The following is a 60,948-nucleotide window of genomic DNA, read 5'->3' on the forward strand; positions in this document are numbered from 1 at the left end:
TTCGAGCCACGTTGCTCAGGTTTGATGGATCGATTCATCAAATCACTCACCAGGAATCTGCGTGTTTGGATCTGAAGCCGCAGAAATCAATCCTGCGTGTTTTAAAACCCGATAAAACATTTCTTCTTTTGTCCCCGATTGATTTTCATTTTTCAGCTCAGAGAGGAAGAGACGCCGGATTCATCAGCCGACAAAATGGACACAGCTTTTATTTGTGTTGGGAGTTCGACTGCAGGGATGTGTGACAGTGTGTATGTGTCACATTAAAGGTGTGTGTGTGTGTGTGTGTGTGTGTGTGTAGAGAGCATTCAGAGGTGATACTGTGAACGTTCAGTCTTCCATATAGATTTTAGCAGCCGTCCGTCCCCCGAGCATCACTTAGTCTTTAGCAGTGTGTGTGTGTGTGTGTGTGTGTGTGTTTCTCTGGAGGGTTGGAGACAAAGTGTGTGTACATGCATGTTCAGCGCTGTGTGTACAGAGTAAGTGCTCAGCTTCGCACTGCATTGTGGGGATTTTATACCTCTCTGAGTGTCAGTAGTTAAAGGCATCAAACGCTAAGAAAAAGTGAAAATCCAGACTTGGACTCATGACGGCTTCGGTTGCTTTTGCACATGTGCAGTAGGGACACTGGAGGTCGTGTGGTGTCTGTCATGTGACCTGAGTCTCATCATGCATTAATTGTTTTATTGTTAAGACAAAATGAAACTTTTTTTTTTTTTTTACTTATTTTCCTGGGCATGGGGACAAGTTTTCTACATTATGAATGCAAACAGAAGAACATAACAGAAGTTAAATGAGGTCAGTTATCCCCACGGACACAGAAAAAGTAGTGAATGTAAAAATAGGTTGTTTTCCTTTTCGACTTTAGCTATAATAAATAAATAAATAAATAAGGCTTCACAGGAGGTTTGAGCCAGGATTAGAATTTTGGGTGGGCCATAAGTTACAAAAGTTGATAAATAACCATTACTTTATGGATACAGATAGATATGGATGAGGATTAGGGCCACTGAAAAAATAAGTCCCTTGTTTGTTTGTTTTTGTTTGTTTGTTTTTCTTTCTGTTTTTTTTTTTTCTGAGAAAAAACTCAGAATCCAGACTTTTATGTCAGAATTTTCTCAAAATCTCAAAATTCAGACTCAAATCTCAGAATTTGGGATGTTTCTCATTTCTGACATTCTAGAGGAGAGTCACTTTCCATGGAAGAGGATTAGGGCCACTAAGATTAAAAAAATGAAAATGATAAAATAATGAGTCTGTTTTTTTCTGTATATTTCAGAGGGAAAATTCAGAATTCTGTAAAAAATGTAAAAAATGTAAAAAAAAAAAATAAAAAAAAAAGAAAGAGAAAAATGAGTCCCATTTTTTATTATAAGTTGTATTTTTTGAGAGAAAAAGTCAGAATTCTGTTTAAAAAAATGTAAAAGAAAAAAAGAGAGAGAAGAAAGCAAAAAGTTAAACTTTTTATAATAAGTGGTATTTTTCAGAGAAAAAATCTGAATTCTGTAAAAAAAAAATAGTAAAAGAAAAAAGCTAAGAAAAAAACAAACAAGTTTATTTTTTTTTAACATTTTTTGTTTTTTTTTTCAAGAAAAGGTCAGGAATTTGTAAAAAATAGTGAAAAAAGGAAAAGAAAAAAAAAGTCTAATTTTTTGCAATAAGTAGTTTCTTTTTCAGAGAAAAATTCTTAATTCTGTAAAAAAAAAAAGTAGTAAAAGAAAAAACAAAAAGAAAAAATCAAATGAGTCTAAGTTTTTAATATTTTTTTTCAGAGGAAAAAGTCAGAATTCTGTTTAAAAAATAGTAGAAGAAAAAAAAAGACAAGAAAAAAACAAGTAAGTCCATTTTTTTTTTAAATTATTTGTATTTTTGCAGAGAAAAAGTCTAAATTCTGACTTTAAGCTCATAATTCTTTTCTCTAAGCACCAATGGGCTGCGCTGCCTCAACTTTCCATGTGTTAAAGGCTGTAAGAGCAGCAACATTAACCACAGTTAAAAAAAAGAAAAAAAAATCTACAGTCTTTCCCAAAATCGTTCTCTGTTCCTATAGGCTTAACATGAGGCTGAATGAGTCATAACTTTTTGACCAACAGGCTAAAGATTACCAAACTCGGCTCGTTTTATAAAAGCAAGGCATCTAACAACATCTAACTAAAGAGCGTAAAGTGACAAAATTTTATAATATTCCTCTCTAAAACCTTTTTTTTTTCGGAAGGAGAGAAACAATAATGTTTTTCAGAAAAGTTTGAGGTGGGCCTGGGACTGTTGGGCCCACCCATGATGCAGCCCCTGTTACAAAACTAACCAGTCATGTGTTGTCTTATATTCAGATTTATGAATCAGTCATAGTGTTAGCATTATAGCTACATTTATCATAGCTGAAGGTAAAAAAAGGAAACAAATTTTAGAAAACAGTCATTAACTCACTTTCACAACTTTTCTGTGTCCGTTGCAATGACTGATCTTTTCACTTCTGTTGTGGCTGTAATTCTCTTATTTTTGTTATTATTTGTTATTTTGAGCTTTTTTTATTGTGCAACAAGACGAGACAGTGACAAACAGAGATGAGCGGGTTGTGAAGTGATGGTTACTAATATTACTTGGGAAAAAGAAACAGTATAAACTAAATAACTCCTGTTTTTCTGTGTCTCCTCGGTGTCCGCACACAGACTCAGATCCAGGTCCCGTATCAGGGGATTCCTGCAGTTCTTAGCGGCTGCTCGGTGTTTATGTGACACCTTTTCGGGGGCGCTAATGCTGGAGAGCCGTTTAACAGCCGAGCAGGCCGCTCAGCCCTCTGCAGCTCCCTGCTCGCTGCCAGGAAACAGAAATGGATGGCTGGACAGGGGCTCACAGGGGGCCGAGGGGGGCCGGGGTGAGGTGAGGAAGATGTTGTTATGAAGGGGTGTTTCTTATCCCCGTCCCATGGCGGCTCCCCTGCCGCGCTGGATGAAAGCTCCCCGACCAGCCGTCGTCGCAGTAACTAATTTGCTGAGATTTTCTGCTCGACTGGAGGCACGAGGAAGAGGCTCCCAAACCCACCCACCCAAAAAAAAGGCCCCACACACCCTCCTCATCATCAGCTTCAACCTCAGCTCCCCCTCAACACTCACAGTCTCTGCTCCCCGGACCCTGAGCAGCTCAGCTGGGCCCACTTTGACCTCCAGGGAGATCTGGATCAGGGTCATTAAAACGCCTTTAGAGCGGCAACATCTGCACTGTTCACACAGAGGAACAAAGTTTGATCATTTCCCTGTCTCCAGTTATTTATGTCTGATAACTCTGGGGTAGACAACGCAGATTTATGTTTTGCTAACTTTATATCTATTTGATCCAATTTAAGGATTTTTAAATTTGATTTTTTTTTTGTTTTTTTTGTCTGTTTTCACATGTGATCCAGTTTTTTATATTATATTTGTTAAGTAGATTTAACTGCTAGGCTCTGCCCTGTTGTGGCTGCTCTGTCTTCTATGTGCGTTTCTTGTACTTTTTCGTCTCTTTTTCGTCATTTTTGCATTTGGAGTGGGTCATTACTTTGTATGGCTCATTTGTCTTCAGTGATATTTTTACTATTATTTGTCTGTAGATCCTACATGTAACCATGGCTGCATTATTTACATGTGAAATCAGCTGTTAGCAGCCCGTACCATGTCAATGCTAACTGGTGCTAGGCCAGATGTTTCCCCACAAGGTGAGGAGAGGGAGGTGAGGACGACGTGCTGGTTCTCAGGTGTGAGCTAAGAAGTGACGACATGAACCTGTCCTTCCATCCATCGTTATTGGGAACGTAAGATCTATCTCCAATAAGATGGACAAGCTAGCCGTGCTAACCCAGCAACAGAGGGAATACAAGAGGGCAGAGTAGCATCATGCTATTCACAGACATGGTTATCTATTTTCTTATAGACCTTTTTGATTTTTTACACACTTTATAAATTATTTTCTATTCTTTTCTAAATGGTGATAAGTTTATGTGAGCAACAAACAAACACACTGATTTCTATTTTAAACATTTCTATAACTTTCTGTCTTGATCCATGAACTTCCTGCAGCAGCTCTTAAACAGTTTTTAAAACTTTCGCCCTGAACTTCACCTTCCCTTTCCTTCACTCTCTAAGATGCCCAAATATGGCGGCTGCATATTGTGACTCATACGACCTTCCTCTCCTCTTCCCTTGTCCCGTCTCGGCCACGTCATCTAGATAATATCCCCTAATCACGGCTGTGACACCCTTCAGGGTTCAAACGGGTCACTGGCAAGACGCCATAATCCTTTTCTCGAACTCTGACCCACGACGGCCATTTTAATGGGGTCAAACACTGAAAGCAGATCACATCACATCCTGACCAGCGCGGCGAAACTCTGACACACCAGCTGCTGGAGGTGAGAGGACGCGGCGTGTTTACGTCTCTGGGAGTTCAGCAGTCATGAACCTGAGGAGGAGAAACACGAGGATTATACGGCGGGAGATCGATGAGATCGGCGGGAACGCGGTGCGGCGGTCGATCAGGTGTCGTCAGTGACTGTACTGTATGGGAACTCCAACATCTGCGTGTGTGTTCGGATTATTGAAATCATGGGAACGGAGCGAAATCTGCAAAAATAACAGAGTGGCTTACAATGTGGTTTTTGTATGTGCACGAGCCTACGTGTGTTTGTGCATGTGCCAGTGTGTGTGTGACTGTGTGTGTGTCCGTTATGGTGTAACTAAGCGCAGATAATTCCAGGCAATAACAACACTCGGACAACAATAGACCTTTTCTTCGGCCCGCTTGGCTTCCTTCCAGTTTCCTCGCTGTTTTTTTAGCGGCGATGCTAATCCCACTTCTAGCAGCCTTCAGCCTGTCCAGCAGCCGAGACGAACACAGGCCATGAGACCGCAAGATTACAGCTTAAACATCGTTTTTTTCCTCTGTCCCTGAAGTACACACAGAGTGTGGGACAGAGCAGAGAGTGTGTGGGCAGGTCATTCAAAGACAGAGGACAGAAACCGACTCTTTGGACTCGTTAAGTAGATTTCTGTTTCATAATAACCGTCCTCTGATTCTGGTCCAGAATACAGGTCTGAACAGCCAGGATGAGGACTATAGACTGTGGTCTCTGTGACATCACCCATTTGTTTCTGATGCAGAATTTTGAAGCCCATCGTCAGCACATTGAAAAAGCTTGACTGATCTTAGCTTTGTTTGGTTTGAGGCAAAACAGGTCTAGATTTCTGCGTTGACCAAGCTGCAACCTCCGGTCTAAGAATATGAGGCAATACTGAAGTGCTGAAATCTGCTGTTTCTCCAGTGTCCCCATGAGGCTGGCTCCAGAAGTACAGCAAGTCACAAACACACCAAGCCAAAAAAAAAAAAAAAAAAAAAAATTTCAAAGCAGAGATTAACCTTTTTTACAGCCTGGTTCAAAAATGTCTCCTGTCTGAGTTGCTAATTTCACTATCAGCACACACTGTATAGGGATACTAAGATCGGGAGCTCGCCCAATCGGAGGCACAGCTTAGCTCATGTGACCGACAGGCGCCCTATAGCTGTACACAAAGCCCCTGTCACTTCCAATATGGCTGCGATAGCCGATCTGCTTCAAAAAATAATTTCGGAAACAGACGGGTGACGTCAGAGAGACTACATCCATTAATTATACAGTTTATGGCGTTAACATGACTGCGTAGTTGCTGGAGAAGTCAGTTTAATGACTTGGCTCTGCATGGATATGCCCCCCTCGCTGAAGTACCACTCCAAGACACGCCAAAGGCCAATTTGTCCTCCCTTTACGTACGAAAAAGTCTCTGTCCGTTTCAAACAATGTTACTGTCACTGCCCACATATTTCCATGCGTATTTTATGTTAGCATTGCTGTTAACCAATACATCCACCAGGGGGGCAGCCCAGAGTCAAAAGTTTAGTTTTAATACATCGTGAAATTTTGGCCATTGTTGTTTCTTCTTCATGTCTCACTAAAGCTTTGTTTTGGTTAGTAACAGCAACACTGCCCCTACGGTTTCCAGTGGTATTGCACCGTTTTGTCCGTATCCGTAAGCTTTAATGAAATGTGCAGAAATCTGGACAAAATGGTTTAAAATAACCCAATTTCCTGATGATTCTGTCTTGAGTTTGCTTTCTGTTGAGTTTCCTCACGTTTCAGTCTTTCGATATTTCTTTGTATTTATTCTTTGTGATTCTTGTCTTGTGTTTCTGAGTTACCTGTGCTAATCTTAGTTATTCTTTCCGTTTCCCCTTGTGTTTTCTGATCACTTTGTTGCTCCTTGTGATTGCTCCTCAGGTGTTTCACCTCTGTCTTATTACTCCCCCCTCTGTATAGTCTCTGTTTCCTGAGTTCATTGGATTGTGTTTGCTCTTGTGTTGTGTACGTTTTGGGTTTTGTTTCGTTTGTGTTTTTTTGAGTTTTGAGTTTTAGTTTACATAAATATCTTTTTTTTGTTTGCATTTGGGTCCTTTGCCTCCTATTGTTTCTTTGTGTTGTTTTATAACCCAACTGCTGGGTTATGATAACACTATCCCTGCAGGAGGTAATTTGACCCAGCAGGGTGAGTTAAATATTCTACCCAAACTCTGGGTTGAATTAATGACAATTCTGGGTCTCAGCTACATAGATTTTTTCTTCTGGGTTATGAAACGTTTAACTCACATTGGGTTATTTACATTAGATCTGGGTTGCTGAGTTAAAATCCATCAACCCAACATACATAGGTTGACTCAGTACCTGGGTTGTTTGAAGCAGAAATATGGTATAAACCAGGCTTTTGGATGAGGTAAAGAGGTGGGTCTGTAATCTCTTAGCAGACAGGTACATGGTGCCCACCTGTCAGTCAAGTCAGCCATGCACATATATGGGCAAAACTCAAAAGTTTAATGACTTAAAAAATACTTGATGGGCAAATTCAGCCTCATACAGAGTGTGTTAATAGAGTAAAGCTATTCAGATGAAGCTGTAAACATGTTTGTTTAGCTGTAAAGATCGACTTTTTTGAATGGGTGTGTGTGTGTGGTTTCTGGTGTTTCTGCAGCCAGCCTCTAGTGGACACCCGGGGAACTGCAGTTCTTGACACTCCCACATAAACTAAGTTGTGTTAGTTTGCCTCTTGTTCCAGTCCCTGCCGTCACGTTTTCTGAGTGTTGTGGTTGTGAGAAAGCTTTGTTTACATTCCACGTATCCTGATTCGTGTAAGTTTGTTTCTTTGGGAGTTTTTGTGCTGATTGTCGTCAGCTTCGTATTTTCAAAAGCAGAGGTTGCTTCTTGAGGGTTTAGGGGTGAAGGAGGGTGCTCGGGTTGTTGGGTCCTTCAGTGAACAAAGGTTAGAGTCAAGTCTTTTAACAGGGGCTCTTTGCACATGCTGGTGTCTCTGCTTCCCCTCGCTGCCCCGGCTGTTAGCACCCTGCGTCCCTCTGCTCTACAGCTCTTAGCATAAGAGACAACCCCACAGACACCATCATGAGCCTGACGGTACACGATACACTGACGAGACGTGTGAAACTAAGGATCAGATTTTCAGGATCGACATATGATGGAGACAAAACCCAAGAATAAATGTTGATTCTTAAATAAACATATCTTTAAAAGTTGAGGAAGCAGTGGTGTCATTTTCCTCCTAAAGTTGTCCCGTCCTGAACTTCCTGTCTTGCCTCCTCCTCTTGACTTTGACTCTGACTTTGAGCCGGGGTGTGAAGACTCCAGCGAGCAGACCTCCTTCCCTCTCCTTGCCAAAGTGAAAATCTGTGGAGCTGAAGTGTGGAGTTCTGAAGTTGAGGTCAAACTAATAAAAGGACACGGAGGTGAAGTCCACAGCCTAACATCCCCAGACCACTCCCCCCCCTCGCTGGGCCCATATTTAGAGATGTGACTCTTGGCACGTCTCAGAAACAGCCTCCCCCGAGGGGTCGAGGGGTCGATGCGGTCTGCAGAATCACAACACAATTACAGCAGTGCTTCTTAAAGAGCTGTCCGAGGAGCCGCGCTGTGTTTCTACACCGCCTCTGTTAGCTTTTAGCACCACCCCCTGCTGCTAAAACCTTCTGCTTGTCCCTGCTATGCTGCAAAAAGCGTTTGGGTGTCGCGGCGAGCGTGTTATGAGCCTCTCGCTGTCCGAGTCTGTCACGCTCTCTCACGATGTGCATCAATCCGCCTTTTTTTAACCACCGAGCTCCTCAATTATTCAGCAGCAGAGAGGAGTCAAACATTCCCATTTAAAGCTCCAACACTTGTTTGACCAGATGAATGTCCGATAGTCGTGTCGAGACGGGCGGGGAGATGGAAGCGTGAGGGGCGGCGAGGACGCAAAGCTTTTATCAGTGTCAGGGAGACAGTTTAAAACAGATGATATATGAAAAACTGTCTTTTTTTGAATCATCATCTCCAGAAACAACAAAAATGGACTCTATTTCAAGACGAAAGTACAAAAGAAGACCTATTCAATTTCAATTTTTACCATTTGGTGTCAACTTTTTATACGACAGGCCCTTCTACGCTACAAAAACTCAAATCTAAGCAGGTGTTTAAGTCTTATTTTAAGTAAAAATTGTCTGATTAGACTTAATATAAGCTACAACCATCTGACAAGTCTAGAAACGTGTTTTATCTTAAAGATGCTTTGAGGAGGATCTGTTTTATTTCAACTGCAGCGCCACCTTCTGACCCGGAGTCTCACACACACCGTTGTAAAGATGTGACTTTCCACCAGGCGTGTGTTTGTCCTGGAACAAAATTTCTTTGTTCAAGTCAACTTTTTACCAAATACGACGCAATGAGGCAAGGTTTTTATAAGTATAGTTACGTAGCACTGTTGTTTGAAACTTGGCAACCACCAAACGTAAGTTTGTATCATACTTTAGCTATAAATAGTGCTATCCGCAGCCTCATGCTACGATGTATACGTAGGCTAACATGGCAACGAACGAACAGAGCAGCTCTGTGCTCATAAGCCGCGTTTCCACTAAGCAGTACGGTTTGGTTCGGTACGGTTTGGTACAGTTAAGCCTGATCCCGTTTGTGTTTCCACAGCAAACTGTGCTTTCTGGTGGTAGGCGGCGTGTAAGCCAGATGCTGATAGCTGCAGCTGTTAAACAATAGCATGACGCCTTAGCAGCGCGACACAGTTTACCCTGCTAGTAAATCCAACGAAGGAGAAAAACGCGACACAGTAAACAAAGAGCAACGATGGAAGACATCCAGCATTTCGTCCTCTCTGTGATTGGCATGTAGCTCTTTGATACAAAGAACAATCAAACTTTGTTTCAGAGAAGTTTCCACCTTCTGAGAGCAGATCGGTTCAGTCTGGCACCCATACGAAAGGGTCCCAAAAAGTGAGACGGATCGTCTTAGTTATTTGTGGATCTGTCCTGGGATAAGTCAATGGAAACGCCACAAAATGCACACCGTACTGAGACGAACCAAACTGTAACGTGTAACGTTGGCAAATCCTGGTTATGTCCTGTCAGTCATCTACCAATCAGAGCTAACGTAACCTCACTCTTCATTTTATTGATAGACTCTCAAGTTTGAACAGACCACTGCAGAATAACTGCTGCATTTATTAATTCTGTTTTTTACACTCTGAATCAGGCTAAAAAAAAATTATAGAGAGGACAGAGTGATGGTGCTGCACTCTTGGTGCCCACCTGAGCAGTTGGGGGTTTTGGTGCCTTGCTCAAGGGCACTGGACAACGCTCAGGAATGTAAGCCAACACCTCCCCAGCTATCAGCCCAACTCCCAATCTTGGTCCGCACCTGGGCTTGAAACAAATCAAGTCCCTACAGATTGAGCTAGCCTATAACTTGTGATTTATCCTTTAGCACACATTATATCCTTTCCTTTAGCTTGTATTAAAGCCTTTAGCCTGAGTTTTAGCCTTTAGCATTTTTGAAGCCTTTAGCATGTGTTTTGGCCTTTAGTCTACATTTTAGCCTTTAGCCTGTTTTTTATCTGTGGCTTCTGTGTTAGCCTTTAGCCATTTTATAGCCTTAAGTTTGTGTTTTAGCCTGTAGCCATTTTCGTTTTGTTTTGTTTTGTTTTTCCTTTAGCCTGTTTTTTTTTGCTTGTAGCTTGTGTGTTTGCCTTTAGCTTGTGTTTTAGCCTTTAGCTCGTGCTCTATCTCTCTCCTGTTTATCTTTTTTCTGCTCTTCTGTCCTTTTTCTGTCTGACAGTTAGGCTCCAGTGTCCACCATCACTACAAAATTAATCACAGAAATCATTTTCAACAGAGTAAAAAACACAGATCTCTCTTCTCTCTACTAAACCTTATCAGCTGGCGTGGTGTTGTCATGGAAACCTAGGAAGCTAAGAAGTAGCATTTTCAACATAACCTTTATTGGCGCTGATAATCTCATTTTAAAGTGTGGATTAGGATCAGGCAGATATCTAGAAGAGAGACTTTTTCAAGACCACTTAGAAACTCCTCACAGCTGCTTTGAGATATTAAGACAAAAACTTCGCCTGAATTGCTTTTTTGTATTAAGACATTTTTAGTTTAAGAAGCTTGACGAGCACTGTCTCCTAATTTTCTTATTAAACTTTTATTTTTCAGCCTCATTAAGCTCCTCTTGAACTCATGGTCACCTTACTTTGTCAAGCTTTTGTACGTTATTCTGACGTTTTACTGATCGTCACAGAGGATCTGAAAGTTTGTGGTTTATCAGCCGTCTGATCCAACACATCCCTCTCCTCTTCCTCCTCTTCCTCCTCTTCCTCCTCTTCCTCTCTTTTGACCTATCCTTCACCAGGACCCAGATTAATCCTGTTGAGTTTGGCCAAAACAGAGTTTGAGGGGGAAGAGGGGGAGGGGTTAAAGAAACTTTCTCTTTAATCTGAGCGTCTCAGACCTGGACCTGCAGCTGGAGGAGACGACCTGGAGCAGGAACCAGGGCCCGCTGAGTGAAAAGTGAAAAACCCAGAAACGCTCTCGTTAGATTTTCAGCACTTCAATAAAAAACTAAAGTCGTTTTCATCTGTTGCTCTGATCGACCTGTTTGTTAAATCTCTCCACGGGGAGATGAGTCGAGGTGGACAGGGCTCTGGCTCTGGTCTGGGGGGAGGAGGGGGAGGGTTTGAGGGAGAGTGGGGGTGAGTGGAGACGTGGGTCCTGCGTTTGAACTTAACCTGGCTGTGGCCCGGGACTGACGCAGCAATTAGCACCAGGGATCAGCTTCAAAAGGAACGGCGCAGTGTGAAGCTGGTCTAATTAGTCATATGAACGGAGGCAACAGACCGACCACTGCATGCCTCAGGATCTGCAGGGGCGGAGGCTGGGTGTGTGTGTGTGTGTGTGTGTGTGTGTGTGTGTGTGTGAGTCCTCGTCAGTGAAGAAATGCCTCAGATCAAAGCTGAGTTATGTCAGGTAACGTGTGATCTGATATGATCTGTTTCTGAAATACGAGGAAAACATCCCAGCTGCCTCGCTGCACGTCTGTTTCTCTGTTTTCACAAACATCTGAACAGAAGCTGAATCTGTTCAAAACTCAATTTATACAAAATCATTCCCAAACTTTGAGCTACTTTTCAATGTCTTGTTCATTTTCAGTCTCTTGTATTTTTCAGGGGATGTTAGCCCTATGAGATGATGAACGAGAAAGTGCGATAAAGTGGACCTAAAGTTATGTACACCCCGGGCTCCATCATTTTTTTTATCTAAGAGTAAAAAAGCAAGAAGACCAGATCAAAAATCTTCTTGTTCCCAAGTTTATCCAAAATCAAAACTTCCTTCCACCTCCTTGATCTTTTTTCACCTGTTGAAGCTTGATTTTTCCTCTAAATGAGGACTGTTGTGCTTGCTACGAAATCCATCCATTCATCTTCTGCCGTATGTCCTGTTTCGGGTCACAGGTAGCCGGAGCCTGTCCCAGCTGTTCAGTTCAATTTGTCTCGGTACGGCACACATTTTGTGTTGTTTCCTCTGATTAATCCCGGGTCAGATCCCCAAATAACCAAGACAAGCCGTCCCACTTTTTGGATCTTTCCGTATGGGTGCCAGACTGAACCAATCCGCTCTCAGAAGGTGGAGCTACAACACTGCAGACCGTTGATTGGTCAAAAGAATCGTCACTTACCCCACAACAGCGGCTGCATTTCTCCTCTCTGAAACAAAGCTTGATTGTTCTTTGTATCAAAGAGCTACATGTCAACCACAGAGAAGACAAAATTCTGGATGTCTTTCATTGTTTCTCTTTGTTTACTATGTCATGTTTTTCTTCTTCATTGGATTTATTAGTGGGGAACACTGAGTTGCACTGCTATGGCGTCACACTGTTATTTAACTGATGCTGCTATCGGCGTCCGGCTTACACGACACCTACCACAAGGGGGCACAGTTGGCTGTGGAATCACAAACAGGACCAGTCTTAAAGGATAAGTTCGGTTAATACAGCTTTTACATTGTTTATAGAATGAAGTAGAACAAAATACTCACCCAGAAGGCTTTCCTGATCCAAGCAGTGCTTCGGGAGATATTTAGATCCAAAATTGTGCAGCGGACGTCCGTATAATCCATATGGGATCCATCGGGGCATAGACAGCGCTGCTGCGCATGCGCAGTACTCTTTGGAGAGCCGACTCCTTTCTTTGAGGGACAAACGTAAACAAAGTCTTCGTCAGTTCAGAGGTCATTACAGCCACACAGCGCTGTCTGGAGTGACACAGACTGCAGCAGAGGACTAACCCGGAGCGGACCATAATGGAATATTGGTGAAAAACACGAGTTTTTGGACAATTAATGCAGTTTTAGGAGCGGCGCTGTCTATGCCCTGATGGATCCCATTATACGGACGTCCGCTGCACGATTTTGGATCTAAATATCTCCCGAAGCACTGCTTGGATCAGGAAAACCTTCTTGGTGAGTATTTTGTTCTACTTCATTCTATAAACAATTTAAAAGCTGCATAAACCAAACTTATCTTTAAACCAATCCAACCCGTACCAAACCGTATTGATCTGAACCGGACTGCTTGGTGAAAGTGGGGCTTAACACTAACAGGAAGAGGAGGAAAGGTCCCACCCCCTGTCCTCCGGCCAAATGTCTTTTTTTTTAAATCCTTCGTATGAAATGTCATCATCAAGTGACCAACCCAAACAAATGACCCCAACTGCTCTTATACTATGTTTCACTTATTTTACTAGACCCTGTTTTACCTCTACTTTTATCTTTGTAGTATATGTTTTTGTTTTTTCTTTTATGTATGACGATATTTTTATTCATGTGCTGTCAATTATCCACTTTGATGGACAGCAAAGAATTATTATATTCTATTCTATTCTATTTTATTCTATTGTAGTGTAAGTGAGAAGTGCCTGGTTTGTTTTGCGCCCTATTGCTTTACGTGAAGCCCTTGCCAATACTAATATAGCTGCGGTGGCTGATCTGCTTCGTTTTCCGTTTCAGAAACAGACAGGTAACGTCGAGGAGACTACGCCCATGTTTATACAGTCTATGGTAGTAGCCAAGTCCAGCCCGTATTTAGAAAAGCTTTGCATAGATTTTTACCAGTTTTGACCACCTGCCTAATACTAATCCGTCACCTGTTTTTCCAGACTCCTGGACCAATCTGCAAACCAGCCTAACCCTCAAAACCTGTCTGAAGTCTGCTTTTTGGTTTGGGCTGTAACACGTGACAGTATGTGTCTCTGTGCTCATCAATGTCATTTCTTCCACAGTAGGCTGTAAAATCACAAAAAGGGGGCGGGACTTCTTATATCAACTTCCTCATTGGTGGTTTTGTGTTAATTGAAGTTGTTTACCCAGATTTTTTTTAAGGTACAATGTCCAGATCTGAGCTGTTGCTAACGCTGCTAATACAAGGACATGTTTTCTTCCACTGTTTATATGTTTCTGTACATTTTCCTTTGATAAAAACAAATATGACAGGACACAGAGCAGAAAGTATAAGGACACGAAAATGTGCAAAATTTTATCCAGTGCAGCTAAAAGTTGCTGAAAAATTTCAGGTTAAGGAAAACAAACAAGCTAAGTTTGTTGCTCAAATCATGTTTTAAAGAGCATCTGAACTGTTTTCCTCGTCTCCTCTCAGATAACAGCCCGCCGTGCCCCCCCTCGGCCCTGCAGGTGAAGCCGGCGTGTAATATGCAGAAGAATCTGTGATAATGGGGATTTACATTGACAAACCAAGCTATGCACACATATTGAATGTGCTCCTGTAGGCAAATAGTCGCCCCTGCTGCCTGCTCTGTAATCGGGTAAAGAATCATCGCCGAGGTGAAAGGGTCGGGTCACAACAACAGCCATTTCATTACTCTGGCTCAAATGTCCCAGCATTCAATTCAATCAGGGGGCGATTATTTTTCCTCAGATTCCACTCTGCCGGGAATTGGCTGTCGTTTGTCGCTGACCTTTTCACGCCGCGGCCATTTATCCCGGGGAATAATTGTTGGGATGGTTTGGTCGTCATATCCCTGAGTGCTGCGGCGTGTTTGCTCTGAGCGTGGCGAGCCGTCACATATCCTGTTATCTCCCTCTGCTGAGACACGCTGATGGGATGGCGCCGTGCACATGGGAAACACAGCTGTCTATTCCAACCAGTAATTTAGTCCATGCAGGTTGCTTTTCTGTTTTTCATTAGAGAAGAAAAGAAAATCTTCCTCATGTTTTAAAAGTGATGAATCTTTCCCAGACGTGTTCTTGAAGTTAAAGCGTGAAACACGAGACTAAAATCCCTCAGAGCGTTTTAACTCCTATTTTACAGACACTCTTTAAATTACCGTAACTCCTCAAATACTTGGGCTCTGAGAAAATTAAAACAGCAACATCTGTCAATCACAGGCAGTAATTGATGACATATGTTCTCATTACTGTAACTCTTCTACTATTTGGGAAAGCGAAAAAAATACAAACAGTTATTGAACGAAAAGAAGACAAGCTTTTCTGAGATATCTGAGGATTAAACAAAAAAAATGTTTAAAGATGTGTTAAAGATACTTGGGTGATAAAGATAAGAGAAGTTTTAATTTGGTTTTAAATACGGAAACTGATACTGCTGCCTCTCTGTGACTTTTTGAAGTAAGAAGTTAAATGCAAAAAAAAAAAAGAAAAGGAGTCTTTACACGCTTTTTCCACTCCTAATGCTCATACATTTCTCTAGAAAAAGTAAAAAAAATAAAATAATAATAATACTTAAAATAGGCGCCAAAATCCACACACACTAAAAGTTCCTCATAGTGTCTGAATGAATGAGAGTAGAAAAAAGAGGAAAGACAGAGGGACGTCAACAGAAAAAAAAACAAACAAAACAAAACAAAATATTTATATATAAATAGATAAATTAATAAAAAAATAGTGATAAGTTCACATTAAATTATAACCCAATCACAAGCTCCTAAACAGGACTACCTCTTTAAAGGAGGTAGTAAAACAAACAGTATCAGCTAAAAATCAATTCTATCATTTGAATATTATTGAAGATGTCAGATATTTGGTACAAAGGAACATTTTTTTGTTCCTGAATTTTCTCAATAATTTCCCCATTAAAATTGGCCTCGTGGGCTGCACGGTGGCTACACGGTTAGCGCTGCAGCCTCACAGCAAGAAGGTCACCGGTTCAATTCCCAGCTTGGCAGGTGGACCTTTCTATGTGGAGTTAGCATGTTCTCCCCGTGCACGCGTGGGTTCTCTCTGGTTTCCTCCCACAGTCCGAAAACATGCTCACCAGGTTAATTGGTCACTCTAAATTGCCCATAGGTGTGAGTGTGTGAGCGAATGGTTGTCTGTATCTGTGTCAGCCCTGTGTTGGTTGGCGACCAGTCCAGGGTGTACCCCGCCTCTCGCCCAATGACAGCTAGGATGGGCTCCAGCCACTGTGACCCTGGACAGGATAAGCAGTAAAGAAAATGAATGAATGAATGACCTTTTGCCTGATACAACTCCACAGGGTAAGGTATTTATCAACAGTTAGGTAGAGCTACGCTTTGAAACGTGTCAACAAGCAAACTTAGTCAGTTTGTCCTGTAGTTTAGCAGCCGGCTAAACTTTGCTCTACTCACAACTTAGTGCTCTGAGACGTGTCTGTAACACACTAAGCAGAGCTAACGTAACCTCACTCTTCATTTTATTGATGGACTCTCAAGTTTGAACAGACCACTGCAGAATAACTGCTGACTGTGGGTTGGAGTCAATATTAGCACAAACAGTTTAGCTCTTTTAGCCTTTAGCTTGTGCTCTATCACTCTCCTGTTTATCTTTCTTCTGCTCCTTTGTCCTTTTTCTATCAGACAGTCCAGCTTCAGTGTCAGGGCTGTAATGAAAAACACTGAAATGCTCATTTTCTTTAAAAAACAGTAAACCAGGAGGCTTTAGACTACGACTCATCAACCCTCCTGTCCGTCACTAACTTTAAATCTTAATGTGCTGTAGATCTCCCTGGAAGTCTCTGAGCTTTCTTCTGGATCGTTGCTGTAGACATGCCAAACTTTGACTGTTACAGCCCTATGGAGGCCTGTTATTGTTTTGGAAAGCAGCTAGAGATAACATTTCTTGTGGTTTGGTGCAATGAAAATAAAGTTAAATTCAGTGATTAATTGAGAAGCAAATGGTTCATAACACAGAAAAGACCTGTGCGTACATATTAATGGAGATAAGGCTGCAAATAATCTACAAACTGGACTCATTTGTTAGAGTAGAATATGAATTGATTTTAGAAAACAGAAGGTTAAATCTAAAATCTTGACCCTTCGCTATGCCCCGACATGTTTTTGAGTCAGCTGGCTCGTGGCTCCTTTGGATCTGAAAGGTGCCATCTGTCTGCCTCTGTTCCCTCAGACCGTCTGTTTCTTTAAGGCTGCACCGGCCCCTCAAAGTGTGAATAATATTCAGTAAGGAGTGACGCTAAAGTGGGAAAGCTTTTAGCACATTATCCACTGGCAATTGCAAGATAATCTAATTTCCCAGCACAGGTCTCTTATTAAATATCTGCAGCAGCGGATTTGCATTCAGGAGTCTTCTAATGGGTTTAGCTGCTCCACGGATCTCTGGCTCAGAGCCTCCATCTCACAGAGAGGAGCGGGAGTGACATTGAGGAAGAGAGGTGAGCCTGTTCTCTACACACACACACACACACACACACACACACACACACAACCACAAACACAGATACCTTTAAAAAAGACCTGGAGTCAGCGCTCAGGAGACACGATGCCTTCAGTGATCCTGCAGCTCTTCGACTCCTTAGCAGTGGCTCCTTGTAGCTTTAAAAACATATTATTGAAATAAAGAATTTTTATTTTTCTTACAGAGGGTATTGACGATTTAAAACACTGACACTAAATAAAATCCTGCGTTAACATTTAGTTGAACTAAATCTTCATCCCATCTGTCAATAAACCCTGCCACCGCTCTACTTTACCTCCTACAACATCAACAGCCCACCAACTTTCCATGCACCTGTGGCTAACCTCAAGTTTTACAGCCCTGGGAAGATAACTACATCTACAAAAAGACTAATCTGGAAGAAAATACTGATTTTGATTCTGTGTGGATGGGTTCATTTGACTGACAATGTGCCAGCTTTATATACATTGTTGATAAGTTGCATTTCAAACAACCAAAAAAATGATGAGTTGAGTTTTTGTAGAAAATTAAATTTCAACTTTGTTTAACTTTGGAAATATATGAAATTTCGATTTTTTTTTTAATTTTCCTCTTTTTTTTAGAATTTCAAATTTTTCTTGACATTTTTGCAAATTTATGAAATTTTTAAAAATTCTACAATTTTCGCAAATTAATAAATTTTCAAAAAAGAAATTGAAATTTTGACAAAGTTTTTAAATCTTTGCAAATGTTTAAGATTTGTATTTTATTTTGTTTTATTTTTTTAATTTTTGAAATTTTGTAAGGTTTGATTTTTTTGAAATTTTTGATTTCTTTTTTGTTTGATTTTTTGTTTTTTTAGTTTTTTTTTTATTTTTAAGGTCTAATTTTTTGAAATTTTTGCAATTTTTTTTAGTTTTTAGTTTTTCAATTTTTGAAAAAAATTTAAAGTTCAATTTTTTAACTTTTTGCAAATTTTGTAGTTTTTTTTTGTTTTTTATTTTGAAGAAAATCAAAGTTCAATTTTTTTTGAAATTTTGCCAAGTTTTCTTATTTAATTTTTTTAATATTTGCAATTGTATTTAAAATGATCAAAAACTAATGATGGATGGAAGGACAGGTTCATGTCGTTGCTTCTTAGCTCTCACCTGAGAACCAGCACATCGTCCCCACCTCCTCCTCTTCACCTTGTTGGAAACATCTGGCCTTGCACCAGTTAGCATTGACACGCTACAGGCTGCTAACAGGTAAAAACTTGTGTGTAAATAATGCAACATTTCTCATGGACATTTTTACGCTTCCTACAGTTTTAACCCTGAGTTTAAAGAACGCTAACTCAACTTCTGCCCCCAGACCTCCAGAGTCTTCAGCTGCCAAACATCACACACATCAGTCGTGTTGAGGAAGAAAAAACATTTGATACGACTGTCTCAGATGACGTCTAGACCGGATTTCCCATCAAGTTTAAAACAAAGGAAATAAATAGAAAAAAGAAAAATCTGTATCAGTCTCAGAAGCTTTAGAAATACACACTTTTTCCTACTGTAACTAAAAGGCCTTAGAAAATAATGTGCATTTCCTGTCGTCACATGAGAGCTGTATGTGAGAGTGTGTGTGTCTGTGTGTGTGTGTGTGAAAGATTAGGGGCTCACTGGTGTGTGTCACAGAACGGATTAACCCAAGACTGCTGCTCCTGCTCCCAATAAGGTTCCTGCATGTGTGTGTACGTGCTGGTGTATATGCACGAGTGTGTGTGTGTGTGTTGCAAAGGCAGTTCTCACAGTTTCTGAGGCTCTCACACACCTCACGTCACATAATGAGGGCAAAAAGCAGAATCAGTGTGTTCAGTCGCAAAAATAAGCTTAAAGAAGTTAATCCTGATGTCAGTAACAGCGTCTGGTTACCGTTAGCTTGTTGTGTTCGTTTTTATCCACCTGTCAGGTAAATCTCATCTTCAGGTAAACTTCATCTTCATACTCAGGGAAGTTTACCTGGCATATGAAGCAATGTAACAGTTCAGCTTTACTAGGAGCAGCTGTTTCTGTGTTTATATAATATACAACTGTTTTTTTTTTTTGTTGTTGTTGTTGTTGAGAATTTTAAATGCAGCTTTTTTGGGTTGAAAACAAATATTTGACTGGAACAGGACTTACTTCTGTTTTATGGATTTTAAAAATTTATTTCTAAGAGACTGTGCACTTTATTCAACATAGAAGTCAGAATACAAATAAAACTGATTCAAAGTTGTGTTTTTATTTATCTTTAGAAAAATATATGACCAATAACAGTTACATAAGAAAAAAAAATCATATAAGAAATTTGCTGTCAGTTTCCTGTTTCCAGTGGTGACTGACTCGCCAGCTGTACAGAGCTCCTAAAGCAGCTCCATGGACAAACAGCAGACAGTGGTCTAACTGTGGTTTAAAGCTCCTGTAAGAAACTTTCTGTCAGTAACAACTTTGGCGCCCCCTGTGGACAACATGATAACTTTTTTTTTTCTTTTCTTTTTTTTCAGCAAGTCTGACTGTAGTTTAGGAAAAAGCAGGGGTTTCCTTCACTGCGCCGTTAATCCCCTCATTTGGCACCTACCCCCTCTTAACAGTTGCAGATATTTAAACATTATGAAAGACACTCTGAAATTTCCTGTTCGTTTGTCTTGTTTTCTTTTGCAGGTCATAAAAAAAACCTTACTCGTCATTTAAGTAAAAATAGAAATAGAAATAGAATCAGAAATAAAAAACTCACACAGGAGCTTTTATTGGTTAAAAGCTTGTTTTGTTATCAGGGGTTTGAGCTGCGCTTCCCACAAACACGGCAACAAACATTTAAACATCAGAACTAAAACATAAAACATAATTTTAATGACATGGCATACTATCGATAGTTAGCTAAAGCTTGTTTTGAATAATTTCATTAATTCCCCTGAAAATGCTTAGATTCTCAAAGTGTTGCTTACACTTCCCCTGGAAAATTATATTATTTTTGTTATTCATTATTATTATTTTTCTCAATAAAATTATTTATTTATTATTTTTTATTTTACTTTTTATTTATTTATTTATTCTTTTTTTTATTAATTATTTTATATTTATTTATTCTTATTTTTATTATCTATTTTTTTACTTATTTTTACCTCGTCAGCATCTGTGTAAGAATGTTACTTTACGCATGTCCTCTTTGAGATTGCTTGATTTCACACAATTTTCATAATTGCAATTATTTTTTTTGTAAAAATAATATTTGTAATATTTTTGGAGTATTTTTGAAATAATTAAAGGACATTAGTGTTCCATAATTTGAAGCCATAACCTTGTTAGTATTATCCTCATACACACCATAAAAGGAGATTTTGACCTTTAAACTTTTGAACTTTTAGTGCAATGGATGTTGGGTATTGTTGTTGATCTTTAGTATTTGCTCTTTTTTTATTTATTTTTTGCTTATTTTAAATTGAAGCATCTGAACAGCTGTAGTGGCTTGAAAATTGCTTGAAATGCATTGAAAAGAAGCAAAACAAAACTTGAATCTGCAAATTTCAGGCCCTTAAATAACTCAAACAACAGGAACTACATCGCTAACAATAATACATGTTAAAAAAATAAATAAATGAATACATAAAATATGGTTGTTACCCCTGCACACAGTAAAGTGCAGCACACTCAAAGGTCACACTGTTCACTTTTTTTGGCACATGTCTGAATTTTTCCCTCTTTATTTGATGACGCTGACAGGGTGGTTTTATGTTTTATGATATTTTTATAATTTGGTGAAGCTGCCATCATCACCTCACTGTGGCCATTAATAATCAAATAGCACCACCTCTCCAAACCTGCGGGCAAACCTCTCCTCTGTTGACATTAAGGTTCCTGACCCCAGCATGTGGTGTGGGGGGCACCCAGGGGTCCAGGACTGAGCTTAAGTCTACTTTTCATTTCCTTATAATTGTAATAATCTATAATAGGAGAAGTGGAGATTTTCATTAATCAAGTGTTGGTGAATTCTGACTGTCAGCACTTAAACGCAGACAGTTTAGAGTCATGAAAGTCTCACATATTTTCCCTCCGACCACACACTCTCCGGGGGTCTTAGAGGGGGAGAAAGCCCTGACAGCTCCGGCTTCTTTAATTGGCTGCTCGGTATCAGAGCTGCTGCGGGACGGTGGGAGTGTGACGTGGAAGGAGAGGCAGTGATTGGAGGGCAGGCCGGAATTATAAGGAGAGGGTGGATCGGTCTGAAGCTTCCTAAACACAGCCGGCCTCAGATCTGCCCCCGAAGAAGTCAGAGGAGTCAGTCCTGCTCCTGCTTTCCTCAACATGAATCCAAGCGGAGCTCCAGCCCGGCAGTGACAAGTGCTTCAAGGGAGGAGAGAGTCCCCGTCTGAGCGAGCAGGCTGTGCGTAAAAGGCGAGAACAAGGACGAGCTGTGCGTATCCTCTTTCCTGAGCTGGGAGCTAAAACAGGCGGAGCTCAGCCTTCCTGGTGGATTCTTTTTTTTAAATCAAAGGGAAATATTCAGATTTCTCCCCCGTCATGGAGTACACGTCCTCCCCGAAACCGCAACTCTCATCCCGGGCGAATGCCTTCTCCATAGCCGCCCTGATGTCCAGCGGGAAGCCCAGCAAGGACAAGGAGGCGGAGGAGAACACCATCAAGCCTCTCGGTAAGGCTGGGGAATGAAAAAGTCAAACCAAACACAAGGTGAAAACATTTTGAGGGAGATTGCAGATGTATAAGTTTATGATTTAAAAATCCTGAGAGTTAATGAAGGATGAAGAGGAGGTGCAGCCTCACTGACAGAAGGCAGGGCCGCTGCTGCAGATTGGAGATCGTGGGTCACATTTAACTTAAAGAAAGTTTAAAACATGAGGAGATAATTAAAATATTACTTCAGGATGAAACGTTAGAGCAAAAAAAAAAAAAGAAGAAAAGTGGATTGATGGGCCTGTTGTGCTTAATTCCTACACAATTAAAATTAAAAAATATCACATTATACCTTTAAAAGAGTTACCAAAACTAATTTTAAAACAAAGAATATTAAGCTGACATCGTGTTTTATATATAACCTGCAATGATGTACAGGTTTAATAGGCCAGTGTGCCTTGTTTAGATGTTTAATTTTATTTTGAGCAGTGATTATTCCAGAAAATTCGTATTTTTCAGTAAAGAGACGATTTTATAAAGGTGAGGAAAAATTAGCTTTAGAAATTTGAGAGTTAAAGATGTGTCATTTTTTTAAACAGATTTTATTTTATGTTATGGCAAATTTTTGTGACGTCCGTGTGAAATTTGAGGGTCATTTTAGTGCAATTTTGTCCAGAATTAATAAACAAAAACAAAACTCTACATGGATGAAAGACGAAAGAAAAAGAAGCAGTTTATTTATGCTAAATTATGCTATTTTTTATTTTATTTGGTTAAACAGAATTGTATCTATCATGGCCCTATAACAGAAAAAGAGCCAATATTTGACACTTTACGTTAAACTGCATAAAAAAAGATTGTTCACTTCCTGTTGGCTCACTACATTTTTCGAAATAACACGGTGAAGTTTACGTGTTTTTCCCCCTCTGTACCCTCTTTAAACCACACAGAGCAGTTCGTGGAGAAGTCCTCCTGTAACCAGCAGTCTCTGGCCGACCTGTCCTCCCTGGACGGGCACGGGGACTTCAGCGGGAGCGCGCCCCAGGTCTGCACGGAGCCGCTCATCCCCACCACCCCCGGGATCCCGAGCGAGGAGATGGCGAAGATCTCCTGCAGCTTGGAGACCAAAGAGTTGTGGGACAAATTTCACGAACTCGGCACAGAGATGATCATCACCAAATCTGGAAGGTACGGTTCATTTTTTAACTGTTATTTTTTAGTATCTTAAGTAAATACTTATGCATTTGGACCTGCAGTTATTGAGGAGTTAAGTCACAGCGTTAACAAAATAATAAAAATAAGCGTTCCAATTGGGTTATGAAAAAGCAGAAATAAAAATAGGCTGTATTTATGATAGTGTAATAGCTTTTCTTTTAAAAGGTTACAAAAAAATAAGTTGACCTATAACACATTTGGGGGGACGAATGGATTGTGTTTTAAAAGCAGCTGTAAATACACAATAAAAGCCTGGCTGCACAAATACGACAACGTAGTCAGGCAGATTTACCAGTCTGAGATGTTTTCAAGAACTACAGTTTATAAAATAAGAAATTTAAATTTTAAGCCATCAAAAGTATTTTTTTTTCGTGGGATGACATCTTAAATTAAAAAAGAAAAAGGAAAAAAAAATCAAGTTATGGACACGAAACTGGCCAGATCAGCATTTTCATAGAGAGTAGTGGCACAAGATTTTGCACGATGTAAATAATAATAATAAAAAAAGATTATTCTGCTCACCAACAACTCTAATGACCTACTAATAATTAAATTAATCGAAAAACTGCACAGGATGTTGTTTTTGGTGATAATATCAGCTCTAATCTCTCCATCAGGAGGATGTTCCCCACCATCCGGGTCTCGTTCTCCGGGGTGGACCAGGACTCCAAGTACATCGTGTTGATGGACATAGTCCCGGTAGACAACAAGCGCTACCGGTACGCCTACCACCGCTCCTCCTGGCTGGTTGCTGGAAAAGCAGACCCACCTCTGCCCGCCAGGTAACACACACACACACACACACACACACACACACACACACACACACACACACACACACACACACACACACACACACACACAAACTGCACTTTATACAGTCATAATAATAATAATAATAATAACAATAATAATAATAATAATACTTATATAATAATAATAATAATAATAATAATAATAATAATAATTATTATTATTATTATTATTATTATTATAATTATAACAATAACAAACGCTGAAATTAGTGACCTTTATTTAAATAAAATTTCAAACTATGTATTTATAAAAAGATGCCCGTTCAGTGTTTATACAAGCTGGTGAAAAGCAAGTTCAAAAAGCTCTGAGAGACAGACAGAATTGAGACTGATGACGTAATCAAATTTTACGCAGAAGCATCTGGAAGCTTTCACACAAAGGTGATTGAAATCAGAAATACGTCAAATTAAGGAATAAACCAGCTGGAAAAACACAGATAATGAAGTTTGGGTCTTTTCAGTAGCCTACGTGAAAAATGAGACACGTCAGGTGTTTTCATTATGATTTCAGGAGTCAGGGCACGCTAATTACGTCATTTTTATGCAAAATAGAAGAGAAAAGAAGTAATGATGATTATAAATGTTTATCTCTCAAAAAACGTCATTCCTGTAGTTTTAAGATTTTAAATAAGATAAAAAAAAAAGAGGAAGAGTCGTAATATGCCTGTGTCTGGGTCGTAGTTCCAGCAGGCAAAATCGAAAATTCTTGGATCTGTTTTTTTTTTTATATATAGGAGTAAAAAAGTAAAATGAAAAAGGAATGCTAATTAAACCAAATTTCCTAGCAGAAAAAAATACGATTAAAGAGCTCTCCACAAAACGTCATTCCTGCAGCGATTTATTTTTTCGTGTGGTGTCTGTCTGGGACCATAACTTTCGCAGGCCAAACCGGAAATGTTGGCCCCTTTTTATTTCCTCCATAAAAGTTCAATTTAACAAAATAATTAAACATAGAGGAAATATCTTTTTATTTGTCGAAATTCAAATAAATAAATAAATAAATAAAATTAAAATAAAGGAAAAGAAAATGATCTAGTTCCTTTTTTCTTCGCGGCACACAAACTTCCCGATGATTGGATATCAAACGTTCGAATTAAATCCCTCTCAGCCAATGACAGTCCGCCCTTTTCTTCCTTGTCTCCATGCAGGTTATACGTCCACCCGGACTCGCCTTTCACCGGAGAGCAGCTCATGAAACAAATGGTTTCCTTCGAGAAGGTGAAGCTGACGAACAACGAACTGGACCAGCACGGACATGTGAGCACCTGAGACTTTATTCTACCTGTGTGTGGAGAAAAAACGGCTCGTTTTGACCCACATGTATGTTCACGGAGGCCTAACCGCTAAAAACCATCCGTTAGGCCCAAACAGAAACGCTGTCCTCTGCCTCATGTAGCTAGGCTAAAGGTAGGGTGACATTGTAATTACACACCTGACAGAAGCAAATCGCTCGGTTAATCCTGCTTTCACTGAAGCCTTCGTTCAAAACACAAACGGACATATTCAGGTGTAATCCATTAATGAGCCAACCGTAAAACAGCCTGGGAAACAGAGACGTTAGTTTGGTGTGGTTTGGGTGTGTGTCAAACTTTAAAGTAGTCCCAAAATAGCTCACAGACAGACAGCTCCAATATGAAGCCAAAACACAGTAATTACTACACAAATGTAAAAGTATTTTTATATCTCTGAGTGACAGAGACATTTATTATCAGTGGGAGTAATTTTTACATGAATACAGTAGCTTTGAAAGATTTTATAAAAAAGTATTAATTAAAAAACATTATATTTAAGCTGACATAAAACAATTTACCACACCAAATACAGATCATAATGTTCAAACTATTCAAATAAATGAAAAAAGCAGTAAAAAAAAAAAAGCTGTGAATCTTTATTGTTTTTGCTAGATCTCAAACCACCAAGTTCCTACAATTCATACAAGGTGCAAATTTGTATTTTGTAGCTTAATAGTATTGTGTTTTTTTTTTATGGATGCTTTAAAACTATATAAATTCAGATTGTGTCACAACAATAGTTGTAGGAATATTGTAAATTTTACAACAGCTTATGCTTTTTATTATTTCTCACCAACTGTGAAATTTAAGACCTCCACTGACTACTCTATTATCACATTTTAACTTGAGATAACCTGATAGCAATACCAAATAGACCACAAGATTTAAATATTTTTAAATCTGTCATATTTAACTTTAAAGAATAGAAATTGAGTAATATAAAAAGTCTTTATTGTCATAAAAACAGAATTCGAAGTGCTTCAGACATCAAATATTTATTTCAGTGCAGAGAAACTACAGCACAGTCGATTGTATGTAATAATAATAATAATTTTCTCATGAAGAGTGTAATTTTGGTTGAATTTACTACATCAAATTTGATTGAGCTCGATAAAAGAAGAGGGATAAGTGTTGATGTGGAGCATTGTGAGCCAGTGTTTGAGGGATAAACAGAAAGTGTTGCTGGGCTGCAGCCAGACAGAAGTGATTACAGACTAAACTCTCACCTGCAGCTGTGTCAGTGTTAACTGCTTTATCTGTTCACACATGTCTCTTTCACTCTTTCTCTTTTCATCCAGCTCTTCTCTCTGTCTCTGTCTCTGTTATTATTCCATCTTTCTTTTTTCCCTTTCTTTTTATATCTGCTTTTCTTACCTTCTTTGAAATTCAATCGGACTGTGAGGCCTAAGTGGGTTGGATTTTGTTTGGCGTCTGCAGCTTTTGCGGTTTCATTTGTTTGAGAATAAGCTAGTTCGGAGGTGATAAATAAAAACAGAAAGCTCCACAAAAAAAAACAAAAGCAACCTGAAATCGAAAATCTGAGAAAGTCAAGACCAGAATTTAATGTCTTGGCTTTTTTCCACTCCAAATTTGGGGGCATCTTAAGAAAACTAAGACCAGACAAACTCGGCACCTTCTCTTCAGCTGTTTAGTCATTACACCGGCTTCACCAGCAGCTAAAACAAATTTCTAAGGAGCAAATTCAAGACTCTGCGAATACTATCTTTAAAATTTAGACATTAACTCTTTCATTAAAAAAGAAAAATATTTTTTTTTTGGTACTTTCTTTTCTTCAATCAATCAATCAAACTTTATTTGTGATACAAAGTGCTTTACATGGAAAAAAATAAAATGAAATAACAAGAAGTGGATTAAAAAGCAGAAAATTAAATAATTGCATGAAATGAAAACATAAGACCCCACAATCCCCAATTCTGGAAACAGAATTAGAGGACTGAGGAAACGCCATCTTGAATTAAAATGAGGAAACACAGGAGCCAAAACTTAAATAACAATTAATATAAATAAATAAATTAATTAATATTTAAAAATACTAGAGGGTAAGATAAGTAAATGTGTAAATAAATAAATAAATAGAATAATATAACAATATAAAATAAAAGTTTTCTTAGGTAGATTATCTTGAGAAAAGACCTCAAACAAACTTTGTATTAACTCTTTAATCAACATCCTAAGTAGGGGTGAACGAACCCTATCGGACTGATAGTTATCGGGTCGATAACGGGAAATTATTACATCATACCTATCAGTCTGATATTAAGCCGACTAGCCCCGATAACATCTGTGCCCTGCTCCCACTGCAAGACATGAATGACCTGCAGTAAATGATGCGTTCGAGTGCTGTCAGCATTAAAAAAAAGAAAGGCTTCCTGACTCGTAAAAAATTAAGAAAATTTGCAGAAAATGATGCGTTCAAGGGCTGTAGCCATAAAAAAAAAAACACTTCCTGACTCTGAAAATGTAAGAAAATTTGCAGTAAATGATGGGTTCAAGGGCTGTAGGCATTTCTAAAACAAACGCTTCCTGACTCGGAAAATTTAAGAAAATTTGCAGTAAATGATGCGTTCAAGGGCTGTTGGCATTAAAAAAAAAAAGCTTCCTGACTCAGAAAATTTGCAGTAAATGATGCGTTCAAGGGCTGTTGGCATTTAAAAAAAAAAGCTTCCTGACTCGGAAAATTTAAGAATTTTTTTTACATGTTTTACATAAACAATAAAAATATAAACTCAAAAAGGCTGAAAGAAGGACTAGCAAATGTGAGAAATGTGATTTTCCGTCACACCCTAAATGCATCACAACATGCACACAGCACAGCATGTTTACGCTTCAAAACAGAAAACATGGAGTCAACTGTTGCTTCAATACTTCAAACCTAATCAGTCACCTGAAGCGTAACCGTCACTTTGAAAAAGAAAATGAGAATTTAAGACAACTGAAACAGCAAATAATAAGCCGTTCTTAAGATGAGTGGGGAATCGTTTTTCTCCCTGTCTCATTAATCCTCTCCGCTCTCTGCAGATCATCCTCAACTCCATGCACAAGTACCAGCCGAGGGTCCACATCATCAAGAAGAAGGATCACACCGCCTCGCTGCTCAACCTCAAGTCTGAGGAGTTTCGCACTTTTGTCTTCGTGGAGACCGTCTTCACCGCTGTCACGGCGTATCAGAACCAGCTGGTGAGTGATCAGCTGACATTTAACGACAAAGAAAGTAATGAATACTGACGAGCTGCAGGAGTTACATGGTAAGGTCATCGTTGCAGAGCACTACAGTTTGAGCTCTGTGGAGGTTTAATGTTGTGTGGATTGGTTGGTCCCAGGCTGCAGGAAGAAACGTGTTAAGACAAGAAAAGATTTTTCACTCATGCTGTCGTCTCTCCTGCTGTTTCTCAGATCACCAAACTGAAGATCGACAGCAACCCGTTCGCCAAAGGCTTCAGAGACTCGTCACGACTCACAGACATGGAGAGGTACAGGGGCTTCTGGGTCCTGCACTGTTTGTTCGTTTCCCGTCGATGACATGCTCCGACTTCCCAGATTTTCTTATCTCCTCTGTGCCGTCCTGTTTTGTTTTTCTCAGATTTATTTCTGTCTTTCATTCAGTTTACCCTTTTATCTCTGTCCTGTCTTTTTTGTTGTCATCATTTTTGACAGTCTTGTTCCTCCATTATTGAAATTTATTTTATTTCTGTTTTCCTTCTTTTTCTCAATTCTTAGGTTTTGTTTCAGTCTCTTTTTCCACTTATCCATTTTTCCTTCTCCCCTTCATTCTTTCTTTTTTATCCTTTTCTTTTAATGAACATATTTTCCTTTTTTATATATCATCCTTGATACTTTTTTCTTTTCATTTCTCTTTTTTTTGACATTATCTTCCCTTGTTGTGTCTTTTCTTTCCTTTATATCTTCTTTTTCTCTTGTTTTAGCTTTTTAAATTTTTCCTTTTTTGATCTTTTCTTATTAATCCTTCTTGTATTTATGGCTTTTTCCTCCGCCTTCCTCTTTATATTTAATTTCAGTGTCTCTACTCATCTTTCACAACTGGTTTCCTTTATTTCTTGTCTCACTTTTATTTTTTTCAAAATCAGAATTAGATTTAGTGATTTTTTTTCACCTTAAAAGAAATTATCTTTGGTCTAATGGAGCAGATAAAATCAGAAAGCATGAATATAACGATATTAAAATTACAAAAACAAGTCTTTGCTTAACTAAATAGGAAAAAAACAGATATACACTAACATAAGACACACACACACGAACAAAACAACTGTTTTCCATTGTGTGCGACACACACACACACTCGCAAACACACACACTTATGATCACAAACAGGATTTTTATGGACGCTGCCAAAACACACACTTCTGGTAATTTCTGATTCCAGCGCTCGGGCCTGGATCAGCTGACAAACTCAAACCATCCGTCCGTTTCCCTTCAATCAGACGGCCCAGATACAGCCCCCTCCTCACTCCTCCTCATCTTCTTCTTCTTCTTCTGTCTTTTCTTTTTGAGGGCTGTGAATTAGACCTGATCAATTGATCTTCGGGGAGCTGCAGAAATCACATTAGTCTGGAGTCGGCCACTGCACTAAAACACACTCTAATTCAATCGGCTGCAGTGACTGATTGAAACCAGCATGTCCCGCGTCACCCCCACTCTGCCTTTGTCCTACCCCGTCCCTGCTGTGCATTGTGGGAGCTCACCGCGGCCTCTGTGCCGGAGGGGCCCGACGCTGATAAAAACACACACATTTGTACTCCTCTGCTGACAGATATTGCACTTTCCTAACCTAATTGGAGGGGCAGCAGAGGAGGGGGCTGCTAATGTGGACGCATGGCTCTGATGATGCAGACCACTCGCCCGTCTGGACACACACACACACACAGGCACAATACTTCCCCCAACAATTTGTGTCACTGTGTCTGAGAAGTGCTTCCTGACAAGACTCAAACGAGCTAATGCACTTTGTGGGACACTAAACACACACACACACACACACAACTTAGGCACATGAACACACAAGTAGATTTGTAAAAATAAAAACTAGACTCACTTTTGTTGTTCTAAAACCTGTGACCCGTCAGATTGGGACACTTGAAGCTGCTGTGAGAAACTTTTTGGTTTGTGTTGAGTATTGCGCCCCCTGTGGCTCCAGTGTTTTACCCTTTTTTGCACGATTTGTCCCGGAAAAATGCATTTTTTTAATCGCCTTGTAACTAAATCTTATTTATCTGCTCAGTAGTTTCATGAATTTGATAAAAAAATTCAATGAATAACTTTAAAGTTGCAGAATGACCGGTCTAGGTTTTTAGAGTGGTAAAAAAAAAACGTCCAACCCTTTGTGAAAAGAGTCCGTTCCACTGTGTTTTTTTGTTTTTTAATGAAAAAAGAGATTTATTTTGGGGCTCTCTCTTCGGCTTTTGCTGCAGGGAAAGTGTTGAGAATCTGATCCACAAGCACTCATACGCACGATCGCCGATACGGACCTACGCCGGCGACGAGGAGAACCTGAGCGAGGACGGGCACTCGGCACACGCCAGAGGTGAGCTACTCAGAGGAATCCCATTTAACACAGCTCATGTGGATGTTTAAAATAATCTGTTTGTCTGACCCTTAAGTCTCCTTTTTATGTCATTGGTTGAGAATAGTTGACAGTTGAGACTCTTTCACAGAAATTCACAAACATGAGGTCAGATTTGTTGCAATCCTGTTGTAACTTAGGCAGTATAAATCAAACTGGGAGACTCTTGGGTGTGGGTTTGTCTTCTCACTGAAAAATATTGTAGTTAATGCCAATACCAACAGATAATACTCAGAGAAAAATAATCTTATGTTCAGTAAGTCCTCCTCACTAGTAGTTGGCACTACATGCTAGGGGTGGAAGAAAAATCAACAATCAATAACTCTATATTTTTTGTTTGACAATATCAAAATCTGGATTCTTTGTCAAAAAATCTTTTTTTTTTTCAAATTTGAATTCTTCATTTCAGTCTTTCTTTATGAACTGGATTGAAAAAAATTACCACTTTTCTCCAGCAGGGGGCGAAATGTTTCTCTCTGATTCATGTGATGTGCATTTTATGGAAAAATATGACTCCTGATATAGTCTGTTGACATTATCATCATCATATAACTTTATATAACATGTTCACATGGTCTGGTGTTAAAAAAACAAAGTGAAAATTGCAAAAAACTAAATTTCGTAGGATCGTAATTTAAATCGATTTGTCCTAGCCCTCATACTTTCTGCAGTTTAACACCACAGCAAATACAAGAGCTCCTCGACTTACGTTGTTTCGACTTTACAACGCCAATAAATATATGTAGGTAAGAAAATAAAAAAGGTTTCAAAGTTACGCCACTCTGTTCATAAGCTCCTACGATGCGCATTAGTTTTTGACGTGGAGTGCATGTGAATACACAGCTACACATCAGCATCGTCCCACTCTGTCTCTGGTCGTGTCTGTTTAAATGAAATTTCTATTTCACCGTTTTCCCATAAATATTAAGTATAAAACATGTATTTGGATAGCTTTTTAGAAATTTAGGGTAAAAATACGACTTATGCAGAATTTCAGGTTACGACACGTCATAGAGGGAACTTGTTTGTAGCTCACAGACCGCTCTGTATGCGTCAGGCCCTGTTCCAACAACATGAACGAATAAGGGAGAGTTAACAGTTTAACTTTTTTATTTTGAACTTTGTGTATTTTAAAAAATACTTAAACTGTGGGGAGTAGAAAGAGCAGATATTTGCCTGAATATGTAAGGAGTTAGGGATGGGTACCTTTCTCATTTGAAATGGTACAGATGCCCGGTACCTAGCAATTGGTGTTGGTACTCAATGGTACCAATCTTTGGTACTTTTCTTGTGTTTATGTGGTAAAAAATATCAGTTTCTTTAATAATATTCTTTTTTTAATTTAACATATTTATTCTTTAATATTTAACCTTGTAATGCTGCGTTCATGTCCAGCATGGAAAATCATCTATCCTCCACTCCCTCACTGTCACAAGGATGGGTTTAATTAACGAAACATGGTACCTTTAGATTTTATGTGAATCACTACCTGGTACTTTTGACTGAATTTGGTCAATACCCACAAAAATACCTAATTAGGTACCCATCCCTAGAAGGAGTAGAAGTAAAAAGTTGGCTAAAAAATGGTGTGTTTTTGGCATCAAAGCTTCTGTGAAACAAACTCTGTGTCTGTGTTTTTAAGCTGTTTTGAGGAGACGAGGCAGATTTCTGCAAAGACTTTACAGAAAATCAAATAATCCTGGGAGCTATTTTAGTTTATCTGCGATCCTTTAACTTGTCGACTGTCTTTTCACTCTGGTTTAGCTTTAATAAGTCTCTATGAACAGACATCTGCTGCCAACACACAGAAAAGCAGAAAGCCCAGTGTCTGTAGATTAATATCAGAGGGGCTCAGGGATTATTTCTGGTCTAATCATCGACCTTTTTAGATAAAACAGTTGAAATAAGAAAACTTTTTTTAGGTTTATCCTCTGATATGTAATTTATTTCTCCTGCAGGCTCAGCGTTCACCGCCTCAGACAACCTCTCCCTGAGCTCCTGGGTCACCACCACCTCTGGTTTCTCCGGCTTCCAGCACCCGCAGACCCTGTCGGCCATGGGCACGGGCACAGCCTCCCTCCCCCACCCCATCCAGGGCTCCCTGCCCCCCTATAGCCGGCTGGGCATGCCGCTGACACCCACCGCCCTTGCAGGAACCATGCAGGGCAGCGGGCCGTCCTTCCCGTCCTTCCACATGCCGCGTTACCACCACTACTTCCAGCAGGGGCCGTACGCCGCCATCCAAGGACTGCGTCACTCCTCCACCGTCATGACGCCTTTTGTATGACTCTGACGTTCATCCTCGGCCCAGTTTAACCAGTTACTCCTCCACCCTGGCTCCTCACCCTCATCCTGTCTGACCTTCCCTCTGGACTTTGTAAATACTCACCGCGGACAGCGACTTGAAGACGATGTGACGAACTGACCTGGGAAACCCAGAGAGTAGAACAGGAAACATTTGGAGACAAAATATCCACAACCTCACAACAAACTGATGCAAGACGACAAAAGGAGCATGTTTGGTTCTGGCCTTTTAAGAACAGGAAGTGGATCCTGGAATCCTCCACGGACTGAACAGACTCTCAAACGAAGCTGCCTGAATCAGTCGTTTCTGAACGTTTGACGTGAGACTTTGTTGGATTTCATCATATCATCAGAGCGGCAGGTCGGCCGCCTCAGCTTCCTCTGTTTTCAGAGAGGCAGCCATATGTACAGCTCTAACTTCACGCTCCAAACAAGCGTAAAAAAGAAAAAAACATTGTACAAAGATGTAAAATCCACATTTACTCATAGGACAGTTCTCACTGTAGAGTTAAAATAGGACGCATGCTGACCGCAGTAGACCAACACAGGGTAAACTTTATACGGAAGAAACGGAGGGAAATGAGTCGACCTGCAACGACGGGCAGAGTTTTAATAAACCTGAAAGGCTCGGTCACACCAGACCTTACAACACAACCTTAAAAAACGAAATTGGAAATGCGATTAAGATGAAAGGAGACGCTCGAGACCGGATCAGGGAAAACAGAGGAGTTCAAGTCGTAGATCGTTTTCTGAGACGATAATTTTTAACACCAGGGTCGCACTGATGTGAATCAGCTGTTCAGATTATGGTTAAAAGTTTGTTTTTTACGGAGCCCCAGATATGACATGGTTAAAAAGAAAATACTACTTCCTTCCCATGAAATATAACAATGTCATGTCTAGGCTTCCGTAGTTTTTTAAAGTTATTTCAGGGGATTTTTTTCCCCTTTTATTAAATAAGACAGCTGCAGAGAGTCAGGCCTGAGAAAGCCGAGACAAGCGGCACACGCCTTAAAGATGCCATGAAGGGGATCTGTTTTAACCGGACTGCAGTGCCACCTTCTGGCCCGGAGTCTCACACACACTGTCGTGAAGACGTGACTTTTCACCTGGCATGTTTGTTTTGTGACAATTTTTTTTTTCTTTTTTTATAAACAGTTACGTGGCGCTGCTGTTTGAAGCGTGACAAGAAGCAAACGCCGTCAGTTTGTTTGTAGTTTAGTAGCCGTCTAGAGGCGCACAGATACCGATCCAGGTATTGGTGGGAAGGGTCGGATCCATGGTGCCGATCCAGGCAACCAGCCTTCTTCCTTTCCTGTATTACCGGCACTTTTGGATACTTGATTTTGAGTGTACAACGGCGTATTAGGGCCACTTAGAGAAATAATTAAAAAAAAAACGAAAAATTAAACTTGACATTTTCGAGATAAAAACTAGAAAGTTTCAATTGTTAATGAACTCAAAAACTTACTAGTATATAAAGTCCCAATTTTGTGTAGGTTGTCATGTACTTCACTGAAAGAGGGACTGAATTGACAGCCTCATCAGATTGTACTTTGAGTTGTTCTCAGCAATAAGGAGATACGACAGGTTTTAGAAGATCACAGACGAACAAATAGATCATGGAAGGACACATAAACATCTGATGTCTCCCTTATCTGTCACAAAACAACCTTCAATTCTACAATTGTTTATTTTTGTTGTTGTTTTTTTTCAGCTTAGCTTTTTTCAGCTTATCTCTCAAGCCTGGCATCCCCTGTGCATCAACTAACATTCGGGACTAGTGACTTCATAAACTAGTAAATTTACGACTTTACAAGCTCGTAAGTTTGTGACTCCATCAACTCGCAAATTTACTAGTTTATTAAGTCGTAAAGTTTCCACTTTATGAAGTTGCAAATTTTTCAGTTTCTAAAGTCGTAAATTTACGACTTTAGAAACTGAAAAATTTGTTACCAGTCTACAAGTTAAAAAATATTACAATTTAATATTAATTTCTTCACATTCTGAAGCTTGTTTTCTTTACCAAACTGCTGGTAAACATTTAAATATTTTGTAGTTTAAATTAGGGCTGAACAATTAATTGAATTTAAACCGAGTTCAATTTTAGAATCACAGTCTGCCATTTATAAAAAAAATATTATTTAAAAAAAAGTTCCCCCTTCAGTCTATCCAATTTCGACACAATGTGTAGGCCTCGCCTTCAAACTATAAAATGATATAGAATGATTTTATTAATTGTTTTAGCAAATAATGCCAAAGATACCCCCCCTAAAAAAATAAAAAATAAATAAATAAATAAAATAAATATAATAAGATTAAATAAATAAATGAAATAGCATGCTAAATCGCAATCCCAATATTGGTCCAGAAAAAATCGCAAGTAGATTATTTTTCTAAATCGTTCAGCCCTAGTTTAAATAAATATTAACTTCAGTAACTCCACGCACTCATTTTTGGCCTTTTACCTAAAACATTACCAGTCTTATCTCACAGTAGGGCATGCAGGGTATAAAAAAAACCACAGTTCACTCTTCTCACTGCTCCAGTTTTACGTCTAAAACGATCGTCTCAGCGTGACTCAGAGCTCTCCTTCCTGAAAGTCCCACGCTGATGACTTCCTGCTCCTCTTGTCGTTGTGTCCCTGAGAGGATTTGCTTCTTATACTTCGACCCCTGAACATTTGAAGGCATCTCAGTCATCCTGACTTTGATATTTTTACCTTTCAAGCTTCTAAGATATCTTTCTTCTCTGGTGTGACCGTGACTTTAATAAGTTCAACTCTTAACTAAAGTCTAAATCTGTCCCTCCTGGTAACAATAGAGAAAGGTTTCAGCCTCCTAACGCAGAGCGAAGACGTCTGTTTAACGTCTTGTTTATTGCTGTAAACAGAAAACAGAGCTTTGTCTCCACCGCCGTGTTCAGGGAGCTGTTAGCAGCAGGTGTTAGCGAGCTGATTCATGGCAGCATCAGAGCGTGTCGACAGGCCGTCCTCACCTGGAAATAATGACTCTGTGCCACCGGACGGAGCAGGACTCTGCTGCTGGAGCAGAAACAGTTAGCGTTCATTTTCAGCAGAAGCTTTCTATTTATTCAGCAATGTTTTCAGGCTGTAAAAGCAGCTCCTCTTCCAGGTTAATGCCTTTTTCTTTCTGTCATTGGTAGATATACAAAACAGTGTTCCATATACAGTCAGATATCAAAAAGAAATGCAAAAACCTGCTTTTTTTTTAGAGGCAAAAAGTAAAGATTTGGTCAAAAATACTCCTTTTTTATTCACCGTCCAGAGGCAGATCCATCATTTCCTCCTTATTTCACTTTTTTAATCCAAACCTATGAAGGGATTCCAGTTTAAAAAAGGTTTTTATGCCTGAATTATCAGTCAGATTATTGATGGATTCATCATTATTTCTTTTTTAAGCTCATATTTTCTTTATCAGCCTCAAACATCCTGTAAACCATCAAAGATTAGAAAAAAACAGCCGTTAAAACAATATTTTTTTTTTGTTTCTGAGAGATTTAAACTGCAAGAACATTTTTATGAATGCAGCTTAATTTTTTCATTAAAAAAAAACATAAAAGAAAGAATACTCCAAAGAAATGCTCTTTTTCTGCCTCCTCAGCAGCGAGTCGATGGATCTAAAATGTGGCGTTTTGTTGTCCCAGCTCTGAACACGGTGACAGCACAGACCTGAAACTTTCTGTTGTTTAAGGACGGTTAAAATATAAAGTGCTGCCCACCACTGAAAAACTCTCTTCATGGATTTTTCTGTTTTACGCCGTTATCAAACAAACACGACACAGAACGAGATTGTTTTTGATGATTTTTTAAGTGCAATATATTTATTTTACTCTCTGGAAATAATGTGTAATGTATTATGTCGCATTAAAAAAATAGTTATTTGTAAACCTTGAGAAATATATATCATCACCCAAACTCTTGAGTTTTTTTTCCTCGCACTGAAACTGTACAGTTTTTTGTTTTGTTTGTTTTTTTAAAAGATCACGTCAGAAGAAATGAATAAAAGTCATGGAAACATTTTGAAAACAAGTTTCTGAATCCAATCGCAGATTAATGAGCAGGGGCGGCGTTATGGGTGGGCACAAGGGTCCCAGGCCCACCCTAAAATTTTATTTTAGTTTTTGTTTATTTATTTGTTTTAAAAAATCAGTTAAAAATTGTTAAATTTTCTCACTTATGTTTGTTTTGTTAGTGATTAGTGGTTGTTAGTGTTAGATGCTCTGTCTGTAAAATGAGCGCCTTTTTTTTTTTAACCTGTTGGGAAAAATAACTGAGCTTTAGATGGGTGGGATCACAATGTTAATTTATTTTCCCGCGGTTAATGTCCTCGCTTTTACATCTCATAATAAACAGAACAGTGTAGCAGTGCAACCTACAGGTGCAATAGAGCGCCACCTTTGGTCAGAACCATGAAGAGCAATTGCAGGTAGATTTGTCTGATGCACAAACGGGTTAGAAAAATTAAATCCAAGGTTGAAAAAGGAACTAAATCTAGTTTAAAACCAAATTTAGTAACAGTAGTATGTTGTCAGTCTTTTTTTTATTTATTAAATTAATGATCTGAAAATTTTTGTAACTAAAGGCTCAGAGAAAATTTGTCTGGCCCAGACAAATTTAGTTTAATGACTCAGGATAAACTATTCTTTGAATTTTCTGTTAAAACATGCTTTGAATGACAAAGGTAAACTGCAAAACCTGAAACTGAAGCCAGTGTTAAGCTGTTATTTCTGGTAATAACATCTTCAGATTAAGATAAACTTTATTAACCTCCCCTGAATCATGCTATGTATACACACACACACACGTTCATCCTACACTTTGCACAGAAACACGCCCTGATTAGAGAGCTCAGAGTGGTGGTGCTGCACTCTGTACACACCTGAGCAGTTGGAGGTTTGGTACCTTGAGAATTTATGCCAACATCTCCCCAGTTATCTTCCCAAACCCCAGTCTCTGTCTGCACCAGGGCTTAAACCAGCAACCCTCAGATCACAAAAAACAAGTTCCTATGAACTGAGCCACTGATGCCCACCTACCCCTTTTACAGTCGCTAAGTCATTAAAAAAATCTTATTTGAAGATACTGAAAGATAATTTCAAGAAACTCTAGAAGTCATTTATCTTATTGCATCGTCACATTTTTACTCTTTACAAACAATTCAGACATAATTTCTGTTTATTTTGTTTGAAATAAGAAATTTCCTGAACTCTCATGTGAGTATGACTTATATTTAGTCTTTTAAGACCACTTCACTGAAGATAAAACAAAAACAGTTGCTTAGAGTTCAGGGTTTTGCAGTGTGGGTCTATGCTGCCACCTGGTGGTGAAATGGAACCAAGCTTCTTTAATTCTATAACTCCTACAGGATACAGTGGGGGAAATAAGTATTGAACACGTCAACTTTTTTCTCATCACATTTATTTCCAAAGCTACAATTCAAACAAAATTTCTCCTAGACATTGGTATTAACTCAAATAATCCACACATGAAAAGAAATCACAACGTTCAGGTCCATAAATAATGATTATGTGGAATTAAGTACGATAACACAGGAAAAAAGTATTGAACACGCTAACTGAGACTCATCTAATACTTAGTGGAGAAGCCTTTGTTTGCAGTGACAGCTTCCAGAAGCTTCTTGTATGTTTTAACTAATCACCCACACTGCTCAGGTGGGATTTTGGCCCATTCCTCTGCACAGATCGTCTTTAAATCTGGAATATTCTTTGGTGCCCTCTGGTGAACCCTTTTCTTTACTTCTTTCCACAAATGTTCAGTTGGATTGAAGTCAGGTGATTGACTAGGCCATTCAAACAGATTGATTTTCTTTTTTTGAAACCATTTGAGAGTCAACTTTGCCGTGTGCTTTGGATGGTTGTCCTGCTGGAAGGTCCAGCCACGTCTCATCTTCATCATCCTGGTGGATGGCAGCAGATTCAGATCAAGAATTTCCCCATACATGGCTCCATTCATTGCTCCGTCAGTTATATGAAGTTTGCCAACACCATGAGATGAGAAACAACCCCATGCCATGATGCTTCCACCTCCAAACTTCACTGTTGGTGTAGTGTTTTTTGGCTGATGTGCAGAGCCATTTCTCCTCCAAACATGGTCTGTAGTATGACAGCCCAAAAGTTCAGTTTTGGTCTCATCTGACCAGACAACATTCTCCCAGTATTCTACAGGCTTGTCAAGATGCTGTTTAGCAAACTTTAAACCAGCTTCAACATGCCTTTTCTTGAGGAATGGAGTCTTGCGGGCTGAGCGTCCATAGAGGCCATGGCGGTGGAGTGCATTGCCTATTGTTTTCTCTGTAACAATTGTACCTGCTGCCTCCAAGTCTTTCTGGAGCACTTTCAGTGTGGTCCTTGGCTGGTTGAGTCCTCTTCTGACTATCTTTCTGACTCCCTGGTCAGAAATCTTCAAGGAGCTCCTGCGCGTGGCCTGTTGATGGTAAGGTGGTGCTTCTTCCACTTGTGAATAATGGCCCCAACGGTGCTGACTGGAATATTCAGGTGCTTTGATATAAGTCTGTAACCAGTTCCATTCTGATGCTGAGCAACAATCAGGTTGTGAATGTCTTCAGAGAGCTCTTTGCTTTTACCCATCATGAGGTGTGTGCTATTTAACTGCTTGGTGAAAAAACACCTTTTTGGTGCATTTCCTTGCCAAAGTATTCAGCCTTTCCATGGTGTGTTCAATACATTTTTCCTGTGTTATTGTACTTAATTCACCATAATCATTATTTATGGACCTGAACGTTGTGATTTCTTTTCATGTGTGGATTATTTGAGTTAATACCAATGTCTGGTAGAAATTTTGTTTGAATTGTAGCTTTGGAAATAAATGTGATGAGAAAAAAGTTGATGCGTTCCATACTTATTTTCCCCTCTGGATAAGAGTGTGTTTTAATAATTCTTCTCTTTTTAGACTTCTTTCATCAAAATAAAGAGATTTTTTTTTGTCTTTAAGACTTTTTTTCTGCAGGAAAGTAAACAAATAAAACCTTCACATATTTTCAAGACCACAAAAAAAAAGAATTAAACTCACAGTGTAAGGCTGTCAAGGTGATTAGTACTCCACAGATCCACATTTAAAAACAGAAACAGGAAGTTGTCCTTGTTTTGACAATTTATCAACCCTCAATCTGAGAAAATGACGCTCTGCTTTCATGGATTTTTTACGAAGTAATAAACTTCACTTTAAATTTGATAACGATATTTGAAATATCTGTTGAATATCAAAGTAAAAGCCTGAGCCTTGTTTGAGTAAAGACATTTCCTGTGGGAAATTTTGATGAGCTCAGTTTAACATCATGAATAAGTATCCCGTCAGGAAGCCTGAACGGATGATAAACGTTAAAAACAAACTCACAGAGCATGAATCATAAAGTTCTCCAAAGCTAAAAAAAAAAAACAGAAGTGAAGTTTTTCATTTTTTCAAAGTTAGAAAACAGCGTCTGAACTTTGTTATGATGATGTTTGTTGATGTTTCTTTGGAAAAAGATGATGTCAGGAAAATAAAAACGCATGATTTTACAGTAAAACACACACACACACAGTGACACACAGCCGTCTATCACTTTGAAAATAAATAAATAAACAAATAAATAACATCCCGTGTGGCTGTGATTGGATTAAAGGGAAAGGGGAAGGGCGAGACGAGCCACCGTGAGGTATGGCCCAACAAATTGGAGCGAACAGTCGGGCCAGAGAGTCCATTTTGGGGCATAATTTACACAGTGAGGAGCATGAGCTGAATCTAACGTCATTTCCATCAATTTTGCATTTTGTCGTTTTTTTTCCTCCCTCGGGCTTTTAGCGGTCGCTTCACCCGTCTGGCAGAAGACAGCCAGCGAGTATTACAATGTCAGGGACGGCGTTTAGCACAGCAGCAGAGTGAGAGGTGCTTCTTTATGGTGTGGTGATGTGTGTGTGAGCGCGTGTGTGTGCTGTCCCATCCTGCTAATGGCTAACAATATGCTAATAAGGCCTAAGAGTTCAGGATGGGCCCAGACGAACCACTTTAATGGATGTTTTATCTGCAGGTCGAGACTCTCATCAGCCGCCAGCGCTCCTGACAAGATGTGCCAAGTCTAATTTAGCGATAAAAGGGCTTTTAACAAACAGGCCACAAAGTGCCTCAGGGAGGACAAAGGACGGCGGGGAGCGCGTGGTGACATGTGGAACCTGTTGGCAAACAATGAGAATCGGTTTAGAGCAAACACAGCATGAAAGCAAAGTTGGCGGAGGACAAACGGAGACGACAGGACTTCCTGATAGAGCTTCGACTAATTCCACTTCCTGCCCACAAACGTTTGGGTTTCAAAGCGAGGACGAATGGTTCTGTCAAAAGGTTTCTGAGGTGAGCTGATGGTTTGGAGACACTTTAAAGGTCCCATATTATGCAAAAATCACTTTATTAAGTCTTTTAGTGAAATTTGTGGGTCTTTGTCTTTCCTCCCAGCCCACAAAATGTGATATTTAATGACAAAACCTGCACTTAGTAGAGCTTGTGAATGTAAAATCCTGACCTAAAATGAGCTGTTTGGATTTTGGGGATTTGCCGACGTCAGCGATTCCTTTTTTTGACCAATCAGGAGCAAGTCTGACCTAGAGTTCCAAAGTTGAAGAGCCATCACTGCTCTGTTTTTGGCTGTAAACAGCCACATAGTTCCATGCACAAGCTTCCCATCTCAGAAGAAGACAGACTAAGTGTCTAGAGTTCATTTATCAAGGAAATGTTCCAGCTACACTCAGTAAAACTGTACATGTGTGTGCTAGTCACTTCACAGCCGACTGCTTTTCCAACTTTGGACAGTCCAACAGAGGGCTAGCCAACAGACTGGTCCTGAATCCAGGCGCATTACCAACCATCCTCCAACAAACCTGGGACTCTGGAAATGTGAGTATTTTAAATGCTGTGTGCTGTGGAGCAGATGGAAGAGCTTTTCCTCAGTGTCTCCCCTGTCTCTGTGTTAGCTTCAGGATGCTAACTTTAGCTGCAGTTAGCCTGTTGTTTTAGTCTGTAATGTTACAGTAAACGAGCTTCGCTGTTTTCTAAACATTGTGCACTCGGAGCTCGTGGCGCCGCTCTCAGTGACGCTGAAGAGCAGGGCGGCATCAGCGGTGGCTCATTTACATATGAAGGCCACGCCCACTAAATCAGAGCGTTCTGAACAGAGGGGCTATGAGAGCCCGGAAACAATGCTGCTGTGCTTGATTTATTGGCTTTTTGGACCAAAACATGTTACTACCATTTCATGAAGACATCAATGATCCAGATTAAACTGCAGAAAAGGAGCAGAATATGGGACCTTTAAAGAAGGATTTAAATTTGGTTTAAAAAAAGGAAGAAAATATTACAATTTAGAATCTTTACAATTATATATATATATATATATATATATATATATATATATAAATATTTGTTGTTTTTTTTGTTTTGTTTTTTTTTACTTTTTTTTTTTACTTTTTTTGGTTTCTTTTTTCATAATCTCTTCTGCTTTTAAAATTGAATCTTTTCATGTGTTGTATCGCTTCAGTTGCTTAAAAAATATACACCCACTTTAGAAAACTAAATTATTGAAAATGAATAACAAGTATGTTTTGCCGACTAAACTTGTTGAATTCTGTGGTAGAATAAACACTGATTATAAAGTGAAACTTCTTCCTCAATTAAGAAAGAATAATAATTAAAAAACATTGGCTGTCTCATGACGACAAAGCAGGAAACTAAAATTAAGTAACTGTTGAAAAAGCTATTGTTTGTGCGCACCATGAAAAAAAATATATTCTTTTAGCTCCGATTTTGGTTACATTGGTTACATTTTCCCCAAAAAACACAAAATTTCCATCAAAACATTTGTTTAAAGACATTTTTTCCCCATCAGAGGTTTTAATCCTGTGTTAGAGTAAAACTTTGATCAGAGCAGCTTGGAGAAAATATCTGAATGATTACTAACGCTGAGCAAACTGAGCAGAACAGCCGGAGATAGATGTCCAAAGTGAAGTTAAAGCTGATGTAAAAACAAGGTTTGAGGTTTGGTAATAAATTAAATCACAGGATAATCACGTTAATCACGACGTTTCTGGGTTGTTTTTGTGACAGCAGTGGTTGGATGAATCACTGCGGCCAGGAGAGGAAAAGTTCTCCCTGTGGTGTCAGACGCACTTATCACGCTGTGTAATATTACCTCTGACACACGGCGAGCTCTGGAGCCACTCTGACCCACGCTGGACCCAAAACGCCACGAGATGAGACAGGATCTGCTCAAGTGAAATAAAAACACTCCACCAATCAGAAAAGTTCTGCTTGAAGCCCCGCCCCCTAAACTTCTTAGACACCTGGATGGAACTACCCTGGAACTAAAGTTAGACCCAAGTTCCTGCAGTCAAAAACACCACGTATGATGTCATGTTACATCTAAACGTGAAAGCTACTGCACATGCTCAGTGAGGATGAACTGGGAGCAGGTGCTGCAGTGCATCATCATCTTGTCCTTACAGGTGTCACACTCCCCCCTCCTCTCCGTCTGGTGTGTGTTTACCTAATAAACTCAGTGAGTCTCTGTGGCATGTGTCCAGCCCACTGCGGCCTCTCAAAGACAACGAGGCCTGATAGCAGGGAACGAGGAGCGACCGGCTGCATAACAACGACTTATTATGATGATGAAATGTCCTACAAGACCCCAAACACCCTCTTAGAGAATCTCTCCTCCGATAAGGGGAGGCCGAGCCGAGGGGGGGTCCTAACCTGATTGGATCGGCGGCTCGGAGGGGGCGCGCGTAACGAAATCAAATGGCCGTCAAGCCGCTGTCATGCATAATTAATTGGGCCTTCTACGACCAACTACACAAAAATCCATGGTCATTTGATTAGGGGGTTTTGGAGGACTCTCTGAAGTGCATCGCTGTCTGAGCTGCTTCCCTGCTCACCTCCCCTCTATCTGTGAGGAAGGTGGCGGAGTGACGTCAGCCCGCGCGCGCTAACAGAGAAACAAAACCAAACTTTCACTGACGCTCAGTTTGGTGTCAGAAACTCAGAGATGGAAAAGGGTTTTAGAAATGAGGGACATATTTTCTCTGTGAGACTTTTACTCCTCCATCCTTCCTTCTGATCCTTAGGCTAAATGCTAACATGAGCTAACAAGCTACTTGTTTCCTATTTCAATAAATTAATGTGGGTTGTACGATGATGTGTGTTTATGAGGGGTTATCAGGTCACTAATGATTATTATTTTTTTTTCTTGTTTTCTTTGTCAAGCACTTTGTGTTGCCACTGTTGTGCATGAAATGTGATTTATAAATAAAGTTAGATTGATTGAAATGTTTCTTTGTCTGATGAAAAGTGAACTATTTTAGGTCATAAACCTCAATATGTGACCTGTTTTTATTTTACATGAGTGTAACTATGACTGATTGAAATCTGCCAAATTTCTCTTTCAGCTGTTCATCTCTCTGACATTATTGCTAAAATCATATTTGTCCTCAAAGATGATCATTTTTGCCCACTCCAATTAAAATTCAGACTTTTATTTCTATAAGCTGTGATGGTACAAACCTTAAGAAGCACTAATGTCGCCTGCTGACTGGTATCTTCAAGTTTATTGTTTACATTTTTTACATTTTTTGTTTTACTCAACTTATACCTCTTCGAATCAGTTTTTAAAACTTATGTTTACTTTAACCTATTGAATAATAATTATTCTAAGTCTTTAACTGTTATAAAGACATTGATGTTTTTATCTATAGAGCACCTTTCAGAAAAACAGGACACAAAATGCTTTACAAGAGCAGCGAAGTCAGCTCATAAAACCAACTCTCCAAGAATAAAATTTAGACGCAGATTTCCTTAATTTTAGGGCATCAGTGATCAGTGATCGGCCCCATAGACTGTAAAAGTGTAAAAGACTGTCATTTTGCTTGGCTTGATGTGAGGTCTCCAAAAAAACTGCTCCCCCTGGTGGCTGGCTGCAGTGTAGGTCAAAAAATCCATCTCCCCAGTCATTCCAGATGGGCTGTGGTCAAACTTTACAAAATTAATACACTTCGTAGAAATGTTTCTCACATCTGATTGTTGTGGTGATTTGAAGATATCATTGGGCTGCCTTGTATTCAAGTCCTCTTTTTTCTGAAAAGTTTTGTTTTCATTAATTATAAGAGGTTAAAAATGAGGTTTTACATCATGTTTAATGATGATGGACAGCTGCTGTTCTTGTGTGTTTTTTTCAGGGATTGTAAAATATGTCGGCAGGGGGAGCCAAGAAGTGATTAGACTCTCGATAGAAAAAAATATATATATATTATTTTTGTCACCCAGCTCCACTCAGATTCTCTCACAGTCTTTACTGCGCAGACTCTAAGTGCACAACTGCAGCAAGAGTTATAATAATAAATATAGCTGCATGCAGCAATGACGGGCCCTCGCCCCGCGTAAAATGGTCCATCTTGTGGTAAATTCCAAGCAGCCTAAGTGCAGCAAAATGTGCCTCAAGCAAGAGCTGTGTGTATGTATGAGGTTGTCGCCCAGCAAGCAAGCATACATGGTACATTGAAAGCATAGTTGATATGATTAGTGTACCATAGGGGGAGCAGCATTATCACTGTAATTCATGTCAACAGAAGTCAGGATTGGGAGTGACTTCATGTGTGTAAAATTGGGAGCAAATGTTAAAATGAATGTAATAATATTATCAAGCATTTCCAGTGGGTGGCGCTATTGCAGTAGCAGAGATTTGAGGTTATAGAAGAGTTGGGGGATGGACTTTCATGGTGTGTGTGAAGTTTGGAAGAAATTAGACCTTAAATGACTGAGTTAGTACTACGTCCTGCTGTGTTTTGACATTAGCGAGGGGAAGCTAGTGCCATAGACACACCCTTGACCTTGAGGACATGAGCTGATTTGTAATGCTTTATGAAGGCGTGCCAGACATTTGCAAGTTAAATGAAAAAGAAAATGGCAAAAAATGAAGAGGCTATGAATCAGAGAGTAAAAGACATTACTTCCTGTTAACTGTAAGGGGCGCTGTAGTGTTAGATGAAAAGAAGTATATGGATGTGTTGGAGATGGGAGAGTTAACATATGTGTGCATTTTGGGCCTGATCCAACATTGTACAAGAGAGCTATTAAGATTTTCATGAAGTAGCAAAATGGTGAACTTTGGCGGCCATTTGTGGCCACGCCATACAAGATGATAAGAATTGTATTGTAAGTGTTCATCTTCAATGTGTGTAGTTTCCACAAGGCAAGTTTGGAGTTCATCTTAGTCCAAACCTGGGAGTAGTTCATTGAAATACATAGCCTATAAACGTAATTTTAGCAATTTCAGGCCATTGCCATCAGGAGGCGTTGTAATTTCTGGGGGGAATAGTGACATGGCTGTGTCCGGGGCTTAACACTGAACATGTGTCTTGATTTTGGTGCAGATTGGACAAAGTTGAAAAATGCCGAACTTTGAGCCGCTGTCCTAGCCAAACGGAAAAAAATTCTGTAAATTTAGCTATGATTATTAATGTTCAATGTGTGTAGTATACACATGCCAAGTTTGGAGTTGCTGTGACAAAAGCCCTAGGACTAGTTCGTTCAAATGCGTAGGCTACAAATCGTGAAAATCCCATGTTTACGTGCTAATAGCGAAGTTCGTGTTGAGAATTCACGATAGTCATAAGAGACTTTTTTGTTCATGTGGGCATGCTTGTTATACCCACCAAATTTCAAGGCTGTAGCTGAAAGCAGACCAAGGGGCTGCAGTTTTAAGCCCCTAGGGGGCGCAAGGGGGGATGAATTTTTGCAGAGACAGTGGAATCATAAATTTTTCGCCGAGTTTGAATTTTGTGGCTAGGTCATTTCGCCTTTTTTTCAAGCCAAAGGCACGCAAAATGGCATTGTATTGGCAGAAACAAAGAAGAAGAAGAAGAAGAAGAAGAAGAAGAAGAAGAATCCTAACAGTTACAATAGGGCTTCGCCCCCCGATTCTCGGGGGCTCGGGCCCTAATAATACTTATAATAATAATAATAATAATAATAATTATTATTATTATTATTATATTAATAAAAAATAATAACAAACAACAATAATAATTATTATTATTATTGTTATTATTATTATTATATTATATTAATAAAAATAATAACAAATAGCAATAATAATTATTATTATTATTGTCATCATATTGTATTAATAGAAATAATAATAAAATTAAAAATAATGATTTAAAAAAGATTAATAATGATAAAGAGAAATATTTAAAAAATAATTATCATATTAATGCTGATTTATAAAGACTAAAGGAATTTACTTTTTGGGAAAATGTCTGATTATTTTGAAAAAAGTTTTGTTTCAAAATAGGGATTTTTGCAATAGCAGATTTATCTCCTAAGCCTAGAGGGAAAGAAAGAGCAATCAAATTTAAATATCAAAATAAATATAGAATGATTTATGTATATATAATCAAATATATATCTGTTTTCTTCCTGGTGTCCTGCTTAGATCCTTCAGCGAACATAAATATTTTTATTTTCTCAGTTTTTCCATCATAACGAGGCGCTTCTGGACGTTTACTCAAGGTCTAATGTGGGACAACAGTTTTACAATTAAAGCAGGCGAATTCGTCACACATCATAATATTGCAAAGTTTGTTTTCTCATCAGAACAGGATCTCGTCTCTAAAAAAGAAACTACAAATGTTTTCCTGGGATCGCTACAAAAGGTGAGACTTCATGAGGATTTTAATCATCTTTCTCGCCCAGTTTTCACAGCTGATAAACTTGGGAAATACTTCTTAAGTTAACTTTTAAGAGTCCAGGATTTCAGATGTGGTTGTTATTAATTAAAAGTTGGATTACTGATAGTTTGACATGTTTTTTAAAAACCCCAAAGTGAGAATCCTCATGTTTCCGCCATCTCAGAAAGAGCAGCTCCTCTTCTACTTCCACAAACTGTGAGTGAGCGCTGCCACCTGCAGGACGTCAGTAGGAACCACAGCAGACGAGTCAAACCGCAGCATGATTTTATTCCAAAAACAAAGCTTATATCCAGGAGTTAAAGATGCATATACTTACATGTGTAAATAGATAATGTTTAAATACACAAAGTGGGAAAACAATGTGCTTCAGTAGCTGCAATGTCGTTATGCACGAACGAACGTCGTGTGCATACATGAAAATGTCTTTAGGGATGTGGCTTCTCATGGTTTGTTAACGTCTCCTTTTCACTTTCAGGAGGTTTCCTCTTTGATTTTCTCCTCCTGGTCCACATCCGACTAAAAAAGTCTCAACCTTAGTTTTTCACTGCTTAAAATGGAAGACAGCTCCCTCCACAGTCTCCTCATGATTTCACGACAAATGAAGACAAAATAAAAACTTTCATAAACGTTAACACACTTCTCGTTTCCTTTCTAAACCTTTATTTCCTCTCCTGCAGAGCTCACACTGCACCTGCTCGTACACCTCAGGGGACCGTCCCAGACGTCAGTCCGTTTGTTGGCAGCATGTCGGAGGTTAGTAGCTGACTGGAAGGGCTCGTGTGTGTGTGTGTGTGTGTGTGTGTGTGTGTGGAGTTAAATGGGATGTTTCGTCAGTTTAAATGGAGGAGGGAGTATTGGATACTTCTGTCGAGCGGTACCTGCTGGCAGGAGGACGAGGGGTCAGTAAGGAGGGGCAGAGGCTCGGGGTCGGCCTAGTTGGCTGCTTGGGGTCGTCCCTCGGGGATGAGCGAGGTGAAGAAGGTGCTGATGAAGGACCACGCGGTGGTAAGGAAGCTTGGTTCAGGTATAGCAGCAGCAGCCGGGTCGTCCTGTCCTCCCCCTCCCTCCTCCCCGCTGTCGTCGTCCTCTAGACCCTCGTCCATCAGACGCTCCTGGGACAAAGGAGAAGAGAGGATCACGGTTACAGAGAAGAGAAAGTCAGGATGTAAGACCACATGTTTTATCTGGTTCAGACAGGTTGCTACGACGACCAACAGACCATTTCCTGTATGTCCTGGTGCCTCTCTGCTTCCTCCTGGGGGGCTCTGGCTCTGTCTCCTCCTCTCAGGTTCTGCTGCTCCAACCTAAAGGGAAACCAGCCAGCCTGATGCCTGTGGACACACACACACACAAACAAAAACACACTCTCAGATATGGATGTTAAACTTCCTTCATGATATCTTTCTGTGAATGAGAGTACTGCGCATGCGCGGAGGGGCAATCGTAAACAAAGTCTTCGTGAGTTCAGAGGTCATTACAGCCACACAGCGCTGTCTGGAGTGACACAGACTGCAGCAGAGCACTAACTCGGAGCGGACCATGATGGAATATTGGTGAAAAACACGAGTTTTTGGATGATTAATGCCGTTTTAAGGAGCGACGCTGTCTATGCCCTGATGGATCCCATTATACGGACGTCTGCTGCACGATTTTGGATCTAAATATCTCCTGAAGCACTGCTTGGATCAGGAAAACCTTCTGGGTGAGTATTTTGTTCTACTTCATTCTATGAACAATGTAAAAGCTGTATAAACCGAACTTATCCTTTAAGGCCAGTAGCACTGTGTCAGTGACGAAGTAAACATTTACCGCATGCAGAAAGTGAAACAGCTGGTGTGTGTGTGCTGACAGCTACACAGGCTATACATCGCTATAGGTAAGTGTCAATGGTAAAACCTCAAAACCTAAAATGTGATGCAGCCATTTTTTAGCAAAAGTAGAGGCATCAAAACAAACATTTTGAAGCAAACTGAAACTGTAGTTTGCAGACTATGAGCCGCTACATTTTTCACATGCTTTGAATCCTGCAGCTTAAACAATAGTGCGGCTAAATTACAGATTTTTACAGTCTAACAGGCTTCATACCCTCATAGCATTGAAACCAAGAAATTTCCCGATTATTTTCGTTATCAATAAAATATGTGCCAACGAAAAATATGAGTGGAGTTGAGGCATAAATAGCCAGCCTGCTCCAGTGCGTCCGGACCGAGTGTCCGCTGTCATGTCAGCAGATATGTTTCTGCTGGTGGGAAAGGGACAACAAGCGTTGTGTTAGTTTGCTAAAAGTTTGTTTTCACTTTTTGTCCAATAAACATGTAGCTACAAAACGCCTTTAACAGACTCTTGTCCCGAGGATGAAGCATGAGCGCTGTCCAGCGCCACATCATGTTGTTCAGTCGGGACAGGTTGTTGTTTTTACTCCTTGTGAGTGATGATAAATATCTTAAAACAGCATTATATGATTTAGGAATCCTACTTTGGATTGATAAAGCTGTAGACCGAGCAACTGCCTCATACGTTTTTGTTTTTTTGGGTCGTAGCTCAGGCTCTGAGTCTGAACTGTCGCCCTCTGTTCTTCAGTCAAAGTCACCGATCTGTCTGTATCTCAGTATAAGTCTGTTTGTTGTCCGAAAAACACGATAGCGGTAGAAAAAACATGTCAGTGAAATGTTCTGTTTCATGCCATAGCTGTCTGTTTTTGAGCAGCGGTGTTTAGAGGACAAAAGCTCAGAATCTTTAGTGCTTCATTAGACAACCTTACAGGCTTCAGAAAACAGAAAGAAAAAAATGATATCTTCAAATCACCACAACAATCAGACGTGAGAAACATTTCTACGAGGTGTATTAATTTTTTAAAGTTTGACCACAGCCCATCTGGAATGACTGGAAAGCCGAATTTTTTGACCTGTACTGCAGCCAGCCACCAGGGGGAGCAGTTTTTGAGGAGACCTCACTACGAGCCGAGCAAGATGATGTCAATTTTTTTAACAGTCTATGGCTGAACAGGGGGAGCAGGACTCTGACTCTGAGTCTTTCACATTTAGTATAAACAGGAAGTAAAACCAGGTGTGATACTCACAGGTAGACAAGCAGCATGGCACCCACCACCATGACAAAGCGACTAAAAGACGAGTAGAAGTAAACGATGCTAAGCAGCACGCCGGCTCGGGACACCGTGTACAACCAGTCCAGCCAATCACGGTTCAGCTCGTCGTCGTTCAGCACCGCCCCGCCCTGAGCGTTCATCTGGATGTTGGGGTTGGCGGGCTGGTTTTCCGGCAGAGGGTTGGGGTCCGGGTTCGGTCCGAGCGGGGGCTGCACTGCTTCATTGGGCTGGGCGGGTTGAAGAGGTGAGGAGGGGGAGGGGGAAGAAGGAGGGGGGGTGGCGGGAGGCTGAGAGGCGGCTACGGCTGCTTGGCTGAGAGAAGAGAGGGACAATGTTCAGAGACGGAAACAAAACCACAGAAGAAGAGCGGTAAAGAGTGTGAACTTACTATTGCATGTAGTAGTGGCGTGCGTACATCTGCTGCCACCACAGCACCTGCATGGGCATGTACATGGGGTGGGGGGGCATGTTGGCAGGGAGACCACCTTGTAGGGGGACCTGAGCTCCTTCTGGCCTGTGGAGAAATGTCCGCTCAGTTTAGAGATGAGCAGAAGAAAACACAACACACTGCGGCGTCACAGAGTCTTACCACTGGGGGGCAGCAGAGGGGCTGTGGGGGTTATACTGGGGGAAGCCGCCACGATACCTCAGACCATCATAACCCGCTGGGACAGAGGAGGACGAGGCCGACTGAGCGTCTGGGTTTGGTGTGTTGGCGGGCGAGGAGGAGCCAGCGCCGTCCGACCTCTGAGGGAAAAAAACAAAAGATGAGATTTTTACAGAAGAAAATTTTTTTCAGAAGTTTAAAAAAGTTTGGACACCCCTGTAAGTAAAACCTTCTTAGAAATATTTAAAAAAATCCTCTATTTTCTTTCTTTATTAAAATTAAGAAAATTAATTCAAACGTAATATTTTTTTAAATAAACACCCTACTATGCGACTTTTATGTTACAACATTCTTATTTTTTGCAAATTTATTTTGTTTTATTTCATTTTTTTATTTGCTTTTTAATTGTTTTCTTTTAACATATTTTGCTGATATGTATCTCTGTAAAGCACCTTTGAATTGCCTTGCTGAAATGTGCTATATAAATAAACATGCCTTGCCTTAATTCCATAAACACTTTAAAGGAAAATTAACACAAGTCTTGTCTTCTTTCTTGTTTAATTTATTTAATTATTTGATTGTTCTTTTTCCACGTTTTAAATTCTTTTTAAATTGTTTTTTTGTATTTCACATTAAGTGTTTTTTTGTCTCATCTTAGCCATGTATTTAATTTAATTATATCTTTTTTTATTATTTTTTAATTTAATATTTTTTTTTATTGGATCGTTTAATTATTATTATTTTATTTTTTTATCATTTAATTTAATTTAACTTAATTTAATTTTTTTTAATTTTATTTTATTTTATTTCTGTGTACAGCACCTAAAAAATAAATCTGGATTAGATTGTCCTTTTTAGGGTCTGCAGGATTTTTCTTGGAAATAAAATGTCAACTTTTACAGGAATAATCTTCAAATGTCTCCTTTAAGCCCCTGTACATGTGTGTCAGTGTCTGTGTCTGCCTCGACCCCTTACTCTGCCTGGATGTCGATGCCTGGGTTGTGTCTGGACATTTCTGGGTGGAAAGTAAGAAAGGGTGGGAGGAACAACTGATGTATTATAGAATCAGATTTTTTATTTAATGATTTTAAATTGTTTTTGGTTCAAAAATTATCAATTTTTAGTCTTTGTTCATAAGCTGGATTGGAAAAAAGCTGAGATGTCAGATCCCCTTAATAGATCCTTAAATCTGGCTCATATGTGATGTGCTTTTTTTTAGATAATATGGCTCCTGTAAAAAGCAAACTGATATTGCAAAAATCACAGCTATCAAAGAATCAAAATTTAAGTCAGAACGGCACCCCTAAAATTGTAAAGAATCGAATCGGGAGTTTGTGCGCAAAGTGAAACGAAACGCTAAACAGATAAAACTTTTTCCTAAAGGAGGGTAAAGCTTTGCTTCACTTTTATTCGCTTTCTGGAACTTAAGGCGACGAAGAGCGACGTGAGTTAGCTTTCTGCTAACCAGGTATGAGTCAAATACCTGTGATTAGCTTGTGCTAACGCGCCAAGTCAGACCCTACCTTTAAAGGACGTCAACATTTAAAGAAAAAGGAGGAACTTGAATTCTTGTTCAGAAAGTTTTCATTAAAGAATCTGTGTGTGGTTCTGGCTTTTTATTCAAGCTCAAACACACTTTCTATAGTAAAGCATAAAAACAGAGGAAGCTTTGTGATTACAGCAAACACTGAACTGCTCTCCTTAACAGATAAATGACAACATGAACAATAAGTGTTTGAGTGTGACTGTGGGATTAAGCCGGGAACAAAAGCTGCTAAACCTCTAAAGTGGGAGCTCACAAGCTCTGGTGAAAGTTTGACTCAGCACTTCAGAGACTTTCTGAGCCTTTCCCTGGAACGAGTCCGAACAAAGCTGTCGTTCATAAACTGCCTGAGCCGTACAGGAGGAGGTGATGTACTCACGCTGGACTCCGAGGCAGAGGAGCCGGCCGTGGAGGGGCTCCGAGGCATGGGCGAGGCAGGAGGGCTGTGAGAGGCACAAACTAGATGCATCATGTGGTATTCATCCTGCTGCAGGTCCAGGAGGGCAGGGAGCAGGAGCCGAGGATGAGAGAGGAAGAGGAGGAGGAGGAGGAGACGAAGGCAGCGGAGAGATGAGGCGAAATGCAGAAAGAAAGAAAGAGGGAGGGCAGAGAGGATTAGTGTGGAAATGACCAGAAGACAAACACAAAGCTCGTCCTTTGTTGGCAAATCACATCACATCAGCTTTTGTTTCCCCTGCAGCCTGTTTCAGTTCACAAAAAGCGCACACACACACACACACACACACACACACACACACACACACACACACACACACACACACACACACTCAAATACACAACCTCTGAACTCTTGAGAGAAAATGATTTCTACCAGCCAAATGCACAAACACAACGATAAACCTGAGATAGAAGCCTCAACTGTACAAAACAAACACTCCTGCTCTGGGAAACAAACAGTTTGTTAAAGGATTAATTCACAACTTTTTATCAACTGTTTGAAAAAGCAAAACTACAAAAAGAAACTGTTTTCTGCTTTTTCAATACGCAAAACTGTTTCTTTTTTGTAAAAGCACAAAAAAATATCAGACTTTCAGTTTGAAGTTGGTTGCAGAGACACCTTTTGGCCGCAGTCACGCACACACTGTCGTGAGGATGTGACTCTTAACAAGGTGTGTTTGTTTTGGAAATGAAAGGAGATCAGATCTTCTTTTTAACTCTACTTTTCTTTGTTCATGGTCGAGGTAAAGTATTTATCAACAGTTAGGTAGAGCTCCGCTTTAAAACGTGACAACAAGCTAACTTTGTCAGTTTGTAGCGTAGTTTAGTAGCCGGCTATATTTCTCTCTCCTCACAGCCCGGTGCTCTGAGACGTGTCTGTAACGTGTAACGTTAGTGAATCCTGGTTCTGTCCTACCAGAGCTCATCTACCAACTCCAACCTCACCAATCAGAGCTAACGTAACCTGGCTCTTCATTTTATTGATAGACTCTCAAGTTTGAACAGACCACTGCAGAATAACTGCTGACTGTGGGTTGGAGCCAACATTGGCACAAAGAGATTAACCTGTGTTTTAGCCTTTGGCTCATATCAAAGCCTTTAGCTTGTGTTTTGGCTTTTAGCCTGTATTTGAACTTTTGGCCTGTGTTTTAGCCTCAAGCTTGTCTTTCAGCCATTATCTCGTGTTTTAGCCTTTAGTTTGTATTTTGGCCTTTAACTTGTGTTCAAGCTCTTGTTTTAGCCATTAGCTTTGTTTTGGCCTGTAGCCTGTGTTTTAACCTTTAGCTCATTTTTTAGCCTGTATCTGGTGTTTTAAGCTTTTGCCCACGTTTTACCCTTTGGCTGGTGTTTTAGCCTCTAGCTCATGTTTTAGCCTTTGGCTTGTTTGAGCCATTATTTTGTGTTTTAACCCTTAGCTTGTATTTTGGCCTTTAACTCATGTTCAAGCTCGTGTTTAAGCCATTAGCTTGTGTTTTATCCTAAAACTCATGTTTTAGCCTTTATCTTGTGTCTGAGCCGTCATCTCTTGTTTAAGCCTTTAGCTTGTGTTTTGGCCTTAAGCTCATGTTCAAGCTTGTGTTTTAGCCATTAGCTCATGTTCTGGCCTTTAGCCTGTGTACAAGACTTTAGCTTGTGTTTAAGCCTTTAGCCTGTGTATAAGACTTTAGCCTGTGTATAAGACTTTAGCTTGTGGTGAAGCCTTAGCCTGTGTATAAGACTTTAGCTTGTGTTGAAGCCTTTAGCTTGTGTTGAAGCCTTTAGCCTGTGTATCAGACTTTAGCCTGTGTATAAGTCTTTAGCTTGATTTTTAGCCTTAAGATGGTGTTTTAGCCTTTTCCTGGTGTTTTAGCCTTTAGCCTGTGTTTTAGCTTCTAGATTGTGTTTTGCTTGTAGCTCGTGTTTTGGCCTTCAGCACTTGTTCTAGTCTTTAACACATGTTTTAGCATTAGCACACGTTTCAGCCTGTAACACATATTTTAGCCTTCAGCACTCATTTAAGCCTTTAGCACTTGTTTTAGCCTTCAATGCTTTTTTAAGCCCCTAGCTTGTGCTCAATCACTCTCTGGTTTATCTTTTTTCTGCTTTTCTGCCTTCATTTTGCCAGTCAAGCTTCAGTTTCCACCATTACTAAAAACTCAATCCAAGAAATCTTGTTCACCAGAGGAAAAACAGTCCTAACAAGCCCTTTTATTTAAGAAGTTAGCATGACTTAACAAAAATTTTGATGTGTTAGCCTTAGTTGATCAAAAATATAATGTGCTTTTATTTTAAAGGAAATTTGCCTCCAGTAAATCCAGTGGTTTGAGGGTAAATGAAACCAGTCTAAATATAAAATTCTGTATTAATTTTGATCTGATAAACTCAGTACAATCCCCTGTTGCAGTTTTCTGTTGCGGTAAATGAAAAGCCCTGTAGTTTTACATGATTTACAGCTGAAAACAAATCCACAGCGATGTTTTACAAAACCTTTCTTTCACACAGATAAACAGCAGCACAGCAGATCTCACCTTTCTGAGCACGTCGCTGAGCTGCAGGTGATCCTGAAGGAGCCTCCCTGAGTACACCAGCCGCTGGTCTTTAGACAGCTACGACACAAACAGGAAGAGGACGGGGTTAAAGTTGTTTCTGTTTTTGTAAAACACACTCACAGACCCTGGAGGAGCACGTAGAGCTGTTTGCTCAGCGAAGAAGCTTTTCTTTACAGTAAAAACAGGTACGGACGTCTTTCCCTGAGAGTCTCTGCCAGGTTTTATCAACAATGGTTTCAGATTTCAAGAATAAACCTCACGGTTGTTTTCAGGATAAACTCTCAAACCCGTCTGTCTCATGACCAGCCCACACTGACCCTGAACGCTGACGCAGAGCAGAAATGAAACCAGATTTTCAAATATGCTTCAATGTTTCTCTTTCAGTTTGATCCACGAATGGATCAAGTAAATAAGGAGGGATGTTAAGGTTGAATGTCAGAGTTTGGACTCGTTAGATGTCGAATCCTCAAAGTATGTGAAGTGATCTGGCCTTTTTGGATTAAATTAGATTGCTGGGTCGGATTAGATTTCACAGTAGTATTAAATCACAGTGCGAATGCGTCACTTGGCTTTCACATCCTCTTAGTTAAAGGAATTCAGTGGACACCCAACCACAACGGAAAACTTGACATTTGAAGTAAAAAAATGCCGTTCAGACCAAAGCCTCGCCAAGAGACACGTTTCAACTTGCTCACAAAGCACCAGGATTTTAACAACCTGTCATTTTAGACCGAAGCGACGACACAAGACAGCTCCAGCGGAGAGTGGTTTGTCAGCTCAGAGAGGTCAGGGACACAGGGTGAGACATGCTGATAATGTTCACACAAATCTGTTGCTTTCCTGCAGGGTTATGATGTGTGTGCATGTTTATTTTTCTGAAGAATGTAAAAAAAAAAACAGAAAATAAAGTTTTATTTCATTGACTGAGTTGGTGCTTTCATGGCCTTTGTTGCTATTGCCCATACACTTGTTAATCTGAGGGGGGGGGGGGGGGGGGCAAAATTAAGAGGTTTCATCTACCTGACAGTGAAACAGAACTTCAGACTAGTGAAATCAAAAGTAGATCACGCCCTCTGCTGTTTAAAAAGGGCATCACAATTTGTTTTTCATCCTAGCCAATTTGAACTGTAAAAAATTTGTATGGATTTTTAACTGTCTTTTTCTTCATCTTTGTAATTGGAGTGGATCATTACTTTGTAAGGCTCATTTGTTGGTCATGGACACCAAACTGGTTTGTGTCTTCAGTGATATTTTTACTACTTTTCTCCTGTGTTTGTCTGGAGATCCTACATGTAACCATGGCTGCATTGTTTACATGTGAAATCAGCTGTTAGCAGCCTGTAGCATGTCGATGCTAACTGGTGCAAGGCCGGATGTTTCCCCACAAGGTGAGGAGAAGGAGGTGAGGACGACGTGCTGGTTCTCAGGTGTGAGCTAAGAAGTGATGACATGGACCTGTCCTTCCATCCATCGTTATTGGGAACGTAAGATCTATCTTCAATAAGATGGACGAGCTAGCTGTGCTAACTTAGCAACAGAGGGAATACCAGAGGGCAGAGTAGCATCATGCTATTCACAGACGGAGCTAATGGAGCTAACACTTGACATGAACTTCACCTGCTGTGAGCAGACAGGATCCAGGAGACAGAGACTGAACAGACTGCTGAAGAAGCTCAGTCCTGGACCCTGTGGAGGTGGAGGCTGGCTGAACTGGACAATGATGGACAAGCTGTCACCATCTATTTTATTATGGAGGTTTCTGCACTTTCTATACACTTTCTTACTTTTGTTTTCTTGATTGCTGCTGTGACTCCTCCTGAATTTTCCCTCAGGGATCAATAAAGTATTTTCTATTCTCGTATCTTAAACTCTCAAATCCTGTTTTAATCTAAATAGAATCAAATCGTGAGAATAGCATATTGTCCCAGCCTTATTATCTTCTTCCTCCTTTTCTATAATCTGTGTTCGTTTACACCAATTAATGGGAGTGAACATGGCTGGAGTGGATTTTGTGTCAGCTCAGCATTGTGCTGTTTTTAATGACCTCTTTTGTGTAACTCTGCTGCAAACGGAGAGATGCACCCACTAACACTAACAGTGTCCCAACCTTGGTACAGCTCAAGGTGAAACGAGTACACATTCACAGCCCCAGATTTAGCATCAGCTGCTCGTTCCTGTGGTGAAAGAGCTTCGTTCGATATTTCTCATCAGGACAAACTGGATGTTTTACTGTCCAATCTATCATTTTTCATCAGTTTTTGGTTTATTTGTCCAGCTTTTTGGCAGGACATCAACCATGTGGTAACTAAGCCAAGGCTGCAAGATGATGCCACATTTGTCAGATGTATTTCCAGGAAAAGAAGCATCTTATATTTGGTCAATATGGTACTGAAAGTGATACTCTGGGATGGAACAAGTTGGGTCCTATCACAAGGTTTAGGGCAGAAATTACCCCTACAGCAGTGTTTTTGAGCAGGAGAAGCCCAGGGCGCTCGCACCAAACACCCCCTCCCTGCTCTTCTGCTGGTTTCCTCTACACTCAGACGGGGCCATATTTTACTTGACCAAAAACACTTATAAACGGACTCCCACTGAAAAAATCTGATATGGGTCTGCATTCACGCTTTATTTAGAGAATTTTCAGTGCGTTACTTTCACACAAAAACACAGCTAAATAAGGCTCTAGTTCTCATCGTGTCGTAAAACGGCGCTACCTCCGCTGCAGAGCCACAGCTGGCTACGAGGCACTCGCCGCTTAGTGTATCAGTCCGCGCGCGGCGTGCCAGATATAAACAAATGCAGGTAGTCTGCCAGGACGAAGAGACACAATGAGAACTAGAGCCTTATTAAGCGGTGTTTTTGTGTGTTTATCATATGTATTTTCCTTCATTTTGTATATTCTGGAAGGAGATATGATGTTACTAAAGACTTCAGTCAATAAATCCATAAAAACTAAATATATCTTTTAGCTATGAGCAGGAAGTGGACACTCCTTAGTTCACAAAACCAACCTGATGCACCGTTTAACAACCTCACAGCGTGTGCAGAGCGTTGTATGAGTAATATGATCATTCAAACATTCTTAGGTTACAGAACTGAAAATAATGTTGACAGACCGGTTTGAAAAGAAAACCCTGAACTTGCGATCCACTCACCGGCTTGCTGGGGTACACTTTAGAGATGTGGCTCTTCAGCCTCTCCACAGTCCAGTTTAGGAAGCAGTTGATGGTCTGGTCCTCATACTTCTGGTTGGGGGCCTTAATGATCAAGGTAACAGGACTATCAAGGACCCCAGAGTCCATGGCTCATATTAGTCGGAGGATGGTCTCTGGAGAATCTGAGCTCGGTTGAGCTAAGGGTTGTAACTCAGGAACCACCTGAGGACAAGTTTGTCTCAAATCGTCTCCATTCTGCGCTCAGAGACACTCCTCAAACAGGGCCTGCTGTGGAGGGGGGCATGTGGTTCCCCCTTTACGACATGCAGCTCATCTGGGGGGTAGTAGGTTGATTCCTACGATATCAATACGATTTCCTCTGGGGTGACAGTTTGGGGTTACTGCAGAAAAAAAGGACAAATATGAGTTGAAAGCACCATAATATTATGTAGGATGAGCTTAGACATAGATGTTTCTGTATGATTTTAAAAAATAAAGTTAATACAGAAAGAAAGTATGAGCACATGAAAGTGAAACCAGCTTTGAGTGAGAGTCTGTTTCTGTTGAACAACAAAGATGATCTTTCTGAATTTAATGCCTGCAGACTTATAATTTACCAATCATACAGTGAAGGTTAAGGTTTGTAAAAACACTTTAGTGTCAAAACATAAAGTGTATTCAAGGTGAGAGGTCACGAGTGTCCGTTCACGCCACCTGCCACCTGCCACGTTGCGTCATATTTACGCTGAACTGTCAAAACAGCTAACTAACTAACTAGTTATAAGTCATGAATACAGAAGCTTAACCAACGGATTAGTAATTTTTACGGCAGCTAAGTGCGATTTTTAAGAGTTAAAGCTCTTTTTTTGAAGCTAAAGATCCCTCCACTGCTTAAATCGGCTCTTTGAAGGCAGCTCTGCTCATATTTTGACTCTTATCATGAAGCCAGGCTAACAAACAGGTTAGCTTCCAGGCTAACGGTAGCTAGCCTCGCTACCGTTAGCCTCATAAACCGTTCCCGCCGTGACAGCCCGCTCCGTGGGACAACACGGTGAACCCCCACCGGGTTTCCCCCACAGGAAGGTCAACTTATCTACCTGTTTATTTCTTTAGCACCGTCGTCTCCTCGTCCCAGCTCGGCTCGCCTCTTCTTGTTGTTGTAATGTCGGGTGTGAGGCCGGAAGTACGTCATCATCCTCTCAACAGCTGATCAGAAAAAAGCCGTTGTACCGCAGAGCCGGGTCTGGACTTTGTTTGACCCCAGCTGGGGCAGTGACTCGGCAGGGTCATGATGAATGTTCACACACAAAGAAGAAACGTTTATTTATTTTCCCAAATTATTTCAGCTTTAAAAAACTGTCATTACTGCCCCAATTAATCAATTAAATAGCGCCAAAACACATTATTTCAAGACACTTTCCAGAAATATTAACAGGTATAGATCTGTTCAGGCAGAATCCTCGGGTAAAACCAGACTCATGTTAGACAGACACCTGCTGAGACTGTGCTCAGGTTAGAGACAGAGGAGGGAAGCAATCAGAAAGAGATTCTACAGTTTCTTTTGGAAGACCCTTTAATCCAAAGAGACATAACCTGGGAAGTTGGAGAGTAAGGTGTCGTGCCCAAGGGCACCTCAACACTTGCAATGGTGAGCCATGCCAGGACTTGAAACAGCAACCCTCTGGTTCAAATGTCAAGTTGCTATAGACTGAGCAACAACCGTGCAGACAGTAAGACAGTGGAAGGAATGAGAGGGAGAAAAAAACAACAGAAAAAAAAAACAATAGGAGACACAGAAAAAGCAATAAAATAGAGAGGGAGAAGAGGAAGCAAATAAGAGAGAGAGAGAGAGAAGCAATGACAGGGAGAGAAA

The 60,948-nt window shown here is 40.0% G+C and overlaps 2 protein-coding genes across 2 annotated transcripts; one reads left to right on the forward strand and one right to left on the reverse strand.

The window, feature by feature from the left end:
• The first annotated feature begins 21,307 nt into the window (after positions 1 to 21,307).
• Positions 21,308 to 36,985, forward strand: tbx20 (T-box transcription factor 20). Its single transcript, XM_074682617.1, has 8 exons — positions 21,308 to 21,702; positions 22,634 to 22,871; positions 23,516 to 23,680; positions 24,862 to 24,970; positions 28,045 to 28,203; positions 28,420 to 28,496; positions 30,453 to 30,565; positions 32,563 to 36,985. Exons 1-8 carry the CDS (start codon positions 21,573 to 21,575, stop codon positions 32,889 to 32,891), a joined length of 1,320 nt encoding a protein of 439 aa, XP_074538718.1. The 5' UTR covers positions 21,308 to 21,572; the 3' UTR covers positions 32,892 to 36,985.
• Positions 36,986 to 47,933: 10,948 nt separating this feature from the next.
• Positions 47,934 to 60,278, reverse strand: herpud2 (HERPUD family member 2). The gene is made up of 9 exons (XM_074682576.1): positions 60,173 to 60,278; positions 59,076 to 59,476; positions 55,900 to 55,977; positions 53,313 to 53,420; positions 51,373 to 51,530; positions 51,172 to 51,297; positions 50,757 to 51,095; positions 48,897 to 49,008; positions 47,934 to 48,789 (listed from the first exon to the last, which is right to left on the reverse strand). Exons 2-9 carry the CDS (start codon positions 59,220 to 59,222, stop codon positions 48,610 to 48,612), a joined length of 1,248 nt encoding a protein of 415 aa, XP_074538677.1. The 5' UTR covers positions 59,223 to 59,476; positions 60,173 to 60,278; the 3' UTR covers positions 47,934 to 48,609.
• Positions 60,279 to 60,948: the final 670 nt, after the last annotated feature.

This window comes from Halichoeres trimaculatus, unplaced genomic scaffold, assembly GCF_033239565.1.
Source record: "Halichoeres trimaculatus isolate MK-OKI-2021-1 unplaced genomic scaffold, fHalTri1.1 fHalTri1_scaffold_12, whole genome shotgun sequence".
NCBI lineage: Eukaryota > Metazoa > Chordata > Actinopteri > Labriformes > Labridae > Halichoeres > Halichoeres trimaculatus.

Excerpts from the sequence above, each read along its gene's own strand:
- tbx20 (XM_074682617.1), top strand. The coding sequence starts at position 21,573 with ATGGAGTACACGTCCTCCCCGAAACCGCAACTCTCATCCCGGGCGAAT. Across the intron at positions 28,497-30,452 it reads CGACTCACAGACATGGAGAG|GGAAAGTGTTGAGAATCTGA; the intron begins GTACAGGGGCTT and ends CTTTTGCTGCAG. Across the intron at positions 30,566-32,562 it reads GCACTCGGCACACGCCAGAG|GCTCAGCGTTCACCGCCTCA; the intron begins GTGAGCTACTCA and ends TTTCTCCTGCAG.
- herpud2 (XM_074682576.1), bottom strand. The coding sequence starts at position 59,222 with ATGGACTCTGGGGTCCTTGATAGTCCTGTTACCTTGATCATTAAGGCC. Across the intron at positions 53,421-55,899 it reads TCAGCGACGTGCTCAGAAAG|CAGGATGAATACCACATGAT; the intron begins GTGAGATCTGCT and ends CTGGACCTGCAG. Across the intron at positions 51,298-51,372 it reads CCCTCTGCTGCCCCCCAGTG|GCCAGAAGGAGCTCAGGTCC; the intron begins GTAAGACTCTGT and ends ATTTCTCCACAG.